This window comes from Gossypium hirsutum, chromosome A13 (assembly GCF_007990345.1).
Source record: "Gossypium hirsutum isolate 1008001.06 chromosome A13, Gossypium_hirsutum_v2.1, whole genome shotgun sequence".
In the NCBI taxonomy this organism is placed as follows: Eukaryota; Viridiplantae; Streptophyta; class Magnoliopsida; order Malvales; family Malvaceae; genus Gossypium; species Gossypium hirsutum.
Genome location: NC_053436.1, coordinates 15,588,169 through 15,660,257, shown reverse-complemented (window position 1 = coordinate 15,660,257; position 72,089 = coordinate 15,588,169). Strand labels below are relative to the sequence as shown.

Here is a 72,089-nt window from a genome sequence, read left to right as displayed (position 1 = left end):
CCGTGTGCCCTTTTTAACATGCTCGTGTTCTCTACCTGTGTAACCCTCTATCAATTTACTCATAGCTAACTAATTTCACACAGCCAAGTCACACGCCCGTGTGCTTATCCCGTGTGGCAATCTGTTTGTAGCATTTTAGGTGCAGGGGACACACGGCATAACAACATACCCGTGTGCTAGCCGTGTGTCTCACACGGTCTGATCACACGCCCGTGTGCTAGGCCGTGTGGACTCAAAATGAGCCTTTAATCACAAACCTACCAACCCTGCAAAACTCAAGTTTTAAGCTAGTAATTTTCTTAACTTTCAACAATAAATCATTCAACCAATGTACCCTCATTGGTACCACAATTTATGTCAAATACTAGATTATCACAACAATTAAACATACTTAGATTTAACTTCAAACAAACATATTCCATACCATAGTCCAATATTTTTAATACCATTTACTATCATGTATAAAACAACAACTTAATAGTCTAGGTACATGCCATTTTACCAAAAAGAAAGGTACTTCACCGCTTGAGTCCGGGATTGGCTTGGATGCTGAGTCCTTAGCTCTTTAATACCTAAACCTGTGCACGGAAACAAAACTGTACGCTGAGTATACACTCAGTAATATTTCTATAAACTAACACTTAAGCATTAATAAATTATTAATACAATTAACCTTAAACCTTTACTTTCATGATATTAATGTTTGTTTACTCATCTTTATTTCTTAACCTTTAAATATTGTTAAACAATTCTTTACATATTTCATATCATTCAATACTTTCAATAATTATATATCAGTATATCATTATATTCACTAACAGTCAACATTCAGTCATAATCAATATTCGATAACAGTCAGTCTATAGTACCTTTATATACCCCTATTAACATAATTCGGACCTGGACGAATACACAGATCCAACCCACACACCGGGATAGTTTATAGTGTTTCATCAGCAGAAGCCGGAATACACCGTAAGGGTAACAGTAACAGTCAGGTACTGGGTACCTCTTCGGAACGAATCCGGAACAGTAACAGTAAGGCGACACTTATAGTGTCTCATCGACACAAAGTCGGAATATCCCTAAACACTTCCAATCCTATGTCATGCCAACTATATTCGACTAGCCCGACTCTGGTTTTCATAATTCGATAATAAATATACTTACCTTTATTTTCATTTATTATATATTTTCGGGAGTCGCATCAATAAATATGCAATAGGTTTAGTTTATAGAAATACAAACTGTAATTCTGGAGTTTACTCGATATCCTCGTTTGTTTTCTCTTTTCCATTCTTCGATGATGTTTCCGGTGCTACGTTAGCTACATAATAATTAACATTTAAAAATTATCAATACACTATATCACATTCCACATTTCAATTTCTATACAACTTTTGCTTAAATTCCAATTTAGTCCTATCACCATAGCCATTCTTTCTCTTCAAATTAAATCCTATATTTTCATTCAATTATCACTTTAAACTATTCCAACTCTTAAATTTTACAACATAAAACATTAATTATAGAATCCTCTCAATCCAATCCCCACTATTACAAAACTTATATTCTCTTTTACAATTCAATCCTTCTCCCACTTCTAACTTAGATTCCTATCAATTAAACCCATAATTCTTCAATTTATACAACTTAATCAACATTTAAAAATTCATTAACTTTCTAAATTTCAACATAACTCAAATAGTATTTCTTCCTAGGATTCCATAAACACCAAAATTACAAGAAAAGGGATTAAATTGACTTACCCATCAAGCTTGAAACTCCAAAACCCTAAATTTTCCTTTTCTTTTTTTTTCCCCTTTTTCCTTCTTTCTTTCCCTCCTATCCATGCCTTTCTTTCTCTTTTTTCTTTATGTTTTATTTCTTTTATTTTCTTTATTGATTCTTTATTTAATTGATATATTATAATTATATAATATAATATAATTTACTTTATATTATTATTTACTTATATAATAAGTAAATACATATATATACATACATTTGTACTAATTAAAATAATATACATGTATTTATACTTACCACACACTTGTCACAAAAGGCTTATTTGCTAATTTAGTCCTTTAACTTTTCTATAGTTTATAATTAGACTTTCACAATTTATTTAATTTAATCCTTATACCTAATTAACCTTAATTAAGCTAAATTTACTTAATTAAGATCTAATTAACCTCTCAGTTAACTTCATAAATATTTCTAATAAATATTTATGAATATAATTTTCAGAATCGAAGACCCCAAAACTCACTTTTTCGATGACTTTAAAATTTAGGTTGTTACAGAGCCTTGATTTATTATTTACACACACTTTAATTTAAAAGAAAGTTGTAGAGAGAAAATTCTCTGAAGAGATTATTCCAGAAAATTTTTAAAGATATTTTTCTGATCTACAACTTAACCAAAAAGTTTAGAGAAATTGTAAAATTACCTCAGTGGTAATTTTTGTGAAATATTTTCTGATTTGAAGTGAGCCCACACTTGGCAGACGTAAGCTTGAGGATAGCGGAGAAGACTACTTGTCGAAGAGTTCATCCTAGATGAATTGAAAATGTACAATTTTGATTAAGTGTTTATTACTTTAGATATCATGACCAATGTAGCGACGTAAAAATTTTTGGTTTGGCTTGGTCGCTAATTGTGGCGATTTAGTGAAAATTTGAAAATTGAATCTCGGTTTTACAAAAAAAGGGGAGTCGCCACCGATCCTTTCTCCTAGGTGTGATCGAGCACCTAATAAATCATCTTTTTTGAAAAGACATTTATTTTTGAGAACTGAAGGCCAAATTTAGGTCTACGTGAAAATCCAGAGAAAAATTAGGGTTCGGGAGTCAGTTATGCGCGAGGAAGGTATTAGCACCCTCGCGACGCCCAAAATTGGTATCTTATAAACACGTGTTGTCTTGATTTCCAAAAATGCGAGTTCAACGTAACATTTAGTCGTAATCCAATTGAAAAGACGAGAAATTTTAGTTTTCGGTTTTTTGGGAAGGGTGTTCCGTCTTTAACACGAGCCGATAAATTCCATCCAACATAGCGATGAAATTTGATGACTTAATGTTAAATCGGTATATTGCCTTGATTATTGAAATTAATTAGAAAACACAAACAAGATTTTCGAAGGAATGTAAAATAAAATTGAGATGAAATAAATGGAAGAACTAGAAATATATTAAAGCAAAAAACGTATATGACAATAATATTAGAAAACGCTAACTATGCATGCAAGATTAAATATAATTATAGTATCAAATATGAGAACACACTGAATATACATATAAAAATTGACAGTTAAGAGTATGTACATAATATATTTTGGCGTATACATATGTATAAGTAATAATAATGTTAGAAATATACTACATATATTATTTGAGCTATACATGAAGTGATAAAATATATAATTAGTAATATTGAAGTATATACGTAATAATAAATATTGAAAAGATGTATGTACATAGCGTATATAAAAGATATATGTATACATAATAAAATATGCAAAAAGATAATAAGTTATAATAACGAAAATAATAAGTATAATAAATAATATAATGATATATGGGAATGATGATATATAAAAAGTATGTATACAAAAACAACGGCATATACGTACTAATATTAGTAATAAATATAATAGGAATAAAATAAATGTCATAATAATATATACACAATATGGTATTAAAAATATACATATACATGTAAGAGTATTTAAGAATATATACATAAGGTAATATGGAAATATGTACATGGAATGGTATATAAAAAAATATAACTAATAATATTGAAAGTATATATATATACATAATATATGACAATGAACATATACCATACATATTAGAAATGCTAATAACATAAAAATATTAATAACACTACATAAATATGTACATGGGACAATATAAAATATATACATGGAAATATATAAGTAATATATAACTAGTAATATCAAAATATATACATGATAGTATATATGAAAAATACATGTATATAATATAATATGAAAATATATATAATATAATATTAAAATATAATAATACAACATTAAAAATATATATGATACATATAAAATACAACATTAAAAGTATATATAACATATAAAAATGTATATAAAATATAATACCTAAGTATACTAAGTACATATACATATATAAAAGATACTATACTATACATGTAATAAATAAATAAAATAATTATATAGATTATAATTTATAATAATACATAATAAAAAATAATAACAAAATAGTTTGAAAATAAACAATACACTAACAAAAGGAGTAAATCGAGCACAAAAAAAAATTTTGGGCCGAAAATTGAAATAAAATAAGCCATGGGGCCGAACTGCAACGCGCATGTGACTTAGAGGGACCAAGAGCACAATATTCCCATTTATACAAAACGCAACGTAGCACGGGGAGACTAAATTGAAAAACAGGAAAAATTCTGGGGCCAAATTAAAATATAAAAACTTGATTGTAAAACGTTTAAAAAGCGGAAGGGCCGATTGCGCAAATAGCCCTTTCGTTTTAAAAAACACGCGTATCCTGTCGGAGCGGGTCGGGTCGACCTGACCCGGGACCCAAAATGACGTCGCTTTTTGGTCTGAACTTCAAAGTCAAAATGGCACCGTTTTTAACTAGTATAAATAGCCTAAAAAATCCAAAAAAAAAATCATTTGGAAACAGATTAGAAAAAAAAGGGGGAGAAGAGGAGAGGGAGCGATTTCCGGTGAGGAAAGCCGGCCACCGTTTGGTCACCGGAGGTTCACCGGCGCCGGCCACCGTGCACGGTGGCCGGATTTTCGAAAAGGTGAAATTTTTCTTTCTTTTTTTGTTATTGTTTACTTTATTATTTTATTATTTTATTTAGTATGTATACATATAAAATAGAAGGCCGAAACTGAAATGAAGAAAAAAAGAAAATCACCTCAGTGTTGATATCGATGCTTGGTTGTTTGGATATTTTGCTTGTATTTGAGTACTAATTAAAACTGCTACTTTGATTATAAACTTGAGATACTTCTCTTGTTCTTTTGTATTTTAAACTGTCTAAAAAAAAGAAAAGAAAGGGGAACCTTTTTACAGTTTTTGATTTGGGTTTTTATAACCCTTTTACACACCTATTTTTTTATTGCTTCTGTCTTGTCTGATTGCAGAGAATGGGCACAGTGGAGGTGACCGGTGGCAGACGGCATGGGGCGCAGTGGGGTTGTTGGGGGTGGTTGCGGCGCTAGGTAGGTTTAGGGTTTCAGTTTCTGAAACCCTAAGTCAGAATTTGGGTCAAAGGTTTGGGCCTCATGTGTTTGGGCTAGGATCAATTGGGTTGTTAGTTTAGTGGGTTAGGTGCTAGTGGGCCAACCGGGTTTGGGTTAGTTGTTTGTAATGGGTAGTGATTTGTTGGGTTGGGGTTTAATGGGTTTGAGGGTTTAAATTATTGTAAGTGACCCAAAAATTGGCCTGTAACAACCAAGATCTTATTTTGGGAAAAAAATTAAAACTCAGATTTTTCCTAAATTTATTTTCCGCTACGTTTTTCAAATTCGTTTTTCCAATAATTCAATAATTCAATCATACAAACATATCATATACACATTTACATTATAATACACAATTAAATTAGAGCCTTGATCGAGTTGATGAAAACTCTTTTATTGACCCGGGCATGAAATAGGATCAAATTGCAAAGTTTCAAAATTTTAGGGTCAACATCATAACGTCAGTTCCTCCACTTCATGACGTCACCAAATAGTGTCACATTAGTATAAAAGTGTTCTTTATTTTTTATGATATATATTTAATTTGATATATGAATTTATTTGTTTATTTAAATCATGATATTAGTAACTAGCATTTGGATGATTTTAGTGAAACATTATTTTCATTGCTAAAAATGAAAGTTTGTAGATGATCATATAATATAAATAATTTTGGTTGTTTGTTTTCTTAAACAATCATAAGCTAAATGAGTTTTATATATGATTGCACATTTTTTATTCTATGTTATAAAGTTTAAACTAAAAGTGGTTTTGACTAGAAATGAAATAGATTCTATGCATGCATGGTTAATTTTTCTAATCAATGTAGAATAGGGAAAAACATTGGCTTATATAATAAAATTGATATTCTAGTATGAAATCTTCTAGTGAGAATATATAATGTGATAATCATATATTTGAAATCAAGATCATACTATGCATATTTACGATAGTGCATGTGGTTTTTTATATACGACTTGGATATTATCTATAATCTTGTGGTTTTATAAAATTTTAAGATATAGTAAATTTTGAAATTTACTTTAGAGGCCATGAATCAAAGATCTTGTGAGTATAGAAATAGAATGTTATTCTACGCATTTAGGTGATGGGCATGGTTTTGATTATAGTCAGAAAATAATTGATAATGTCCATGGTGAAGGGTGAATAAATGTGTAATTTTGTAGTCACTTGATTGAATAATTGATGGTCCTCTAATATGACTATATATGTTACACCCTTGTATATATATGGTGTGTTAAGAAAAATAATGTTATTTGACTATGAATTCATGTATTGACTCTAAAAAGAAGTTATGACAAATACAAAATATGTTGTCTAGTTTCACCAAGAGATTTGAGGCCTTTTTACCACAACTTACTTGGTGAAAGAGACATGATGTATGGTTTCATATATTTGGTGATTCTGAAATTAATTTCTTGAATATACAGATATAACTAAAGTAGCCAAATATGAAATTGTCATAATAAGAAAAGATAAAGTGATCATAGTAATTTGACAATAATAAAAAAGATATCCTTGATAGCATTCTTTTGCGAAAGAATGAGTAATTGAATACAGTAAGGATGCTGGTCTTGCAAATTTTCAAGACACAAATAAATATGAAGTTTCACCATGTGGTATAGATAATTAACATAGCTATGTTGAAATTTTAAAATTTTAGGGATAAGGTACAAGCCTATAATATTTGAGTCACCCATGATGGAAACTTAACTCAACGCTTGGTATAACGTCAAGTCTTGAATTCAATAAGATAAATTACATCATCATTGTGTGATTGTTAGCACTATAAAATAATATATATAATATATCATCCCAAGGTAAAAATTGTTAGGTATACGTAGTGATAAGGGGAATGATGAGTACTATACTATTAATAGACCCATAACATAAATATGCTAAAGTGTTATAATTACGGGAACACTCTTGATGGGATTTACTTATGTGAGTGGAAGTGTGGTCGATTATAGGAGCTCAAGGGCTTGGCTCTGATAGTACTTATGTGTAGGGGTGTTCAATCGGTTTACCGACCGGTTAATCGACCCGAAATAACATTAACTGAATTAACCGACCTTTCAAAATTTTTAACCGTTAACCAAACCGAAATTTTTTCAAAAAATTAACCGAACAGAAAATTTTTCGGTTAATTCAGTCGGTTAACCGAATTAACCAAAAATTATATGTTTTTTAATTTTTGGTTAAAATAAGTATAAAATTAACCGAATTAATCGAATTACCCGAACTAACCGAATTATTTGTATAAAATTATATTTTTTATTTTTATTTTTAGTTTTAGATTTTTATTTTTATTTATTAAATTATTTGTAATTTTTATGATTGGGTTGGGTAATTGGGTTGGGTTGGGTATTTGGGTTAATATATATTAGATTGGGTATTTGGGTTTATGTTGAATTGGTTTTGAGTGAATAGTGGGCTATTTATATATTATAATTTTATTTATTAATTTTTTCGGTTAAACCGAAGAAATTCGGTTAACCAACAGGTTTCGAACCGAATTAACCGTTAACCGAAAACTCAAAAAATTATTAACCGACCCCTGACCGAATTAATTCAGTTAACCGACTGACTAACTGAATTCGGTCGGTTAATCGAATTTTTTTCGGTTTTACCCGAATTTTGCACACCCCTACTTATGTGATTGGTGTTAAGATCATTGTGTGAGATGTGTTCACTTAATCAAATGGAATAGTTAGTGAAATATTTGATAAACTTACATATTCTTACTAAGTAAATGTTCAATTGTAAGGCACCTTCATTTATGCAATTGATTTCCAAGATTATCAAAATCTAAATATTTTAAAAATAGGGGGGACTGTTGGAATAGTTTCAAAATATTTATAGTGTTCTAATAGTTGCAAATGAAAAGATATAAATAATCAAAAGTTATATCACTTGGTTAATAACTAAGAGTTATCACATTTCATAGTGATGAATTATGTCTCTTAAATTCAAAAATTATATTACTTTATTATTAATAATGAATCATGATTATTCAAACTACATCTATTGAATAATTATGTTTATGATTAAAAGATGTGACTATTCATTTAGATAGCTATGTTCTTATGAAGAGATATGAGAACTCCTATAAATAGGAGCCAAATTTCATTTACCTGACACACCAGAAAGCACATCAAAGTTTTTTTTTTCTATTCTCCCACCACCTTTTATATTTCTAGATTGTTCTGTAAAGAATTACAGGAAAAATTCTTTATAGAAATTGATATCATTGCTATGCTGTGCTCAATGCTCAGTGGACTGTTTCAATCAGTGCAAAATATAGACAAACATTAGGCTTCATAGTATCCTCGAGGTTCATTTACTAGTAACTCTTTTGCACACTAAATATAGGTGGGGGAGAATAGAATCTTAAAGAAAGTGGCATTGATACAGGTCTTAAAGCTTTTATTAATTTTTCAGAAATTTATTTTTATCCCTATGCAATAACAATTTTGTGTTATGAATGACTATAGATATAGAAAAAACATGAAACTTCAAATGAAGTTCTTAGAAACCCAAAAATTTTAATTTTGATTTTTTTTTAGATTTTAATTAAGAAAATAAAAAAAAGTGCAAATTTGAGGAAATGGAGCAAATTAGGAAGTAGTATATTAAGTGTATTTTTATCAAATATTTTAGACTAAATTTTTTTCAAACATGTATTGTAACACCGCATACTCGACTGATCTGTTATAATTCATTGTGGCAAATTAAGCTTTTTTTTACTACTTAAGGAGTTTGTATTCAAGTACTTTTATGTCATTTGCATTCACTTTAAGAAGTATTTAATTTTTAGTTGCAATTAAATAAATTGAGCTTCTTGTGATGTTTTATGACCTAGTAAATCGATTTGGGCTTAAAGTGGAACTAACAAATTAATCAAATGTGCAGATAACAATCTATCGTAGAGCAACATAGGCTGGAGATTTCAGCAGCAATTAAAGGCGTTGGGGCAGTAGGTATTTTTAACGGACAAAAATACGCATACTTTTATTTATTATTTTACCATTTTATCCTTGAAAGTTAAACTAATTTCTTTTCCAATCTTATTTGTTTTCAGATTTGGGAAGAAAACAGTCCTTTTGTTTTTCATATTTGAGAATTAAAACAGTGATAATTGCTGGTATATATCTCCCATCTTTTTTGCTTTGTTCTTGTGGCTGCTAAATTTTATCCTTTGCTTTTGTTAGAGTCTGGTTTTTGAAGGTATTTTTTATTAATTTCTTGTCATAGACTTCTGCATAGAACATGCAAACAAAGCTCTCAAGGGTGTTTGCAGGTGTATTTATAGGTGTAATTACAGGTGTTATTGCAGGCTGTTTTGTGATTGTATGGGGTGTTTGTGCAGGCTTATCAGTTTTGTGGTCTGTTTATCGGATAGGGCTTGTTGGGGTGAGCAGGGTTTTCTTACTGTGTTGTGTTTGTGTTTCATTTTATGTTTTTGCTCCTACTATTTGTTTTGTTTTTCTTTAGCCTTGCTTTGCTGATTTTGATTAAGCGAAAAAAAATTTGATAACTAGTGTTGCTAAGAAAAACCAAACTACTCAAGTTTTCTTACACTTTTTCTGGTAGAAACCTGTACGTATCATTATTTTAATCCAAATTCTAGAGAATCTGAAGTGGTTTGTCAGCATCAAGTGCAATTTTACACTGGAGCTAAGCAGCTTACTGCTTATTTATCCTAATGTTTCCCCTTTTTGATTTCGCTTCAAGCAGCATAATAATGGTTGCTCCTTGAATCTGCTAGTGATTCTTGTCTCTTCTTTATTTATCCTAATGTTTCCCCTTTTTGATTTTAATGTTTGCAACGACAAGAGCAGCTATCTAAATCCATCCAAAAGCAAGAGGTAGTTTAATGTCTCTAAAAATGCTTTTATTCATTTTGAAAAGATAGTCATAAACAATTATTCTTTCTATATCCTCATTATTGTTGTAGAACCCCAAACCCAGCCCAGAAGTTATGGCCGGATCCGGCATGCCACATCAAAAACGTTAAAAAAAATTTCCATTCTAAGTCCAGAAAATCGTACTTGATGTTCAAAAGATTAATTCATTAAGGGTTAAAGTGAATGGAAGCTGTGCATCAGGTAGGAAACCGAAAAAGAGGTGGTGAGTCCATCAGACTGCTTAAGTACCCAGCTCCCTTCGGATCCAATCCTAGACATGCATACCGCCATTGCCACACTAACGTCATGGATATTTCTAGGAAACCGATTTGATTAAGTCATTTTTAGGAAAAGTGATTAATTTTGGAAAATACTTTCATTGCGGAAGCTTTGCTTGTTGTCGTGTTATTTTGAAATCATCTGTTGTTTTTGAAAATGCGCCCTAAAGCTATCCAATTTCAACAGTTAAAATAAGTATTACCTATCTTAGTAATACATATTAAAACCATCAAAAATAATTAAGCGGCCTTATTACATTTAAAAACCCAAAACTTCAAACGTAAATAAAAGGATGTCCAGTTCACCAGAAGAAAATCAAACTTTCAGAATGGGTGGCCACTCCGAATTCCCTCACAGCTCCAAGCCCACTATGGTTGGGGATTTCCTGTGTGGATGAAAATAAAAGGGGTGAGCTTGGGGAAACTCAGTGTGTAAGGAAAACCCATTCAAAGCCCAAGTCAGCTCAAGCCTATTGGGCCTAAGCCCATTCAGGTAACAGTGGTACTGGACCAGAGCCCTTTTCAGATTACAATAAACTGGGCCTTAGCCCCTTATTCAGATAACAATATGGCCCATAGACCCATTTCAAAATACATGCAACATCAATAACATATGCAAGCCCATTTGGGGAGACTACTCAACCCTCCAACCACTACACTCCACCCGTACCAACCATACACTCCATGTGGGGAATAGCTCAACCCACCTAGCCCAACACTCCACAGTTGCAGCCTTGCTGCTCAGTTAACAGTAAATTGAGGCAAAGCCTCCAGTATGTGGACAAGCCACTTTCAGTACTTCCTCCGTCAATATCCCAATCCCATGCATCAGATAAAAACAACATGGCATGCAGTAAATAACAACAGTCAAACATGCATTTACGTCAATTTAATCCTAGGGGTATTTCAGTAATTTATCTACTAGGGGTAAAACTGTAAATTTTTCACTTTTAAAGGTATTTCAGTAATTTATCTATTTTAGGGTTTTTCATGCATATTCCTACCTTTCACGTACTACAGAATCACGTACCGAGGGTTCTTACCGAATTGGGCCCGTTGGCCCATCATTCCAATTTTGGCCCATTAAGCCCAAAAATATCGAGGGCACAGAAATCATGCACTTTGCAGTCCAAATTTTGCAGCTTACCAAAAACATTAATCGATTTACCTCACGAGCATTCGCACACTTGCAAATCTACAAAATACCGGTTTTCGGCATTTCGGCTTTTCGACTTTTGCCGATCTAGACTAAGAAAGAGGGTGTTAGTTACACACCTGTTTGCGACGATATGATGACGAGATCCACACAAGAACCGCCTACAATTGGATTACTAACACATTAATCTAACTATTCAAATACAAACTACGTATTAACCCCTTACAATATTCGGACAACCATACCTACAGATCATAGTAAGCTTATAAGAAATCAATAAGCAACTCATTAACAAATTTTTGTCAATGTTTACCACATAATCATAATTTCACTGCAAGCTGTCTTCCTGAGCAACAGTCACTAAATTATTTATAACTGAAGCTACGAAACTCCAAATCAAGTGCCGTTAATTTTCCCTAAAAATAGACTCATATATATTCTATCCATAAAATTTTCAGAATTTTTGGTATGGCCAATCAATACCATATTTTTCTTAAAGTTTCTCATGTTTCACTGTTTGACTAATCTGACCACTCTTCAGTACAAATCAAATTTCTCATTGTACAGAATTCAAAATATGTTCTCGTTTATTCCATTTGAAACTAGACTCATTAATCTTTAATTACATAATTTATGCAGCTTCTAACTCATCTCCCACAATTTATGGTGATTTTCCAAAGTCACGTTACTGCTGCTGTCCCAAGCAGATTTATTACCAAATCACTCTTTCATACCTAACTTGCATGCTTGTTATTTAAACATGTATATCACCAATCAATCATCACATATCTATGATTTTACTTAAGTATAATCTCCATTTCATCATTTTAAAGCACAACATGTTAGCTGATTTTTCCCTTTAACATCTAAGGCACATGCATGCTCATTTGTTTGGCTCAACTTCACCTATCTTCCATTTTTTTCATCAAAAGAACATGAAACAACAACCATTTCCTTCATTTTAATTCATGACCAAATGCTCACAACACAACCAAAAACCAAAATATGCTTCAAGAGTTAAGGTAGAATCAAGAAGAACTCATGAACATCAAGATAGAAGCAAACTACCATGAACTTACCTTCAATTTTCTTCCCCAAGTGACCGAACATTCAAGAGCTTTCTCCTCTCCTTTCTCTTCTCTAACTTTAGGCTATGATGAACAAAGATGGACAAAACTTTGTTCTTTTCACCCCTTTTTCTTTTAATAAAATTTCATATTTCATCTATTTAATTCTTTAATACAAAAGACATGAAATTCCAATCATGGAACATTTACCTAACCCATTATCATGGAACATTTACCTAACCCATTATCATGGAACATTTACCTAACCCATTATCAATTTGTATTAATTTGTACCATAAATTATGGATATCAAGTGCACATTTTGTCTACAACAACATGATGGCTGACCACTTCATGTAAAATGGGAGGTTTGTCATGCAAATCCTCCTATTTTGCACTCCTATTTATTTGGCCACTACAAATTAGCCTATAGCATTTTCAAACATTTTCACATAGGTCCTATTTCATAATTTCACTCCCTTTTTCTTATGGAACAAAAATTAACTAAAATTACGGGGTTCTATCTTAGGCTTGGGCCTTTTAGAGGCCCACTAACATAATTAAACCTATGCCAACATTCACAGGATTCTCGAAAATTGGGGCGTTACAATTGTTTACCATGGATCTTTGAGAATTTTTTCTTTAGTATTGATCTTATGGCTTTCATCCATTCGTGATGTATTATTCTTATTTTTTATCAAACTATATTAATATATCTAATTATATATTTATGGTTTTATGTCGGTTAACATTTAAAATCAAAATAATAATAATAGATGGTAAAGACACGAAATTTTGTGGAGGGAGATAGTACCTTAGCAACAAAAGTTGTTTGGGATGATGAGCTGACGTTGATATTTTGTGAACTTTGCGTGAATGAAGCCAATGCTCGTAATAGACTGACAACTCATCTAAACTCAAAAGGATGGGAAAATGTTATACTCTTTTTCAAGCAAAAATACAAAAAAAAATTATGGAAAACCTCAATTGAAAAATAAGTGGGATACATTAAAAAAGGAATGGAGGTTATGAAAAGAGTTGCTTAAGGAATCTACAAGTATTGGATGGTGTCCATCTAAAAAGAAGGTCGATGCTACCAAAGATTGGTGGGTTAAAAAAATACAGGTTAGTGTTAACTTTATTATTATTTTAATACATAAAATTTATTGAAATTAATAATTTAGAATTATAAAAATCTTAGTATAACATTTAACATTTAACATGTTATGTAGGAAAATCCTGATTTTAAAGGATTTAAGAAGAAAGGAATTGAACCACGATTGAATGAGTTAATGTGGCAAATGTTTGGTGACATTGTAGCCACTTGAAAGAATGCATGGGCACTTTTGTTTGGTGTTCTTCCAAGTGGGGTTCCTATGGGAGATGATACACCTAATGAGGGATTTGGTTATTCAGATGAACATAACAATGAGAATGAAGGTATTCCTCCTAATGAGGTACCATCAAACCCTTCTCATGAAACTTCTAATCGAAGAAAGCAAACACTTGGGGTTGTACTCAGTAAAGGAAAAAATCAAGTTCAAGTAGAAAATCATTAAGAAATACATTAACTACTCAGATTGAGAAATTGTGTGGAGTATGGCTAGTCCAAGGAAGTCAATGAATGAAATTATTTTTCCTCACTCTCAATATACTATTTCAAATGCAATGGATGCTTTGCGTGTTTTGGGAGATGAAATTCCAAAAAAAGATTAACTACTATTTTGCCCTCAAAATGTTCCAAATACTGGTGAAATGAGAAGTGTTTTTGAACTTAGATCTAGATGTTAGGGTTTGGTGGCTTCGACGTGAGTATACTGAACAAAATCCAATTGTATCATTTTCATCCTTGGTAGCAACATCCTCATTTCCCTTCCAACCATACCATCAACCACCTCCACCATAAGCTCATTAGAATTATTATTGTAATATAATTATACTACTTTTTTATATGTAAAACTAATGTATGATATTTTTTATGTTTGGTATTTTTATGCTATGCTTTCATTCAAGTTTCTGTGTTGTATAGAATGTCACAAAATATTAATTTCTTTTCATTTAATTACTTTTTCAGGTTATGGATGAATTTAACAATATGTATAATAGTTTTTATATGAATTATGATACCCCTGAATTAAGTGAAGAAGCTCAACGAAGAATAGCCACAATTGTTACTCAAGTTGAGCACAATAATTATCATTAAGAGGAAGAATATGTACTAAGCAGTGTATTGATACACCATGAAACTTATTTCACTATGCAACTGCGTATGGATTCAAATTATACAGGTCAAATGTGGGTGGACGAAGTATTAAATGGGCATGATGATCGTTGCATGAATAGTTTTAGGATGCCAAAAAATATATTTCATAGCTTGTTGCATGATTTGCAAACAAATTATGGCTTAAAGCATGGGGAAGTATCGGCGATGGAGAAATTAGCATTATCATTGTACATTCTTGGAAATAGAGAATCAAATTCAAATGCAACAGAGCGATTTCAACGATCAGGGAAGATTGTTAGTCGAATTTTTATTGATATGTTGTGTAGCGACGTAAAAATTTTAGCTTGGGTCGCTAATTGGGGTGTTTGATTGAAAGTTTAAAGACCGAGGTTTGATTTTTTTAAAAAAAAAGTGAGTTGCCACCGATCTTTCTTCTAGGTGTGATCGGACACCTAATAAATCATCTTTTTTAAGAAAATTTATTCTCGAACAAAAATGAAGGCCAAATTTGGGTCTACGTGAAAATCAGAGTAAAATAGGGTTCGGGAGTCGGTTACGTACGAGGAAGGTATTAGCACCCTCGCGACGCCCAAAATTGGTATCTTGTAAAACACTTGTTGTCTTAATTCTCAAAAATACAATTTCAATTTCAATTTTAATCGTGATCCGACCAAAACACGAGAGTTTTTATAATTTCGATTTCAGTTTTTTAGAAGGATGTTCCGTCTTTAACACGAGCCGACAAATTTCATCCAACATAGCAATGAAATCTATGGCTTAATGTTAAATCAGCACATTTCCTTATTTACAAAAATATGGATAAAATCTTTAAAGCGGTGAATAGTGAGATGATACAAAAATGGGAGGTAACAAAACATAACAGAGTTAGAAATACGTCGAAACAAATAATAACTTCGATAACTATATTAAAACAATAATAACGTATGCAATATTAAACATGATGACAATATTATTAAACGCGAAATAAAATCATGAATATATATAAACATATAATAATAAATGAAATGACGTAAACCTAATATCACTACAGGAAAATAGGGCTTTAGCGGCGTTTTATCAAAAAACGCCGCAAAAATTGTAAAACACATAGCAATAGCGGCGTTTTACCAAAAACGCCACTAAAACAGAGCAATAGCAGCGTTTTAGTAAAAAACGCTGCAAAAACAGAGCATTAGCGGCGCTTTTTGCAAAACGCCGCTAAAAACCAGAGCATTAGCGGCGCTTTTGGTAAAACGCCGCTAAAAGTCATATAACCCCTAAACCCAAAAAAATCATAAACACTAATCTATAACCCCTAAAACAATAATTATTAAAATTTATGGTTATACAATATATTAAATATAATCGTAAAAGAGATAGTATTGAATTTAAAATATCGAATTAATTATCATTATAGTTTATGGTTTATGGTTTAAGATATATGGTTTAGGGTTTAAGGTTTATGAGTTAACTATAGTTTAAGATATATGGTTTAGGGTTTAAGGTTTAGGAGTTAACTAGTATTTGAAAGTTTATGATGAATTATGGGTTTATGGATTATGATTTAGGGTTTATGGGGTTAGTGTTGGAGTTTAAGGTGTAAGGGTTTGGGGTTAAGGGTTAAGGGTTTAGAGTTTAGTGTTTATGGGATAGGGGTTAAGAGGTTTAGGGTTTAGATTAATTAGTATTTTTTAATTTATATATTAAATGATTTCTTATATAATTGTAAAAGAGATAATCATAATTTGAATATATTAAACTTATGATTATAGTTTAAATTATTTAAGAGATAATAGATAAACTTTCAGTGTACAAAACAATTGAGAAGTGGACAAATGTACACATTCAAGTGAACATGAAACAATAGAGGAAAACAAAATTGAAGTGCAAAAAAAAATGAATATATAGAAATACCATTGTAAGATTATTACAGTGAAACAAGGAATGAATTATGTGCAATATTTTTGTATATTTTAGTACCGTCATTATTTTTGTATAAGATATATTTTTTTATTCTAATAATATCTTAAAAACACAAATCTTGTATAATGTATAATTTATTGCACCTATCCTTTACACTTATTAAATTTTAAAATTTTATACAACAATTCTAAAATTTTAGCTTTAGCGATTTAATATTCATAATATTGTAGCTCAAATTATGTATGTGGCCGTATATCAATTGTGAATCCTTCTATACTATTGTACTAATAATATATATTAATGTATTATGTGCCTGTATATTAATGTTAATGTATTACTGTAATATGTAGCTCAAATTGTCAATCCGTCTATATTATTGTACTAATAATATATATTAATGTAATATTGAAGAGTTAATTGATTAAAAATAATAAATGCAAGTACAAAAAAGAGCAAGGTACGGAGGGGTACAAAAAAGATTCAAAATTGCTAACAACGAGATTTGAACCCAGGTACTAACGTAAAGAGCATGCAAACTTAACCAACTAAGCTATAGTGGTGTTTATACTAAAAATGCTGCAAAAAATTAAGCTATACTGGCTTTTTTTTTAAAAATGCCGCAAAAAGACATTATTTTACCCAAAAAAAAAAAGAAAATCAAAATCCCGCTCACTCTTACCCGCTCGTTACTCCCTCTTTTTCTCATCTATGTCACTTGCCCTAAATCTCCCAAATAAAATTTAGCTACTTTTCTTTTCTCGATCTGGAATAAAAGAAAAAAAGAAACTGAAAAAGGCACAAAGGGTTTTTGGAAGCAAAGTAGAGCGAAGAACTCTGTGAAGCCAGAGCTATCGAGCATGTTCGAGTCTTAGCACATGAAATCGGTGGTCGTCAAGTGAGTCAGGCTTATCTCTTTTAACTTTCTTTCCATCATGTCCTGTACTTTTTTCTTTTTTTTTTCCTTTCAATTTTACTGGATAGCTTTAAATCATTACTATTTTTAGTAGTTTATTCTCCCTGCTTAGATTGAAGGTAACCTACTGGTTTTTTTCCTACTGGTTTTCTTCTAATTCAAGGTATCAGTCGCATTCACGTTTTCCTGTTAATGGGTTTTCTTTATTTTATTTTCTATGCCATCGACTTTTTTCTTTCTTTCTTTGAGGTGCTCTTTAAAATATGCCGCAATGTGTTGTTCCAGCCGTTTCTTGGGTTTCTCTATGGATTCAATTGAGATTATAGAATTATAGGAATTTTTTTTGTGTTGGATTGCGTATGGTAAAGAATCTAAAGTTTACTCTCCTTATGTTTGATGAATTGCCTATGAGAGGACTATTCATATCGGTATAGGAAAAGAGTACATTTGTTGTTAAGCTGTTGAAATTAGCTGCTTTCATTAGTTCATGGTTTGAAATTCTTTTCCTCCACAAACAGTAGGAACTGATGATATATTTATTTAGCTTTGACATTTTAGAGGTGATTGAATAGGCTCTTTGTAAGTTTCCAGTAGTAGAACTGAATATGGGATTTCAGCAATTAACTAATATAAGTGTTTTCTCCATCATCAGGAAAAGGCTACTGAACAAGATGCTGTTGAAATCTTGATGTATGAGAGTTTACGTTTTGCATACGGCTTGCTTGAGGTGTTGATCTTTGTGACTTCTATCACCATATGGAATAAAGGCATCATTAGCCAAATAATTCTTTCATTCCCTATATCAGTTTTTACTGGGAGAAATATGTTTGCTGAAAGGAGTAAACAAGGTACTTCAAATTTCACTGTTTGAATAGCATTTGATTTATATATTCTTTTTTCATTAATTTCAAATTCATTAGAAATGTTTATTGATTGCACAAGTCAGAGAGGTGAACCAACATTTTAGTTAAAATGATTACGTTCATTGTTTAACTATTAACTTCACCTCCATAATGACATGTGGTTTATGTACGAAGTTTAGCTGAAATGAGAAGAGAATGATAAATTTGTGGATATCAATTTAGGTTTTGATAACTTCAATGAATCAATATCTCTTGGTTTGGTTAAGTTTCATTATATTCATTTAATTTTAATTATAATTATTTGTAATTTTATCTTTTTTATTAAATATTTTATAATAAAAATCTTATATAACTTTTTTTAAAATTTTTTAATAAATTGCTTACTACCCTCAATTTCTAAAGTAAAATGTTTGAAGTATATTTTATAATTTTTTAATGAAGCAATTTCAGGCTCTAATTAACCTGCTAGTGCATCACTAATGAAGTGTTTAGTTGCTGGAAATTGAGATGTTAATTGAGGTGTATAAATGTTGTTAATTGAGATGTTAATATGTGTGTGTGTGTGTGTGTGTGTGTGTGTCCCTTCTGTTAAATTCTTCGTTATGTATTTAATAAAGTCAATTTTGTGTCTGGCTGTAGGCATTAGTGATAATAAGATATATCATTATCACTTAAATCTTGGAGGAAGTGTTTCTACCAGAAGGCTGACTAGGATACCTTCAATTCCTAAGAATGATGCAAAGTTCAGGTATACGCCATAAACATTTCTCTGATCTTAAGTTATACAAAACATTATGATCTTATTTATTTATTTATTTATAAAAAAACTAATATTGCTATGCTACCACCAGTCCTCTAGTGGTTACTAATAGTAATAAAAAAAGGGGAAAAAGAACAAAGCTATTCCATTTCGCTGTACTTGAGGTGTATAAATGTTGTTAATTGAGATGTTAAAGTGTTGCAAATTGAAGTGTTTAAATGCTGTAAATTGAACTGTTAAAGTGCTGCAAATTGAAGTGTTAGAGTGCTGTAAATTGGAGTGTTTAAGTACTGCAAATTGAAGTGTTTAGTTGCTGGAAATTGAGATGTTTAAATGTTGTTAATTGAAATGTTAAAGTGCTGCAAATTGAAGTGTTTTAATGCTGTAAATTGAAGTGTTAAAGTGCTGCAAATTGAAGTGTTTAAATGTTGTTAATTGAAATGTTAAAGTGCTGCAAATTGAAGTGTTTGAATGCTGTAAATTGAAGTGCTTAAATGTTGCAAATTGAAGTGCTATAAATATTGTTAATTGAAATGTTAAAGTGCTGCAAATTGAAGTGTTTTAATGCTGTAAATTGAAGTATTAAAGTGCTGCAAATTGAAGTGTTTGAATGCTGTAAATTGAAGTTATGGATTATTACCTCTTTGAATGTTGGTGCAAATTTGTTTCTAGTGCTAATATTTAAAAGAATCCTGCAGCTGTTTTTGCTACTCTGGGTGTTCTGGTTTCAATTATTGGATGTTGATTAGTTTTTAAGCTCAGATCAATTTTGGACCCTAGTATTTATGCTTTCTGTTTCGTATGTCAGTTGAGAAGCTTTGAGTATTGACCTTGAAGGGTATCATTCCAAATTCCAATTTTGTGTTTCTTTCGATTGCTAACTGTGATATACTAAGTTTTTTACACCATGAAACTTAGATTTACTTTTAAACTCTTTAAATTTCTTGGTATGAAACTGAATAATCATTTAATAATCTAGATGTGAATCTGACTATATTGTTAGGTAGACCAAGGATGCCTGATGTAAAATTGAACTTGCTTCTGATTATTTTCATGCCATAGAATGAAATTATGGAATTGGTTTCTGTTTTTTCTTTTAACTTTAAGACCATAGAAGTAGGTACCTTTTTGTTGCTACTGTAGGCCACCAGGCTGAAGAGATTTCATTGATTGTAGTGGAAAAGTACTTCAGCTCACTTCCCGGGCTCATAATTAAACCTGAATCTTTTTTTATTACTTGAATAACATACTTGAGTTTAACTACTACATTTTTTAATTGCCTTGTTTTTTTATTTGGTGGTTCTCTACTTAGCATTCATCATTTGTGGTAGTCCTTAATTGAGTCTTCCTAGGTATAAAAGCATGGTAGAGCTATTGGTTTAGACAAATGTGTGCACGAAGACATTAACTTAGATAGCTTTCTACCATTGGAACCATGTTGCTTTAGTTTTCTTTCATTTTCATTTGCCGACCAAACTTCATATAAGGATATGAAGATTCAATTGCCAAATTCAAAATTTACCATTTGTTTCATATAAGGATCCTTTCATTTCCATGTTGATAACCATTTACAGAGAGTGCATTGAATATAAATTCATAGTATGTAATGTTCTTATTCACTGCTTCTTTACAATCATTTCTATTTCTTTTAAGTTTTTTCAGATACCATGATTCAACGCTAGTCTTTTAGGGTAAAACGTTGCTTTTTATTGCTTTTTATTGGCATGTAAAAATACAACCAGTATGAATAATTGTCAAATATATATATAATTAATTTGTATTCTCGTTCTTCTGCGTGTTAAATTTATAATAATATTATTTGTTTAAATATTTTAATAATTTTTTCGAAAAATCATTAATAAATTAATAAATTAATGTAATTATATATATATTAAAATTTTTAACTCATTTAGTATCAGTTAAATTATATTTACTATTAAAATAATAACGGTTTAGAAAACTTATTTTTTGCCCAAGCTAGTTAGAGTCTAAAGTTAATTGCAAAATTTTGATAAACTTTTTAGTGTTTTGTTTTAGTCTCTGATCTTGTATTTGATGGCATGGCAGAACACACTTATCCAGGATGGGAAGGAGATGGCATCAGTGCTTTATACTTATCGCAGCTGTGTCAAAGCACTTCCTCAGGTATTTTAGCCTTAGTTGATTTTAATTTATACATATTTTTAAGGTAAACAATGTTCTAATATAATCTGCTAGTTTTAGTGTAAAGTAATGTTCTTTTTTATGTGGTGTAGGGGTATGTTGGAATTCACAGTTCGGGATTCAGAAACTTTCTGCTGAAACCGGAGCTGCTTCGATCTATTGTGGATTCTGGTTTTGAACATCTTTCCGAAGGCAAAGTTTTAAACTCATGTCTGATGTTAACATTCGTGAATTCCATGAATTAAGTCATTTTGTTTTTCTTGCTTTTAGTGACTTATAATGGTGGGCAGTATACAAGTTTGGTGCTTTATTATTTTGATTCTATATTTATATTTAATCTAATTTTTATTATTTATTTTAGTTTTGATACTATATTTTTATTTTTATTTTAATTTGATAATGAATTTTAATAGAAAATTTTTATATTTAAATCATGGATATTTTTCTTCTCAATATTTTGATAATGAATTTTAAATTTTTTTTATATTTTTCATGATCTTTTTTATATATATATATTTTTTAAAATTTCATGATTTTTAGCGGCGTTCGTGGAAAAAGCGCCGCTAAAGGCCATGACCTTTAGCGGCGTTTGTGATAAAAGCGCCACTAAAGGCCATGCCCTTTAGCGGCGTTTTTTTCAAATAAACGCCGCAAAATTTAGCAGCGCCATCTATAGAGACGTTTTTTGCGGCGCTTGTAAAAACGCCGCTAAAGGCCTAAAAAAACGCCGCTAAAAGTCAATTTTGTTGTAGTGTATTAAAAATACTAATGGTGCTATATATATATTAAAGTATGTACGTAATATAGGAATGAAAAATGTTTACATAATAATACTAAATATAGGTACATAATATATATATACATAATATATTTAAAATGAACATATACAATATACATATATAACAGACATATACTAATAATAATAGTAATAATAGTAATAATAAAGAGATATATGTACACCAAATAACACATAATAATATTAAAATAAAATAATAAGTGACAATAGGGAAAATAACAAGTATATTAATGAGTATAATAATATATGAAAATAATACTATATATATAAAATATATATGCACGTATAATAAAATATGTGTACTAATATTAATAATAAATATAATAGGAATAAAATAAATGTAATAATAACATATACATGAAGTGGTAAAAACATATATAACTAGTAATGTTAAAGTATATACATAATAATAAATATTGAAAGATGTATGTACATAACGTATATGAAAAACATATACATAATATAATATGTAAAAATATAATACAGTATTCGATATATATGCATGATATATAAAAATAAAATATTAAAAAGTACGCACACATAATACATAAAAAATACACATATAATATAACATTAAAATATTTACATAATATATACATATTGGAAATAATGATGTTAAAGAAAACTATTACAATATTATATAAATATATACCTATACATATACATATATTAAAAATATATACATATATAATATGACATATACCAAGATTAATAATAATAATAAGGATAATATAAAAATATATGCATGAAATAGTATATAAAAAATATATATAACTAACAATATAAAAAAAATAAAAAATACATGATATATACATAAACATATATGATGTATATATATTAGAAATGATAATATATAAAAAAACTATTAATACGATACATAAATACGTACATGTATATACACATATAAATATTAAATGAAAATCAATACTAGTACTAATAATATTATTAATAAGTATAATAATAGTAATAGTATGTTAATAACAGCAAGAATGTATAAAATAATAACATGGTAAAATAATAATAATGCATAAAATATAGAAAAATGCGTACAAGATAAATTTATAATTAATCAGACTACAACCTATAAATAAACAAAATGATGTAAATAATACAATCAATATCAATAAATAAACACAAATAATAAAGAAACTGAAAAATGAATCTAAATAAAACCTAATTGAAATCGATTTAAAATAAGGAGGATAATTTACAAATAAAACAAACTGGTGGACTATAAAAAAGGACCCAGACGAATGCTTGAAAAACCAAGGAGGACCGAATGGGTAATAAACCTGTCCACTCAAAACGCACCGCTCAATCAGGGACCAAGATAAAATAGTAATGAAATTCCAGGGGAAAAATAAAAAAATGAGACCACATCGAACCGACATCAGAAGCGGAGGGACTGAGGGCGCAAATAGACCCTCAGTCCAAAAACACGCGGATCCCAAGCGGTTTTCGGGTCGGAGTTCGGGTCTAGCGATTAAACGACGCCGTTTTGGGTATTGGATGTTTGTCCCAAAACGACGCCGTACCAAGGGGTTATAAAAGTAAATTTTTTTTGAAGAAATCATCATTTTATCAGTGCAGAGAGAAAAAAAGAAAGAAGGGAGTGAGGGAGTCCGGCCTAGGCGATTTTCGGTCGTCGGATCGGTGCCCGTCGGTTACCGATATCCGCCGTGTACGGCGGTCGGAGGTGCTAAAATCTCCGAATCGACTCCTCTCGTCCCCCCGCTCCGTATTTGAGTTCCAGGCAAACCAAAGGAAGCCTAGGAGACTGGATCGAACCACGGGAACTAATCGGTTCTGATTTCTCCGATCTCCGAGACCGTAACAATATCCTTTCCTCCTTTTTTTTTTTGAATATGCATGTATTTTGTGTGTGTATATGTGTTGAATTGACTGAAAGATAAAATGCTAGACTAATCGGTATGAAGAAACAACCTTTTCTCCTTTTAAAAACCTTTAATTTATGTTTTTTTATTTCTTTCTCGTATCTATTTTTTCGTTCCCCCCCTTTACAATATTTTCCATTCGGCTTATATATCCCATTTGCTATACTGTATATTTCCTTTTTGTTGCTGTTGCGTGTCATTTTTGTTTTGCAGGTGAAGCAGGTGGTGGATGTGGCAGACGGCATGGGGTGTTGCGGCGCTGAGGTGACCTTGGCGACGGGGTAGGTGGCTAAGGTTTCAATGGGTATTGGGTTGTAATGGGTTTGGGCTTTTGTTGGGTTAGTTTAGATGGGTATTTGGGGTTTGGGCTGGTGATATTTGGGCTTAATGGGTTAATGCTTTTATAAGGGGTTTGGGCTTCTGTTGGGTTAGTTTAGATGGGTATTTGGGGTTTGGGCAAGGGTTGACTGATGGGTTGTTTACGGGCCCGGGCAATTTGGGCTTATACATGTTGCATATATTTGCTCGAATAGGAATAGACACGATTAAACCCACTGAAGGTCAATTCGAGGAAATACCGAACCATATTCGACATCATACAAGATATTGGCCTCACTTTAAGGTAAAATTTACACAATCTTTATATTTTTAAAATATAAATTATTTTTAACTTTTATCTCATTACTTGTATTTATTTTAAAGGATTGTATTGGGGCCATAGATGGAACACACATAAAAGCATGCATTTCGCCTTCTTGTCAAATACCTTATATCGGACGGAAAGGTGAACCAACTCAAAATGTTATGGCAGTTTGCGACTTCAACATGTGCTTTATTTTTGCATTTCCTGATTGGGAAGGAACAGCACATGATAGTAGAATTTTTTTGCAAGCACTTAGAAAACAAGAGTTAAATTTTCACACCCTCCATCAGGTTGAACTTTAATTTTTTAATTAATCTTTACATAAAAAAATTTAAAATTTTTAATTTATTTTTAAACTTGAAATTATGTTTTACTTTTCTGTAGGAAAATATTATCTTGTGGATTCAGGATATCCATAAATGGCAAGTTTTCTAGGTCCATATAGTGGGGAACGATATCATTTACCTGATTTTTGTCGAGGTAATCATCAAGTATCTAGAAAAAAAGAAATCTTTAATCATGCACATTCTTCGTTACGCTTTGTGATTGAAAGAACATTTGGAGTGTGAAAAAAAATGGCTAATATTAAGAGATATTCCAAGTTATTCATTCAACAAGCAAGTTTTAATAGTTATTGCAACAATGGTTTTGCATAATTACATTCGAAGACATACTTGGTCAAATGATGAGGATTTTCGACAATTTGAGAATATACCCGACATGCCAGTCTCTTCAGGCCATTTTGATAGAGGTGAATCGAGTTCTTCTTGTCGAAACCATTTTTATTTTGGAAAAAAAGGGGGTCGACTTTAAAAAAGAGGTACGAAGTCGCCACCGATCCTTTTTTGAGGTGTAATCGGATCACCTTGAGATTGATCGTTTTAATAAAGCATTTGATTTATTAAAACAATAATTTTAGGTCTGCGAAAATCGAGAAAAAGAGTTCGGGAATCGGTTACACTCGAGGAAGGATTAGCACCCTCGTAACGCCCAAAATTGGTACCAATTAATTATTTAATGTCCTATTGTTTAAAATTTGAAGGGAAAATGCTAAAAATATGATTCCTTTTAAAATGTGTGAACATCTCGAATTGGATTTTAAGATTCCCTCATTCCATAGGAACAAAATATCACATCCAGCACGTTAGGGCACGATATTTTAAGCCTCCAAAAATTGAGATCACCTCATGATTTCCAAAAGCAACGAAAAGGGTATTCACTTATTTGGTCCAACGAAAAAACGAAATCCAGCACGTTAGAGCTCGATTTCTCGAATTTCCAAACATAGAACATTGCTTTGTTTTAAAATCTAGAAAACATGAATGAAAATTTAAAGGAATATTTGACTATTTTGGGCAAGCAGAAAATCGAAACCCAGCACGTTAGGGCACGATTTCCCAAATTTCCAAATGTCAAACATTGCCTTTATTTTAGAAGTTCTTGTAAATAAACAATTGCAAAACCGGCTCAAGGTATATTCATTTGGTTCACCTTTGGGTAAAAGCTGTAATATGTCATGGATAAAGAATGAGAATATACAAAGGAACGAATTAGGATACATGCAATAGCGACATACTATATATTATAAAAATACTAATATACATTTGAAGGCTAATGAATTAAAAATAAATTTAAAGAAATTCCAAGCAAATTAACACGGACAACATATGGCAAGTTTTAAAACAAACAAAATAGATGATATAGAAGAAATGCAATTTGGAATCATCAATATGCCAACAAACAAATATATATAAAAATCTTAAGGTAACATACATGAAAGTTTGAAATAAATCAAAATAATAAAAATAAAATATGAAATAATAATATATAAACGAAATTTCAAAATACATAAAAAAAAGCAAGTAATATATAACATAGTATTTGTCAATCTAAATAAATAATATACTTGAAATGAACATTTTATATATATAAAAAACAAAGGTACTTGTATATGAAATTATTTAAAATAAATAAAATATACCATTTAAAATAGGGTCCTTAGAAGAAAATATATATACACAAAATAATATAAAATCAATAATATATATATACATAATAATAATAATAAATATTTACATAAAATAATAGGAAATCAATAATGTATACTTAGAATAAAAATAATTTAGTATAAGTTACGTATATACATGTATAATAGTATTGAGTTGAATATCTATAGATCTTTAAATATAGAAATATATAAAAGAAGATTTGAAATAAATAAATCGCAAAATACACCGAATAAAAAAATAGAGGAAATAATAACGAGAACCATGCAAAATTAATGAAATAATCCAAGATAATATGTTTAAATATAAATAACAAACAAATTTTTGAGGGGGGAATAAGGAATAAAACATAAATTGAAGTAAAAAACTCAATTGAAGTAAAAATAAAACCCAGAGGACAATTTACAAATAAAGAAAGTTACAAAACAAAATTAAGGATTAAAATGCATCGCGCGCCATTGTCTGAGGATTAAAAATGAAAATTTTCTCAATCCAAATAACAACACCCAAGGGCGGACTAAATTGGAAAGGCGCTCAAATTTCAGGGAAAAAGTGAAAGAAGCAGGATAGAATTAAATCAAAAATGGCGCACATGGGAGGGACTGGATGCGGAAATTAACCATTTAAGGTGGAAATGCGCAAATCCAGCCTATGGATCAGTCAACGCGCATTGCACTACTTTAAAATTTAATAAAACCCTTATTTTATTTCTTTTCCTTAAAACATTAAAAAACCTCTAGAGAACCCAAAGCTTTTTCCGTTAAAAAAAACCCTAAAATTTTTAAATGTTCTCTCAACCTCCAGCCGAATGGCTAATGTCCAGACCTCCAATTGCTCGCTTGTAACCGGCGAAGCAAGGCCCTCCAACGAAGCGGTAAGTCTCCCTCTCTCCCCTATACTTTAGTACACAAAATAATCTAAATGAAGAGCTGAAAGTAATAGAGGGAAATAAAATATGCAATCACCTTCAAAATAAAAACTAATATTCACTTGCTGTTTTTTGCTTGTATTCAGTATCTCGTGTGAATTTTTGTACTCGATTTCTATTCTATTTCTCTGAAGAAAAAAAACCCCATACACTTAAAAATCGAAGGCTTTTATAGCCAAAATACAGGCAGTTCCTTGCTATTCTCCATTTTGCAGGTACGTGGAGATGTGAAGAGGGCGTTCATGGGCGTGTCAACGTGAAATATGGGAGGTGGAAGCGTGGGCTGAAGCAATGGCGTGCGTAGAGGCTGGCACGAAGGCAGCAGCAACGCAAGGGGGAAAGGGAAAGGGTTCTGAAAACTCCAAAAACCTGGGCCTACTGGGCTTGGTTCATTTCATTCAGTATTAGGCCATTGTAAAACTTTTTGGGCCTGTTTAAAATGCAATAGGTTTGTATTTTGGGCCGGGTAAAATATGGGTTTTACACTTCTATCAGTTAAAGTGACATTAAAATTGCGATGTTAAGGGAAACCATTGCAACTAGTTTAATGAATTCATATTTATAAAACTATTTTGTATCATAACCTAATTTCTAGTAATAATGAAACTTGTTATGTCTTATGTTACTATTTTTTTATTAAAAATCATCTGTTTAGATACTTCAAAATTTGATCCAAGTATAATGTTACTATTTGTGAAAATAATATTTATCATTATTATAAAAGAATATTTAACTATAAAAAATTAAAAATAATTATCATTTTATCTAATAAATAATTTAAATTGATCATATAATTCATTAAAATATTTATAATAAAATATTAGAAGATGCTTTTCAATATTTTATTAAATGAATTTATAAATTCACATATTTTAATTAGTTTAAAAAAGTAAAATAATTTAAAAAACTTCTATTATATATCAATTCTAATCTGATGTCCTTAATAGTCATTTTTTATTCTCACCTCACCACTACAACGCGTTTGAATCCAAACACACACTCCACCATTGTTTCTAATCTCACCGCTACAGTAACTAATCTCACCGCCACAGCTGTTTTTAACCTCACCGAAGGTAAACACACCGCCCATCCAAACTAAGCCTTAGGAATGTAAGCTTCCAATCATACCATTTTCCAAACCCGACTATGTGAGAGCTTTCCGAATAGACATTTTAGGTGAAAACATTTCGGATATTTTAGGTGAAAATATCACATTGCTAAAACAAATGTACCTCAACGCCAAGACATAAACAGTTACTTTGTTTTAAGGGTAATCTACAAAAATAGTCACATTTGTTTGCCTCAAGTTACATTTTAGTCACTTATGTTTGAAATGTTACGTTTTAGTCAGTTATGTTGCTATTTTGTTACGAAGTGATCACTCTACCGTTAAGTTCCGTTATCTCTCTAACGGTAATCCTACGTGGCAGTCCAACTAAATTTTAGATGCCAACTTAGATTTCTAAATGGGATGAAAATAGATTTTTAATTAAAAAACTTAATTAATTAAAATTTTTAAACCTAAACCTTAACTAAAAAAAACTGTTCATATCCTCTTTTTAATTTTTCTTCACTCTCTTCTTTTTCTTCAATGGTTTTTTTTTCATTTGACTGGAAAAATTATTATTAAGATCAAAATAGTTGAAATCAAATTGACTGCTTCAAAAAGATGAATCCAATGGAGGGTTCAGGTATGTCTTCTTTGCATTCCACTATCTCTTTTATTCAATACTGAAAAACAAAAGATTAGATTTTTATTGTTTAATGAAAACCCTAAATTAAAATTATTGATATGAATATTAACAACTAAAAAAATTTCAGATAAAAAAAAGGATACCCACAAAGGGATTGTGAACAAACAAACCGATTTAGATTAAAAAAAATCGGATTGAGAAACTAATTATTCAAGAACATGAAGAATTGGAAAATACAATGATTAGGAACAAAAATGATTACCATCTTATTATTTGTCGACAACAACTTCATTTTAAGTTTTAGAACATAAATTTGTCAGTGAAGAAGACATACCTGGACCCTCCATTGAATCTTCTTTTGTTTTTGTACGTGAATAAATTTTTTTGATGATAATAGCTTTTTTAGTCAATTAAAAAAGAAAACTAAAAAAAAGGGGAGATAAACGATTTTTTAACTAAGATTTAGGGTTTAAAAATTTTAATTAATTAAATTTATTTAATAAAAAATTTATTCTCATCCCATTAGGAAATTCAAGTTGGCACTTAAAATCTAGTTAGACTGCCACGTAGGATTACCGTTAGGGAGATAACAGAACTTAACGAAAGAGTGATCATTTCGTAACAAAATAATAACATAAATGACTAAAACGTAACATTTCAAACATAAGTGACTAAAATGTAACCTAAGACAAATAAAAGTGACTATTTTTATAGTTTACCTTTATTTTAATAATGCAACTAGCAAGCTACACAATGGAAACAAATATATAGATTAAAGCATGTTTGTAAGTTATTGTATTCTTTCATACTTTTGAAATTTAATCATACTTCTATAATTTAATCATACTTTTATGTTTAAAAAAAGTAATCCCTCTCTTTTTCAGATTGAAAAATACAAGTTTAATGGTTAACATCGTTAAAACTCTTTAGTTAAATTTATATTCGTTACAACATTATTTCTTTTTACATCATTACTAGATTAGTATTTTTTTTATTTCAAAATATCACACCAATAGATTCAACAAAACAATTTTATCGGTATTAATAATTGAACCATAAATTTAAAATCCGAAAAGTATAAGTACTAAATCGGTATTAATAATTGAACCATAAATTTAAAATCTAAAAAGTAATGGTACTAAATTCATGAAAATAAATCAAAGACTAAGTTCCACATATGTGAAAACTACACAGAGTTGGGAGTATATTTTAACCATGTATATACACAAAATATGTATTTGCTGTGGTATAGTTCTAGAGAATCACATCAACTCTATAAATAATCCACCATGCAATCCTTTAACCTTATTGAGTACACAGCATTCAAGCTCAGCAACAAAAAGACACCAGAGGAGCAACAAGACTCGTTCCATTGGGGAAAGTTATGGTGAAATATACATGTATTTAGTCAAATTGTTTGAAGCCACAATATCTTTCTTTTGCCTCTAGCTATACTAACACTCAACATGTTTCATGCCAAAATTTTCTACCAATCTCTGTAGCACAAGTTCATTTCTTAGAAAACCTTGTTCATGAATCCACGGTAAACTTACAGAATCGGTTTAGGCATTTATAATTATAAAAACAAAAACTAATTTAAGGAAAGGAAAGTGCAACCAAAGCAAAATGAAAGCACTGCTACACGGTTTAGACCAAACCAAAAGCTACATTTCAGTACAACCTCAATGCATATAAATGTAGTCCACAAGTCACATTACTAAAGAGGTAAGAAGATAATCTTATTTCGACACGGTTTTGGCTTCCTTGGATTCAGCCGCACTCCTTTCTGCTACAACTTTCGACATCCCAAACATCTGAAAAGGACCCCGAATTCTTTTAAGACAACAATATCAACATAACATATATATATATAACACAAAAGCTTGCACAGTACAATGAAAAAACGATAGCGCGAAAGATCAAGGAAAGAACCTTCTGGATGGTCTTCTTAAAGCAAGTTTTGTGCTCTTCCATTGAAGCATTAATGAACTCATCGATGTGATCCTTCAAGTCTTCAAGGAAGGTGGCCTCTTCGTTCTTTTTCTTCCTACACGAAGTCGAGACTAGGGGAGCAGCAGCAGACGACGATTGTTTGTCGGGTTGACTCTTTTGCGTGTCCATTCGATGTTTATATTAGGACTTCATAACAAACATGATAATTATAAATAAGAATTCGGTAAAATATTATAAGAAACAATTACGCTACGTCACAATATATACACTTTTCATTCGAATCATATCACCTACTCAAATTTCTAAAAGGAAAATCTATTATGCAAAACAAATTATAGTAAATAATTAAAGGCTATTGAGTCCTAAATTGACACCATTGCTATTACAGTTCAAATACGCTTAAGGACATAATATCGGTTCAGGCTGATGGATAGTTTTAAGAAATGTATAAATACTTATTGCCAGAGTTTCAAATGCCGGCCTCGCTGCCGCTATTTCGTGTAGCGACACCGTCCTCCACCACCGCTAAAGATCGCGGCAGTAGTGTTATCGGAAATAACGGCAGTAAACGCTATTTCCGTAAAAAATTCTCCTTATCAACAAAGTAAACAGAAAAAAAACCATGAGATAAGACAGAGTAACAAGCATAAACATCGAAAAACCAAAAGAGAAAAAATCAAAACCAGATAACTCGATTAGAAACGTTCAAATTTAGGGTTTCAAAAATAATTACCTTATTTAATTTCCTGGTCTGTTTGGAACTTGAAGGAAAGAGAGGGATTGGCTCAGAGAATAAAGGTAGAAGATGTGAGAGAGATCCAGAGTGGGTCGGAAAATTTATACAGGTGTCTAGAAGGAAAATCAGTTGGCTTAATTATAAAATTGGCGTTTGAAGGTAAAACGTAACATGGATGATAAAATAAGTAAATTAGTAAATTGGTCCTTCTTATTAAAATTTTATGTATTTTTACTATTAAAAATTACTATAACTGACAAAATAACTAAACAATAACACATGACGTACCAGGTGTACCTCATTTTGACATACATGAATAAATTATAAACAATAAAAGTGGATGAAATTTTGAATAGAGCGACTAATTTGCTATTTAATATAGCGTATAAGGATTAATTTACTTATTTTTTAATAAAAAGGTACAAAATGTAATATGACTTCTAGCATAAAACCCTCCATGATACTTTTATTACCTTTGAAATATAACTTAATTTTTGGGAGGTTAAAACTGATATTTAAAATATCAATTTCATCTCCTTCTTTTTCAAAAAGCATATGATCTAGTGTTCTTATTGGTTGGTATTTGTGTTTTAGATAAAATAAAACAAAATTGATAGTTTAAGTATTATATTTAACTCCAAAAATTTTAAGTACCTAAATGAGAAAATTGATATAGTTTAAGTGTCAATTTTGTACCTAAGCAAAAAATATATATATAATTTTATTGGTAAAATCCCTTCTTTGGTTCCTTTCAATTTTAATATCTAACAAATTGGTTCTTCTAAAATTTTTTAAAGCAATTTAGTTTTATTAATTTTAAAATCGTTTAATAAAGCACCTCAACATTGTTTGTCAATTTATTTTACGTGGTAAAAATATATATATCAATGATAATAAAAAATATCTGATAAGTGACAAAGAAAGAATATTTTATTATTATTATTGTAATTATAAGTAAATTGGTGAAAGGTGTAGAATGTTTGAAGGTTATACCTGTTTAATGTTGTGTAATAAATAATTCGATTCATTAGTGTATTGTACATCATGAGTACGCATATCAACAAATTTGGGGAATGATTGATTGCAATTGAATAATATAAAAATATGAATTAAGGACTCGCATAAATGAAAAGTATAGAGGATGAAACTGAAATATATTTCTTTTTATAAAACCACGTGCATCTTGGGATGGAAACAATGGGCTGGACCAATTTTAAGTGGTTTTAAGCTTAGGATGGAAACAATGGGCTGGATCTAGTTTAAATGGTTTTAAACTTAAAGATAATTATTTTGAAATTAATATAATTCATTTCGATATAATTTATTTTAATAGGTTCATTTACGTAATACACTTTGATATTATTTATAAAACATTATAAACATATATAAATTTAAATATAATTTATTTAGGTACTTAATTTTTTGATTAAAAGTGATACTTAAAATATTAATTTCGATTTATTTTATCCAAAAATATAAAATATCACGTCCATATTAGTTGTTATTGTGTTATGAGTAAAATGAAATAATTGATAGTTTAAGTACTAGATTTAATCTAAATAATTCAAGTATCTTAATCAGGAAAATGATATAGTTTGAGTGTAAATTTTGCTTTTAAACAAAATATATATATTTGTATGTAATTTTATTGGTAAAGGCTCTTCATTGGTTCCTTTCAATTTCAAGATTTAATAAATTGGTTCTTTTAAAAATTTAGGTAGGTTTAGGGTAAGTTTTTGTTTTGGTCACTTAACTTAAAAAAGTTACAATTTGGTCATTGAACTATTCAAAAGTTTTAATTTAAGTTATTGGGTTTGTTAAAATCAATGTTATATAGCTTTCTTTGTTCGTACTATATGCACCAATAGAAAGTTCTCTTTCCCCTTCTCTTCTATAGTTCAATTTCTTTCATGAAAAACTTTAGACGTCGAGAATATGTGAACGAAAATCCAAACAACTTTTTTCTCCGATTCCGACATTGATTGCTAGATCGACTTGGATCTAAAGTATGTTCTTCTACTCGACGATGAGTACTGATCCATTGTATTGATAGACAAATCATCACTTGGAGCTTGCTGGCAGAATTTTTTTAAAAGAAAAAACATAACAACCTAATCACTTAAATAAAAACTTTTGAATAATTTTGTGGGTTAATGAGAACTTTTGAATAGTTCAGTGGCCAAATCGTAACTTTTTTATTTAAGTGACCAAAACAAAAACTTACCCATTATTTAGTGACTAATGATGTAATTTACCTAAAAAATTTAAAATATTGTAATCTTATTAATTTCAAAAATCAGCAACTAAAAACAATTAAGAAAGCACATCAACATTTTTCGTCCATCTAATTTACATGGCAAAATATATATAATGATGATAAAAAAAATAGGGTAAAGAACACCAACAGTCACTCAACTTTCAATTTAGTTCAACTTTCAAAAAATAACAAATCAGTCCCACTAACCAGTTTCCTTTACAGACGTAATGGAAAAGTTATCTGGCATTTAACTAATTCCTTACTGTCATTTAATTGGCCAACTGGAGGGTTTGCTGTCATTTAAATAACCTCATTTAATAACCTTAGTAGGGCAGTAGAAGAAGATAAGGAGGAGGAGGAGAATAAGATGATAATAAGAAAAAGAGAAGAAATAGAGATGTCAACCGTGATTCTAGTGTGCTATTGTGGAAACCCAGCCAATTTAAAGACTTTTTGGTTTAATGACAACCCAGGTAAGAGGTTTTTTGGGTGTAAGAAGTATTGGAGTGAATTTCAAAATTCATGTCATTTTTTCACTTGGTTTGATCCACCATTGACACCCATTCATGAATTTCATTGTTAGGTGTTTTGAAACAAGTTAAAACATTGAAGGATGCAAGGAGAAGGGAGAGAAAAACATGATGTTTGATGTTGTTATTTGTAATATTGTTGTTAAAATGAAAAACTAGCCTATGTGATAGCTGGCATAAGTTGGTATTGTTGTTGTTATTGAAATGGAAAACAATATAATGGTGTTGTTATTTAGTTTCTGTGTAACACCCTTAACCCGTCTCCATTATCAGATCAAGGTTATGGAGTATTATGACACTATTAAAACCATTAACATCATTAACCATTCATTTATTAAATTAAATAACCAATATACAAATCTAAATATCATTCATAGCATAAATACATTTTCGGAACTTAAATGGAGTTTACGGGGCCTTAAAAATAGTTTGAAAATAATCAGGGGCTAATTTGAAATAAAACAGAAAAATTTTAGAAAATTTTGAAATTTTTGAAAATAAGGGTCACACGGCCATGTGGCCAGACCGTGTGAAAGAAACCAGCCTGTGTGGCCTCAAACATGGCTGTGTGGCTACCCTACACGCCCGTGTTGCCAAGCCGTGTAACTGGCTGATGCCGTGTGAAAAATCTTGCATCTAAAATGAATAAGACACACGGCCGTGTGATAACCCATGTCCCAGGCTATGTGCACTTAAAATGAAATCTAAAACAAGCCAAAACATTACCCATTTCTTAAGTGTCAAGCCAAACCAAAACCAAACATCTATATATCTTCAAAACACATTCAAACAAGCTTAAAGCATACCAAAACATACAATTTAAGTGTTTAACCAATGTGCCTTCATTGACACCACAATTCAATTATCAAACCAAAACCATATTTCATACCAAACTTATTTGCATTCAAAATTCACAAGTCCATACATTAAACACATGCCAAACTATCATTTCATCTTGTAACGACCCAATAGTCACAAGTATCGGAAAGTGTATTTTCGGGTCTCTGTTTTCAAAAAATGAATTCGTAAATATTTATTAAAAATATTTACGGCGATTAGTAGTGTAATTAATTAGGTTTTGGTTAGGTGAATTTATTTAAATTAAAGTTAATTAGGTATAAGAATTAAATTGAATAAAGTGTGACAGCTTAATAATAGAATAGAAAAAAGTAAAGGGACTAATTAAGAAATAAACCATAAATTTTACAATTGTATGGTAATAGTAAATTACATGTGTAACAATATTACATATACTTGTAATAATTATATATACTTACTTCTTATTTAAGAAAATATTATTATATTATATTATATTATATTATATTACATTATATGTAAAATATATATCTTATATTATAATATAATAAAAATAACAAAACATAAACGAAAAAGAAAGAGAAAAAGAAAGAATAGAATTGGGGAACAAAATAGGGGAAAGAAAGAAAAAAAAGAAAGAAACAAAAAGAAAGGAGAAAATTTAGGGTATTAAGGTTCAAACTCAAAGTGGTAAGTCAATTTAGTCCAATTTTTTAAAATTTTTATATTTTTAGAATCTTAGAACAAAATACTACTTGATTTATATTGAAATTTTAGAAGTTGGTGAATTTTTAGAAGTTGATCATGATGAATAAATTGAAGTGTTAGGGGTTAAATTGATAGAATTTCAAGTTAGAAGTGAAAAAGGGATTGAATTGTAAAATAAATCATAAGTTTTGAGTAATAGGGACAAAATTGAGAGAATTTCAAAATTAGGGTTTACGGTGAATTTTGAAGGTTGAAATTATTCTAAAGTGGGAGTTGAATGAAAATATGAAATTAGTTTTAAATAAATAAAGTTAGTTTTGATTAAGGATTAAATTGAAATGTGAGCAAAAGTTGAATAAAAATTTAAATATTCAATGTGAAATTGTGTGCATTAATGATTTTAAATTGTTTTAATTTCTGTAGCTAACATTGTGCTAGAGACCTTGGCTAAGAAAGGAAAAGACAAGATTAACGAGGAGTAGCTCGAGAATTACGGTTTGTATTTCTATAATCCGAATTTAGAAATTTTTATTTGTTGTATTTTAAATTAATGTGTATGGTAAGTAATTAAGGTGAGTGTTGTTTATTAGTATCTTGATATTGAATTGAGATTATATGAATTTGTGATTGATGAAATTATTGATTGGTATTGAAATGTGAATTTTGTGACAGTGGAATACTGAATATTGGTTGTGTCTGAAAAGTGAATCGGAAACCCTATTAACTGTATCCGGTTTGTCGAAACCATTTTTAAATCGAGTTTTGGAAAATGAGAATTGACTTTAAGAAAAACGAAAACAGGAGTCGCCACCAATCTTTTAAGGTGTGATTGGATCAACTTATAAAATGTGTTGTTTTAAAACATTAATTTTGGTCTACGAAAGTCGAGAAAACGGATTCGGAAGTCGGTTACGTACGGGGAAGGGTTAGCACCCTCGTAACGCCCAAAAATTGGTATCTAATTGATTATCAAGTGTCTTTAATGTCGGAAATTTGAAAGTTTTAAGATGCAAACCTCTTTTAATTAGAATGTCTCAATTTTGAAAATTAAGGCTCGCTTATTTTAAACGAGTCAAAACATCACATCCAGTAAGTTAGGACGCAACATTTTAAAACCTTCGAAATTAAGCTCGTCTTTCGAAAATTTTTATCTCGAAACATCAAAACGCCATATCCAGTAAGTTAGGACACTATGTTTTGAAATCTCGAAATAATTGTTTAAGTTTTGAAAACTCAAAATCACTTAGAAGGGTGCTTGACTATTCGAATTCAACGAGAAAATTCGCAACCCAGTAAGTTAGGGCACTAACTTTCTCGAAGTTTCCAAACATCAAGCATTGCCTTTTATTTTTTTTAAAAAACCTTGGAATATTATTTTAAATGACGTTTTAGGATGACATATTAATGCATCATGAAGCATAGATGTACAAAATATTCTAACATTTCCATACAAACATAAATAATATCATTAAGACAAAACTAAATAACATGAACATACGTTTAATGAAAAAAATCATACTAGGGTAAATATAAGATAATAAACAAATAAAAATATGAGTAAACTAAAAGAAAAACACAATACATGCAAAAATTATACAACAATATATATCATAAAATAGCACATAAAAGAAATAATTAAACATAGCATATAAAAAAATGAAACTATGCACAAATAAGATAAATGACATACACTGAAAAAATGAATAAATAGAACATTTACAAATTATAAAAATATAATGCAATAGCTCAAAATACATGAAATGATAATATAATATATATACATGCATAGAAAATATATATTTGAAAATAAACTATATAAAAAGGTTAAATATTATAATATATAAAATACATAATCAAATGTATAAAAGATAGGAATAAATATACATATTTGAAAAATGAAGAAATTAAAATAAAAAGAAGAGGTTGAAAAACTAAGATAGACGAAGAATAAAATAAGAACAAACCACAGAGAGTAAGAACGCAAGAGGGAGAGAAATTTGAGTGAATGCTCTCAAGAATTCTTATTGCTTCCCAAAACTCAAGTGATTTACAATGAAGGGAGAGGCCTCTATTTATAGTTGAGCCTCTCCAAATCCAACGGTACAGATCAATTACATCAACGGTTAAGATTAAAGGATATCTACAAATTAAATCTCCAAGATTACAAGATCATATCTTCAAGATTGCATATCATATCTAAGATTGCATATCATATCTAAGATTGTATCATATCTAAGATTGCATATCATATCTAAGATTGCATATCCTTAAAGATTATATTTCCATATGAGTCAAGCTTATAGATGGACCTTAAATCTTTTCAAGTAATGGGCCATTCCGATTGGGCCAAATTATATGTTTGTAATTTTGTACTGGACTTGGACTTTGTTTTATTTTTATTTTTTGAGGGTTTATTATTTTAAATACTGAAGTGGGCCGGGCAAAAATGGGCTATTACAGCTGCCCCTCTTTGCTCATTTTGGTGTAACGAGAATAGAGCAAAGACTATAAAAGGACCCATTTTGCCCGGTCTCATCAGCTTCAGACTTCATGGTCCTCAATTTGCTCCTTGCAAACTCAGGATTGTCATGTTGATATCTTCGATCTGCTCTCCATCGAACACAGAGACGCCAAATCTGCTTCTTCGATTTGTTTTCTGACAATACAGAGATGCCAAATCATCTTAGATCTGCTTCAGCGTAAACACGTGAAAGCCAAATCTGCTGTGTCTTCAATTTGCTCATTGTGAACACAAGGATGCCAAATCATCTTGGATCTGCTTCAGTAAAATCATCTGAAGGTTAGATCTGCTATGTATCTGCTCTCCGTCAAAATGGAGATGCCAGATCTGTTATCTTGGATCTGCTTTGGTGTGAGAACATCCGAAAGTCAAATCTGCTATGTCTTCGATTTGTTCCTTGCAAACACAAGAATGCCAAATCATCTTGGATCTGATTCAGTATAAACATCTGAAGGTTAGATCTACTATGTGTCTGCTCTCCGTCGAATATGGAGACGCCAGATCTGTTATCTTGGATCTGCTTTGATGTGAAAACATTTGAAAGTCAGATCTGCTATGTCTTCGATTTGCTCCTTGTAAACACAAGAATGCCAAATCATCTTGGATCTGCTTCAGTAAAAACATCTGAAGGTTAGATCTGCTATGTCTTCGATCTACTCTTCGTCGAATATGGAGATGCCAAATCTGTTTCTTCAATTTGTTCTCTGACAATACAGAGACACCAAACCTACTATCTTCGATCTGCTCCCCGTCTAATACAGAGACGCCAAATCTACTATCTTTGACTTATTCCCTATCATTGCAGAGATACCAAATCATCTTAAACCCTACTGCTTAGGGGGTTAAGGTGCATCGTCTTCGATCTGCTCCGCTATTGCTTAAGGATAAGATCTTCAAATTTAACCTGTTACCCTAGTGCTTAGGGGATTAAGGCGGGTCTTCAATCTGCTCCACTACTGCTTAGGGAGATAAGATCTGCAAATTTAACCTGTTACCCTACTGCTTAGGGGATTAAGGCGAGTTGTCGACGATCTGCTCCGCTACTGCTTAGGGAGATAAAATCTGCGAACCTGTTACCCTACTGCTTAGGGGATTAAGGCGAGTCTTCGATCTGCTCCACTACTGCTTAGGGAGATAAGATCTGCAAATTTAACCTGTTACCCTACCGCTTAGGAGATTAAGGCGAGTCTTCGATCTTCTCTACTACTGCTTAGGGAGATAAGATCTGCAAATTTAACCTATTACCCCACTGCTTAGGGGATTAAGGCGGGTCTTCAATCTGCTCCACTACTGCTTAGGGAGATAAGATCTGCAAATTTAACCTGTTACCCTACTGCTTAGGGGATTAAGGCAAGTCATCATCGATCTGCTCCGCTACTGCTTAGAGAGATAAGATCTGCAAACCTGTTACCCTACTGCTTAGGGGATTAAGGCGAGTCTTCGATCTGCTCCACTACTGCTTAGGGAGATAAGATCTGCAAATTTAACTTGTTACCCTACTGCTTAGGGGATTAAGGCGAGTCTTCGATCTGCTCTACTACTGTTTAGGGAGATAAGATCTGCAAATTTAACCTGTTACCCTACTGCTTAGGGGATTAAGGCGAGTCTTCGATCTGCTCCACTACTGCTTAGGGAGATAAGATCTGCAAATTTAACCTGTTACCCTACTGCTTAGGGGATTAAGGCGGGTCTTCAATCTGCTCCACTACTGCTTAGGGAGATAAGATCTACAAATTTAACTTGTTACCCTACTGCTTAGGGGATTAAGGCGAGTTGTCGTCGATCTGCTCCGCTGCTGCTTAGGGAGATAAGATCTGGGAACCTATTACCCTTCTGCTTAGGGAATTAAGACGAGTCTTCGATCTGCTCTACTACTGCTTAGGGAGATAAGATCTGCAAATTTAACCTGTTACCTTACTGCTTAGGGGATTAAGGCGAGTCGTCGTCAATCTGCTCCGCTACTGCTTAGGGAGATAAGATCTACGAACCTGTTACCCTACTGCTTAGGGGATTAAGGCGAGTCTTCGATCTGCTCCACTACTGTTTAGGGAGATAAGATCTGCAAATTTAACCTGTTACCCTACCGCTTAGGAGATTAATGCGAGTCTTCGATCTTCTCTACTACTGCTTAGGGAGATAAGATCTGCAAATTTAACCTATTACCCCACTGCTTAGGGGATTAAGGCGGGTCTTCAATCTGCTCCACTATTGCTTAGGGAGATAAGATCTGCAAATTTAACCTGTTACCCTACTGCTTAGGGGATTAAGGCAAGTCATCATCGATTTGCTCCGCTACTGCTTAGAGAGATAAGATCTGCAAACCTGTTACCCTACTGCTTAGGGGATTAAGGCGAGTCTTCGATCTGCTCCACTACTGCTTAGGGAGATAAGATCTGCAAATTTAACTTGTTACCCTACTGCTTAGGGGATTAAGGCGAGTCTTCGATCTGCTCTACTACTGTTTAGGGAGATAAGATCTGCAAATTTAACCTGTTACCCTACTGCTTAGGGGATTAAGGCGAGTCTTCGATCTGCTCCACTACTGCTTAGGGAGATAAGATCTGCAAATTTAACCTGTTACCCTACTGCTTAGGGGATTAAGGCGGGTCTTCAATCTGCTCCACTACTGCTTAGGGAGATAAGATCTACAAATTTAACTTGTTACCCTACTGCTTAGGGGATTAAGGCGAGTTGTCGTCGATCTGCTCCGCTACTGCTTAGGGAGATAAGATCTGGGAACCTATTACCCTTCTGCTTAGGGAATTAAGACGAGTCTTCGATCTGCTCTACTACTGCTTAGGGAGATAAGATCTGCAAATTTAACCTGTTACCTTACTGCTTAGGGGATTAAGGCGAGTCGTCGTCAATCTGCTCCGCTACTGCTTAGGGAGATAAGATCTACGAACCTGTTACCCTACTGCTTAGGGGATTAAGGTGAGTTTTCGATCTGCTCCACTACTGCTTAGGGAGATAAGATCTGCAAATTTAACCTGTTACCCTACTGTTTAGGGGATTAAGGCGAGCCTTTGATCTGCTCTACTACTGCTTAGAGAGATAAGATCTGCAAATTTAACCTGCTACCCTACTGCTTAGGGGATTAAGGAGAGTCTTCGATCTGCTCCACTACTGCTTTGGGAGATAAGATCTGCAAATTTAACCTGTTACCCTACTGCTTAGGGGATTAAGACGAGTCTTCGATCTGCTCTACTACTGCTTAGGGAGATAAGATTTGCAAATTTAACCTGCTACCCTACTGCTAGGGGATTAAGGCGAGTCTTCGATCTGCTCCACTACTGCTTAGGGAGATAAGATCTGCAAATTTAACCCGTTACCCTACTGCTTAGGGGATTAATGCGAGTCTTCGATCTGCTCTACTCTTGCTTAGGGAGATAAGATCTGCAAATTTAACCTTAAAATGATAATAAAATAATTATTTCTATCTCAGATCTGTGGTCCCGAAATCACTATTCCGATTAGGCCCTAATTTGGGATATTACAATCACTATCAAACACATCACCATTAGACACATCAAAATCAAACAGTTCTTCTTCACTCTCATTAAATTCATCATTAAATAAACCTAGCAAACAAATTTAATATCAATAAAGGCAGTGGAAGACAATAACCAAATACTTTAATACAACCTAGGCAGTGACAAACAATGACCAATAAAAAAATAATTTAATACAAACAAATTCATTTTTGTCATGCACATGCCATACACTTTAATACAAAGAAATCCATTTCTGCCATGTATAATAACCAAACAAATTCGTTTATGTCATGCACATGCCATACACTTTAATACAAAGAAATCCATTTATGTCATGTACAATAACCAAATAATTTAATACAAACAAATTCATTTTTGTCATGCACATAGTAGACAATAATCAAAGAAATCTAAACCTATCATACACTTTGATACAAACACTAATCATATTTGAATCAACATTTAAAAAATGTTCTTGATACTAGGAACTGATTTTTCATATTTGATTCATATTTAAATCATATTTGAATCCAAAGAAGTTTGATACTGTTAGTCATAAAAATAGGAACTGATTTGTCTCTTTCCTAAGGCTATTTGTATGCGCATGGTAGACAATAACTTTAGAAAAATCCAAATCAGCCATTCACTTTGATTCAAATAATAATCATATTTGAATCAATATTTAAACAGTGTTCTTGATAACTAGGAATTGATTTGTCATATTTGAATAAAATGTAACATAAATAAAAACTTTCGAATAATTCAATGACATACACAATTTTGAATCATATTTGAATCATATGTAACCTAAACTTTTGAACTGATTTGTCTCTTTCCTAAGGCTATCTGTATGCATATGGCAGACCATAACTTTAGAAAAATCCAAAACATGTTATACATTTTAATAACCAAATAAATCAAAATTTGGCATACACTTTAATACGAACAATAAACATACACAGTGCATAAACCCTATTCGAATGCAACATTTTTCAACCAAAAAATCCAAAAAACCCTAAACCCAAATCCCCCTCAATCTAACAAATCATAAACCAAATATAGATACTTACCCATTACAGTGGATGCAACAACATCGACTACTTCTCTTCTATTAACCATTGTGGTCCTAAACCTTAACCACTAATATCTTTTGTTGTCTTCTTTTCTCCCTAAACCCAAAACCCAAAATATCAATCCTTTAGCCTTTAATCGTTCAATCTTACCCTTACCTTAAAAGTTTTAATCCTTTAATCGTCCAACACTAAACCCTAAAATGTTAGTTACAATCGGTTTTATTTTATTCTCCTTAATCCCAATTGATCCTTTCTTTCTTTTTCCTTAATCCAAATCCATCTTTTCTTTTCTTTTCCCAAAACCCGTCCAAACCTTAGACCCTTTAACTCCTCGTCCAACATAGCAAGTTAATTGGCCACGTCAGCTAGTTAACTGGCCACATCACCTATCCCATTAGGCCTGTAATGGAAAATGTTAATGGGCGACTCATTTGTCACTTTTTGATAATGTTAGTGATTGATTTGTTGTTTTTTGAAAGTTGAGTAACTTAATTGAAAGCTAAGTGACTGTTTTGTCATTGAAATCAAAGTTGAATGACTGTTGGTGTACTTTACCCTAAAAATTATCTATGTTGAATTCTAACTAGTCCATGTAATTTGAGATTCAGGCTTAAGGCTAGTTTAGTCTTGTTTTTGAGAAGTGCTTTAAAAAAGTGTTGTGGAAAAGCGATTTTGAGAAATACTTTTTAAATGTTTGGTTTAAGATTTAAATGTTTAGTATAATTGTCAAAAAGTGCTTATAAAAAATTAAAATATCCATTTTAAACATGGTGTTACAAAAAAACAAATATACATTTAAATAATTTTCAAATTAGTTAGTATTAAGATATTTTAGTAAGAATATAAAAAAACAATTTATTATAATTTGTTATTAATATTTTAATATACGAAATATAAATTTTAAATATTTTTAAGCAATTAGTATTAATTATTTATAAAATTTAATTCAAATATATAAACTCTATTTTAAATATTAAACTAATATTATATATTTAAAATATATTTCAATAGGAATGTAATTATATATCCAATATAAATATTATATAAAATACTTTATAATGGTTAAAATTATCCTTTGTTATTAAAAAAGCTTTTGCCAAACGCAGAAACAACAAAAAACTGCTTTCGCTTTTAGGTTTAAAAGCGCTTTTCAAAAGTACTTCTGACTGACAACCATATTTAGTATTTTTTGTTTTAACTTGTTTTAACATAACCCATGATTAAAAAACAAACATGTTAAATTGATAATTTTGATGAAAAATAATATAAATTAATATTTAATTTATGGTTCAAAATAATAAAAGAATTATATTAAAAAACAATAAAAATATTTTTTAACATACTTAAAAAAAATTAGATTTCAATTTTTACAAAAGCACATGGCTAATGGGAAGATAATTATATAATACTTAACTTTTAATATTTATATATAATATTAATTTAGTATTGATTCTAAAATATTAACCCTCAATAAGATTTCAAAAGATTTGCCTTTGAATAAATCAACGACCCAAAATTTGGAAAATAACAATTTCAATTTCTTGAAAATAAAAAAGTACCCATTTCATTAATTCAACCCAAATTCAATTCCAACAACTTCAAAAATAATAAATTAAAATTTGATTTGCTTCATCAATGATAGCCAACTCAAGCTAACAAAAAACGAGTTAATTGTTATTAAAAGATTTCAAGTTTTTAACCATTTGAAGTCTAATGAAAGAAATATATTCGGCGATTATCTAGTTTAAATATAAACATATATATTTTTTTAAAAATATTTTTATTTATAATTTATACATTATGTGTTGAATTATATTTTCATGTAAAAAATAAGATAAAATCAGATAATTATAACATTGATGACTAATTTTTTTAAAAAATAAAATAAAATAAATATAATATATAAACGTTAAAACCTAAATTTGATATTATACTAATTTTAAAACTTGCTAGGTTATCTTCTCATTAGCTTGATGATAAAAAATGAAAATTGAATGGTATTGATAATTGGGTCACTACAAGGTAATTTATTTATTTATTTATTTTATTATTGCTCATCACTTGATGTACAGAACAAAGCCAAACCCTAGCCCATTATCTTAATTTCTCCCTTTAGAAAAAGAAAAAATCTCTCCACCCTTCCATTGCTCTTCTTCTCCACCGCCATGTCTCACTTCGGAAGTTCAGGGCCGCCCGACATTAGCGATACTTACTCTCTTCTCATCCTCAACATCACCTTTCGTAAGCTTTTTTCCCCTCTTTGGCATCCGCTCTTAACTTCTCTTTGGCTACGATATATATGTGTATATTATATTACTGTAACTAAAACATTTGATTTGTTTTTATTTTGTTTAGGCACCACTGCTGATGATTTGTTTCCGCTTTTCGACAAGTACGGCAAGGTGGTCGACATCTTCATTCCCAAAGATCGAAGGTTCTTTTTCTCCCTATTTTATTTTGTTATGTTTTTTCAAAAAAAGTTCTTCCAGTCCCTGTGCTTTGGTAAAATTTGAGATCTAGTCATTGGATTTAAAAAAAAAATTTCCAGTTTTTATTTAAAAATCCCAGTTGACACTGTTAGGATTTTTCCTTAAAATTTGCCAATCAATACACCGCGAATCACTATAAACTCAGTAATCATATCTTATAGTAAGTTAATGTCGACAGAAAATACTAATTGTAGTGATTGGACTAGAATTTTTAAATTAATAACTTTTAAAATTAAAAAAAAATCAGAATTGTCCGAAGTACACGCTGACTGTATATATATATATTACAAAATTTATGAGATTATGATTTTAATTTATGATTTCAGGACCGGTGATTCTCGAGGTTTTGCATTTGTTCGCTACAAGTATGCGGATGAGGCACAAAAAGCTGTGGATAGGCTCGATGGTATCAATCCTTAATCTCATTTACTCTTTTATCCTTTTTACTTTGCCCATTATGTGAGCACTTTTGTATGTATGATTTCAATGCTGTATTAAATTTGTAGAGAACTGATTAAGTTATGCAATGACATTTTCCTTTTTCTTGCAGGGAGAGTCGTTGATGGTCGGGAAATAACAGTTCAGTTTGCAAAATACGGGCCTAATGCAGAGAGGATGTAAGTTGTGTGTGCTATTTATCATTTGATTATTATTCGATTACTTTTCCACTTGAACAGGTTCTGAGCCCTATGGAGATGTATTGCTTGTAATAAATTACTTTTTGACAATGTGAACTCAGTTCTTGTTTAACCAAATATTACAAAGGAAAATACCTTCTTGTTTGAGTCTCTATAAAATTTCCACTTGCTAAGTAATAACTAGCAATGATTAACTAGTTGGCGTTTCCTGTATAAGTCTTTTTGGCTTGTTTTGCTTGCTCACCAAAAACTGGAAGTGCCATCCAGTTTTTCTATCATGTGTATATCTCCTTGTTTCATATTTCTAGTGCATATATATTCTTTAATCTGTTACTGAGTTTCCTGTACTTTGTTAACGTCTGTTACAGTCACAAAGGAAGGATAGTTGAATCAGCACCAAGATCAGGGCACAGGTCAAGAAGCCGCAGTCCTCGCAGAAGGTAAGTTATTATACCGTCCTCTTTTCTTTTTGGGCAACTTTTGTTTTATTTCGCTCTTGCACTATATGTTGCAGTTTCTTTCTTTCTCTTCTGCCCACTTTTTCTTGATGAATTTTGAGGGATATTGATGAAGGGATAACCTTGGGATTTTTCATATTTATTATGCTTGTTCCTAACCAACTGAAGCACTCTAGATTCATGATAGTATGAACATGATAGTGTAATGTGTTGTTATTATTAAGCCAATTGACTCAATGTTTATCTGCTCGTTCCTGCATTGAATGCGTGCATGCATTGGTTGTGTTTTGTTACCAGTTTATATCTTGACAATTCCAAATTAGGTTTCTTTTATCTGATTTTATTTCCAGAGGAAATCAAATACTTCCATGTTTGGACATACAATGCTTCTTAAGCTTGGTTGAATACTCAAAACTTATATGGATTAGTTGTGTTTATTTATGCTCTTATTTGTGGATATCTGATGTGTATTGTGTTTAATATCTTCAGGCACCGTGATGACCATTACAGAGATAGGGATTATAGAAGAAGTCGTAGTAGAAGTCACGACAGGTATGAACGTGATCGCTATCGTGGGAAAGACAAAGATTCTCGGCGCCGTAGCAGGAGTCGCAGTGCTAGTCCTGACTATTCTAAAGGCCGAGGAAGAGGCCGCTATGATGATGATAGGCGGAGTGTTAGTCGATCGATAAGGTTTGTACTTCGGGATTTGTGTTGTCCAGGTTTTTTTTTTCCTCATTTTCTTAAGTTAATTGTGATACATTATTTATCTTTCAGTGCTTCTCCTGCTCGCCGCAGCCCTAGTCCTCGGAAGAGTACTTCCCCTCGTAAGTCTCCCCCTAGGGGTGAAAGTCCTGATAGACGTAGCCGTGATGGACGATCTCCAAGTCGTCGAAGTGTTTCACCACGAGGCCGTCTAGCTGATTCTCGGAGTCCATCTCCTCAAAACTCCGATGTTGATGTGAGTTTTCTTTGACATCTTGTTTACTTTCCTCCCCTTGTTAGACTTTGTTTTTTGTGTAAGTTTACCCTTACAAGCATTGTTTTCAAAATTTGACCGTTTACATTTTTATTTGTATTTTGTAGGAATGATCTTGCTCATGGCATCGGAATTATGGAGACTTTGAGTAGCATGTTTCTCATTGATATGTTGCTAGTGTTGAGGACATCCAAGTATCATGCATTTTCTAGTATTGGTAGGACTGGGGTTTTGGTGTTTTAATTGACTTCAGCTTTGTTATGGCATCTGAACTTATGTAGTTTTTAGCTTGATGTTTCATTACTCATCAAAGGTTTTGTGATGTAAGTTTGTTATTGTAGTTTGTCGCCATCCTCTCTTCAGATCTCATATTTGGCTCTGATTTTGCTTTATATTTGTCTTTCTAATTATGCAAGGGGCAGTGTGCATGCGTGTGTGTGTGTGTGTTTTATGGTTTATTTTCTAAGAAGGCTGATTCATCTTAAACCATCTCTTGGGTTTTATAGCAATGTTCGGGAAAGAATGACTTGGGCAAATGGACATGGTGTTGATGTTGATGTTGATGTTGTTGCTGTCGGTGCTGTTTGTATCTTTAGATGATTGTTCGTGATTATGATGCTGGTTATAGCAGTATGCTGATTGTGCAGGACTGTCTGTTTACTATTTTTAACTGAAAGATACGGTGATGGGTAAGATCTGTTGTTGCGTCTTAGTTTCCAGAAAGCCTTGTACCATTTTGGTTTCTGATGTTTCAATCTTATTATCCTCCGGTCTTCTGATTTCTAAATATTGACACTGAGGATGAGTTGCTGTGATGGTAAGAAAGGACCTGAGATGATTTTTTGACCTGGGGAATGCTGTCTTTGATGGATCTGTGATGCGTTATATCTTACGAGGTTACTAAAATTAAAAAAAGTAATGTATGGTCTGAACCTTGCGATTGCATTACAGAATTAACTTGTTCCTTTTTAATTGCTTGTTTGGTGCATTCCGCTAATCTCGTTTAACCATGATCTTGTTGCTTTAATGTTTTGAGTTGTAGCAAATTTGACCGTGACCGTGTAGCTGTGAAGCGGTTGTAAGATATACACGGCTCGTGGGAAACCATTTGAGTAGCCGACAAATAAGATGTAGCAAGCTGTTGCTGCCTTGTTGTATCACATTGAAAATGGTTTTAGCATAGTTGCTTAGCTCTGTTGCTAGTCTGCTTGTAGCGGCCTGTTGCTGCCCTTCCTGTGGGGGATGTGCCGGTTATGGCACTAGCAGCATGTGATATCCCACATACGGTCACATGGCAGGGTTTAGCCTTCAATGTCGCTCCTTTAATTGATATGTTCTACGATATTGCGTGACTATATGATCTAATAGTATATTACAATCCGGAGACCCCTATTCTATATTGCTTTAGAGATGGTAATTAAGGAATGCAGTGAGTGGTCTTCTGTGCTGAATCCTCAAGAAGCTGTGTGTTAACTTAAAATGGTGGGGGCATTCATTGATCTCTGTTGCATTTTTTAACCTAATAATGGTAATAGTGATGGTAATAATTTGGGTTTTTCCTTTCATGTTATATGAAACGAAAAAGCTTGGGAAAAGAATTCACCTTGTTTTCTTCTTATTTAGACATGTCATCAATATCAATAACTTTCAAACTTAGGTAATTCAAGTCAATGCTTTTAAAATTGGACAGAAGGTTGAATTGATTAAATTACCGACTGGTTTTGGTTCAAGAAAAAAGAAGAGGAAAATATAGGACAAAATAGGGGAGATTATAGAAATTTTGGAAAATTTGAGGAAAATGGAAAAGAGAAAATAAAAATTTCTTTTGTTTATTGATAAAATTGCATTGGAATAGATGGAAATAGCTGTTATAAATAAAGTAGCTGAACTTCAGCTATTAATGAAGGTGAAAGAAATTTAATATTTTTTCTTTCCTTATCTGCTTCCAAAAAGAGTCGAAGCTTTTATATTCTTCTCTCCAAAATCATCTTAAAAGGCTTAGAGATAAATCATTTTAGTGAGCGGCTGCCTTTTTCTTATGTCCTTTTGTTTTATTTTTATTTCTTTTATTATTTTTGGAAGAGAAAACTAATTTTGGCCATTTTAAAATGGAGTCGGGCTGTAAATATATATTTTTTCAATTTCGGCTACAAAATATGTTTAATTAGAGAATAATTGGTTGAATCGATTTTTTATTGGTTCATCTAGTTGGTGGTCGCGGTTGATCCGATTTTTAGGTCAATCCCTTTTTTCATATTATTTCGGATTGGTGTATCGATCAGTTCTCGGTTCAATTGGTTCGATTTTAATAATATTAGTTTAAATAAATCAATTAAACAATCAAAATCCCAAGAAATCTAGTCCAAGTATGAGCTGCATTGAACTAATGGAGATAACTTTGTTAATTCTATGTCCTATGGGAATGTTTAACTTTATCTCTTTCTAATACTTATCAATCTATTTTGTGTTCATTTATTTTTAAATCATTTGATATAATTTTCTTTTTTGTATTTTTTATTTTATTTGTTTTGGGTTTTTCTATGCTTTTTAGATTTTTTTAAAATCATTTTTATCCAAATTTGGACTTTTTAAAAATATTTTTCCTTTTCTTTAAACTTTTAGAATTAGAAATAAATTGATAAATTTTGTAAATGTTAAGGGTTAAATTTATTGAATTTTTTAGAATTAAAACTAAAAGACAAATATTGTAAACATTGAGGGCTAGATTTGTTGAATTTTTAGATTTGGGATCAAATTGATAAAATGTGTAAATATTAGAAAGCTAAATTTATTATTATGCAAATAAAAAAAGGTTATGTCAATTTTCTGTTAAGTATTCAATGGTCTTAGTAAAAAAAAATTGTATTTAACGGTGGGTGATTAAAATTTTAAATTTTTGAAGAATTGATGATGAAATTGAAAGTTTTTGAAGTTGGGTAGATTACCTTTATTTTATCTAGTAAAAAATGAGTAAATTAGCCATTGTATGTTATATCAAATAGCAAATTAATTTTTTATTAAAAATTTCATTAATTTCTAATGTTGAGGGTTTATGTAACTAGTGAAGCAACTAAATAGTGATATATACATGGGGTGATTAATTCACGCAAAATGGATGAATTTTTTAATAAAAGAAAAAGATAAACATTTTTACAGGTAAATAAATGAATGAAATTTTTTATATGGATGTAATTCAACCAATCAGATAACGACACATCCCCACTTAACAATAAAAATAGATGAATAGAATGACCAGTTTACTATTTGGCCTAATATACATAGATAAACTAATTTATCTGAACCTCCAAACTACTTTTTTCCATACTTTTTGAAGTATATTAGGAAACAGACTATCTCATAATTAAATATGTATCTAGTTCAAATTTAAATTTTATCAAGGATAACATAACTATTGAATACTAAGATTAACTTTATTTATTATTTGACCTTTAAATTATATTTACCTTTTATTTTAATATTTAATATTTTGTTCTATTTTAGTACTTGAAATATTATTTTTATCTTGATTAATCCTCATAATTACTAGCATCTAGAACGAGTATGCCACATGTTTCATTATTGTTTGTAATAATTATTTGGTAAACTGGGAAGAAAGTGATTGTTAGGTATCATAGATAAACTACCAAACTAGAAAAATTCTTATTATAATGGTGAAATAATATAAAAAGAAAAAAATTATTATTTATATTTAAATAAATTTATATATTTAAATAAATTAGATTATATTTACTAAAAAACTATGACTTTTTCCCTTTGCATTTGTTATATTGTTTTTTTCTTTCTTTCTTCCGTTCATTTTTCTTTTCATTCCTTCTCCATTTTCTTCCTAGTTGTTCCAACCGCCATTGATTCTCACTGGCAGGCATATCATTGGAGCATCTCCAACTTGATTTTACCGAACTGAACCTCTCCCCTTGTTTTCATTTTTTGATTTTCTTGGGTCGCTATTGATGTTTGTTCTGCTTCTTTCTCTGTGATAAGTAGATTTGTCCGATAATTTGATTATTCGTTCAGCTCAACTCAAATTAGGTTAGATTTAGATAATACCAACTTTTGTTTAATTTAATTATGAAAATATATAAATATTAATATAAATATCTAATTTTATTAACTTTTTACATCCATAGACATCTCTGGTGCCGAGTAACCACAATGTGAGTTATAGACAACGTTACTGACCAAATAGTAATTCTTTAAAGTTAGATGACCAAAACTTAAACTTATATAAACATAAATGACCAATTTTGAAATTTACCCAAAACATCAGTTGAGTCGAGTTCCCGATAATTCATGTGGGCTCAGCTACATTGACAAGCTAGGTGAGTCGGCAAATGCTTATTGTCCCTTCCACCATTTTATTTTATTTTGCTCTCAAAGTCTCTGTATCATTTGAAATTTTGGAGCTCAGCTGAGAAATATTTGCAGTCATGGAAGAAAACCCACAACAGCGTTCTCATCTCAAGCGCCAATTCTTCGAAGACCAACACTCCAACAAGCCTCCAGCGTAATTATTTCCTTTGAATCCTCTTATTTATTTATTTAATTTTTTAATTTCATATCTCAGTATATCGTTGCAATTGTTTTTAGCTCGTAGTTCGTTTTCGCCGGTCTATATGTTTTAGGCCGTGCTTATTTAGTTTATTGATTTTTTAGGGTTTAAATGATTTTTTCTAAGTCTTTGATAGTCAATTCCTTTAGGCTTTGCTTGGTTTGAAGAATATAAAGAAATGATGATTGAAAATTTGTTAATCTTAATGGTCAAGCTAGAAGGTAGCGAAGTGGTTATGGCTCGGTGTAATCGGTACTGAGAAACGAAAATTAGAACCCGAATCGCTACTTATTTGAAACCTAATTAGATAGGGGCAATCTTCTCTCGTTTGTTTAGTAGGAACAAAGTACGATTTATTGGAATGTTAAAGAGATGTTTTGGAACTTGTATATATATAGTTTCTGTGTTTGTATAAATAAAATTTGAGGTTTGTGAAATCATTTATTTTACTCTCTAATTTTATAATAAACTATAGGTTAATGCGATCGCTAGTCTTACTGAATTAGGTTGCTACTGTTCTCTTATTGGGATTGCGCAAACCAATTCAAGATCGCTAGGGAAATAACGATTTCTGGTGACAGAGATCTTAACCATTTGATAAACTAATTTTCCATTCTCACTCCTTTTTATTTTTTAAGAATCATTTGTATTGTTTGAATTTTAGAATTGATATCAATATGTTGATTTACAGGCAAAAGAGGGTTAGGTTTCCCAAGGGAAAGAAGGTAAAGCCTGGAGAAGAAGCACCGAACAGAGTTGATATTGAAGACGGTTCAGGTGACTTGAAGGATCCTCGTCTCGCTGCTAAGGAGCGGGCCAAACGCCGCAGTCAAATTACTACGGAGCTATTTGCTGAAGATGGGAGAGGAATGCTTAATGATGTATCAGCTGCTGAAATTTCATATGAGGTAAGTTTATTGCACTCTTAGTCTATCTGATGTTAGATTCTATGCGTGACTTGATAGAATGAAGAGGCAATAAGATGTTAATATGCAGTCCATGTTTTTTGAATAAATGCCAATTTATCCTAACTGTTTTAAAAGTAGAAGATTATGCACAATCTTTGTACTCTCATCTAGTTTGTGGTGGTCCTGCCAGTTATGTACTGTAGCTTTCTCCAAGTTAAGTCTTTTGAATCTAATAAATGGTAAAGGGCCTTCTTTTTTCTCCATTTTATTCCTAAAAAGAAAGTATCTTTATCATTGATATGCCAGTTTAGGTTTTGGCTCTTACAATGTTTAGTGCTGCTGTGAGCTATCAAACACTTGGCAAGTAATTCTGTTATCGAGTTAATTTATAACTTAAGGATGCTTCTTTGCTGAATTGGCTGGATTTCTTGCAGTCAAGATGATTGCCAGAGTCCTCATATATTGGTTAAGGGGACAGGATTAGCCAATGATGAAGAATTTCTTTTTGCAGGATAATGAGAACTTCGTTGATGATGGAGTTCAAATAGAACCTTTCAATCTTAGCAAAGAAAGAGAAGAAGGATACTTTGATGCAGATGGAAACTTTGTTGAATATGTCGCTGACAAGGAAATCAAGGTAAAGCATTGTATTGACCACATGGAAACTTTGATGCAGAAGCTGCTAAATATAATTATCAGAATTTCTATTGACTCCACATGGAATTATTGTAGGATGCCTGGCTTGATAGTGTTGAAGTTGATATAAAATATACAGGAAAAACATCTGTAACCACAAAAGCTGAATATAATGAAGTTGCAGCACAGGATCTTTCCACCCAAGACGTTGGGATAATAAAGAGACGGATTGCCAATGTGCTTGAACCTGGAGAAACGGTAATTACATCATGATAAATATTTTGCCTGAAAAAGTAAATTGAAATGGTAGTCTTCAATTGTTACATGTTTGTTCTAAAATTTGCATTTTGCTTTATTATTAATTTTCTTTTTGTACATAGGAGGTTGTAACCTAGGATAGGAAATGAATTGCAGATGCTGAGATTCGAATCTCTGATCTGCTAGATGTCACCTTTCAAGAATTGGATGTACCAAGTGGACTAAACCCCAGAGTTCCATTTTTCTTTCATTTTCATGAAGTCAATACACTATATATAAAGTGAATACTGGATACTGTACCCGGTATTTTTATTTGATTATGATTTTATGCTGGGACATGGACCTTACTGCATTTAGTGTTATGCTTATTTTAGTTGTTAGTTTTCATCCCATTGAGGGAGTTGTCTATTTTGAGGCTAATCTGGGTTCATAACAATGCTCACATGTGGCATAAGTTTGATTAAGGTTGTTAGATAGTTCCTTCTAGATTTATATTTTTTGGTTAAAGTCACGTATGCTTTTCAATGGCAGATACAGAGTATTTATTTTCCCCTATTAACACTTTTCTTTTTAGGTTCGAAGCTCTGTCCCCTATGTACCAGATATTAAACATGTTTTATCCATCGGGTAATTAAATAGACTACAAGGGACGGTATAAAGCTAATTTTAATTTATATGGACAGGTTTTGCAAGCTCTGAGAAGGTTGAAAGGAGCTTCAAATAAGAGAAAGGAGAAAATGTCAGCTGAGACTCAGCTTGTATTTGATCAGCTAACGGAAGATGCCATTAAGTTAATGGAGAATGGCGACTACAGTTAAGTCTGTTACTTTCTTGTGCTTCTAGGTATCTAGAATTTAGAAGTTAACCTTAAATATTATTAAGCTTTAATGCCACTACCTTCAGGAAAAAAGGGTGTGATTAATGTTTTCAATGGTGCTTGAATCTTTTGAGACAAAGTTGGATTGAACTCAGGTCCATAAATGTTACCTTCACCATTTTAAACACCGGTGCTTGTTAATGGATATGGCAACTTATCTTGGAAAAGAATTAGTAAGCGGATTTCTACTTGTTTAAGATTGAATCATAGATTGAGACTTAATGTTTTTATTGACCACCAATAGCCCTGCCCTTTATGTCCATCTAAGCAAATCTCCTTTTTTTTAACTTTCCATATTCATGTGATAACTTCAAAAGCAGGTGTAGGCATAGCTCTGGGTACATGTATCTTTGGCCACAGTTTATGTTTATGGGCTTAAATTTTGTTCTGCAGATGTGTACCATGAGAAGCAAGAGGTTTTCCAGCGCGAGGCAGGTTGGTGCAATGTTTCTGTAGTTATTTTAACATGTTCTTTTTTATATTAATTGTTTCTAAAATTTTCGTTGGATAATAATTCTGTGTAATTTTGTGAAGGCAAATGTATATTCTAATAGCTTTTATTAACCATGCTCTTGATTTATATTTTCTCAGAGGGATATGAGAAGTTAGCTCTGGCCAGGGATAAAAGCTTATCTGCTAATGCTGGGCTGGACAATTCTTATCCCAACTTGGGAAATGACATACTCACAGATGCAAATAATCATGGAGCAACGTCCTCTGTACTTACTGACTTGGCTGTGGGTACTTCAAATTCAGATCTAACTGCTGCAGAAGCTTCAAACAATGCTGCCGAAAGTTATGATATGTTTGCAGATGATGAAGATGATGAAAAACCATCATCTGAGCCTAATTCTACTGCAGCCGTTCAATCATCATCAGAAGCTGTAAACACTTCCTCAGAGAGTATGTATTGTCAATGATAATTTAATCACGAATATGATAGAGCATTTTGGATTAAATTAAGAGTAAACGTTGCTTGACCTTTGGTCTAACTTTTGCACTTGCTTCATTTGCAGTTGAAGATGTCCAAAATGATTACGTCTATGACGAGTCTTCAGGGTAACTCCTTTTTAATCTTTGCTGCCCCCCCCAAATACTATATTTGAACACAGAATCGCTTATGAATAAATATGTCAGCATTAGGTAATATCTGATCTTGGTAATTTTTTGTTCAGGTACTACTACAGTAGCACTTTGGGATATTATTATGACCCATCTACTGGATTATTTTGCTCAGCAGCAACAGGCCAATGGTAATGTTTAGATTTTGCACAGTATCCTTATTTAGTGATTCAGACTATAGATGCTTTTCGTTATGGTTTTTCTTTTCTCTTTTTCCTCTTGTTTGGAAAAACTAAAGAAAATGTGAAAGTCTTGGGAATTGCATATTTATTAATTCAATTCAATGATGCATAAGCATCCTATGCTGGTTTTATAGTGGTTCAATTTCACATATGCTGTTTAGAATCTAATCTGCCTTTATCTCTTCTGCGGATGTAGGTATTCTTTTAATGAGTCAACTGGAACATATGATGAAGTTAAGGAAGTTGCATCTTAGTATAAATTTGATCCTGAGTTGCTCTTGCGGTGGAAGATGTTGTACAGGCAATCGAGTAAGTCCACTGTGTGAAACTCTCATCTTTTAAGTATGTTTCATACAATAGGCTCCTTACCTTTTATTGCCTTTTGATGTCTCTTAACGTTAATAGTTACAATGCTGTTATAGTTATTATGAGTTCGAACTTGAGGCCTAGTCTAGCTAGTTTTCGAGGTCATTCTTAGAGGTTGCAGCTTGTCGTGTACCCGAAAACAATCATATTTTATCATTTAGGAACTCCTAAGAATTAGTTTTTGAGTTCTTAGACTTGTGGGAAATTTATCTCTGTGTTTTGACAATTTTCCTTTTTTCTCTTGTAGTCTTCTACGAGTTTGTAAGTTGTATTCTCTAATGTTCAGCCATTCAGAAAGAAGCTTTTGCAATTGCAGATGCTTATGTGGTTACACTGCAATTCTAGACGTAATTATGCTTCTAGTCCCTGTACTTTTTGCACACTTAGAAATTTAGTCTCTATATTCAACTTTTTTCTTTTTTAATAACATCCTCAAAAACTTCCATTGAATTTGATTATGTGCTATTTCTAAACTAATAATAATAAAAAAGAAATTTACTCATGTGGCTAATGTTAGATGGCGGAGAGGCCAAATAAGCAAACAAAAATATTGAATTTGGAGTTGTAAAGTTCACGATTTTTAATCTAAGTTATAAAGTTTTTTTGAAGGAAATATATTTTCTTTTTGGTACAAAAGTAGTAATAAGACAGATAAATCAGGCAAGGCGAATCTCCTCCAACTTAATCATCGTGCAATTACTGAAGCACGTTTTCCGGTGGCTGCATGTAGATATGATTTCTCAAAGGTCACTACGGGGTAGAATGAAGGATTAGGCGCTTGCCAAAGAAAAAACTCCAGATTTTGAAGGTCCCCAGCAGATAAAGTCCATGCTCGAGACGTGAGACAAAACAGGAGTACTTAAAAAGGGCATTAATTACATCTTGGGGAAGTTGGATAGATAGAAGCTGAGATCACCTATTTGTCCAACAATTACAAATTTGAGCAATGGACCAAGATTCCTTAAGAGATGATAGGGGGCCATGACTTAAATGTCGAATGGGACCTCTCCCCATCCAATTATCACTCCAAAAGTTAATAGAATTACCATCTCCAACAACCATCTAATTCTGGACTTGATAAACTGGCTAATCTTTATTAGAGAGGACCATACTGGGGACACATGCGGCAGAAGGTGAAGGTTACGAGGGTCAATAAGATACTTTTGAAGAAAGGATTCTTGCCCATAATGCGTCTTTCTCTTGGATTAGACACCCACCAAGTTTAACCAATAAGGCTTGCTTTTTAACCTTAGCTCACAGAATACTCGGCCCACTAGAGGCTTTAGGTTGCGACGCCAACTTCCATTTAACAAGATGACCATGGTTAGAAAACTCATCACCCCCAAAGGAAATTCCGATCTAGTTGAGAGTGGATTCTAGAAGAGAGCATACAACACTGCATGTAGTAATTAGGAACGGAAGCCATCGTCGAGTGAATGAGTATCAGCCACTAACTTTTATATCATTAACATTTTAACAATTCAATTGTGACTTTTTTGTTTTATTTCTCTTTAAATGTTGAATAAAACTAAAATATCGCACTACTTGTTTTATGTAAAAACTTTCAACTTTTAAATATATTTATATAGTATATAAAGCTCTTGATTGAATTTGTATCATGAGTTAACCGAACACCAATTTAATTAAGAAAAATATAAAATACCATTTTTAATAAACAACAAATATTACTATAAAAGTTTTTTTTGTCTTTTAATAGTTTGTATAAAATCTTTTAACATAATTTACTTAAAAATACAATACTGAAGTTTGAACTTAGATCTTAAGGTAGAAAATCCTCAACCATTACTCAAAGAATTTTTTTCTTTTTTAAGTTTAAAGAATAAAATTATAAATATATATATTGTTAAAAAAATTCTTTCACCTACATAATAGGTATCGTATAATTTAGTATTAACAAAATTAATATTCTAGATCTATTTTATAGATATATTTGACTATTTAAAATAATATATACTTGACAAATACAGTTGTATAAAAAATTTTAACATTTGAATTGTTAAAATATTAATTATACAAGAAATTATAGAAACATGGTAAAAATTAAATATTTGGACAACACTAGTACAATCCTTTCCTTATATTAATATATTTTTATATTATAATTATATCTAAAATGTTATATAATTATATGATTTTCAATATGATTTAATAAATTGTATAAAAATAAATTTTATATTTATTCATAAAAAAATATTTATTTATATTTGCATAATTGGAGAAGGTTTTTTTTTTTTGGGTTACAAATTTATAGATATAGGATGCCTCCATTTTAAAACTTGAAAGCTTTGGTTAAGAAGCTTAAGGATCAATTTGATAGAATTTTTAAATGTAAAGGGTTATATTTATTGAATTATTTAAATTTAGAATCAAATTGATAGAATATGTAAGTATTAATGACTAAATGTATTATTATACTGGTTAAAAAAAGACCACGTCATTATTTTCGTTAACAATTTAACGATGGGTGATCAAAACATGAACAAATACAAAGTTTAGTTGCTAAATTAATTATTTTTTAAAATTAAGTGACTAAAATAAGAACATAAGAATAATTGAATGACTTTTTATACAAATTTACCCTAATAATAATAATACAAACTCCCTATACATTTTATTTATTTTTCTTAATCTTCTTGAAATACCATAATTGCCCTCTTAAAATCTTTATCCACATTGCTAATTTTGCTAAAATTTAGCCTCTCTCGTTGACGAATTGCTTGGGATAACTTTTATGTATGGTTATAAATATTAGTTTTTTTCTTCTGTTGGATGCACGGGTTTATCGTGTGTGATGTAGGAGTTTATTGTGTGTATAAAATTACTTAAAATATAATATATTTATAATATTTTAAATATATTACACGCATAAAAATTATGAAAGATAAATATTAATATTAGATAGAAATTATAAACTTAAAATTGAATTATAAACATGTGTAAACCTTGTTTTAGTGTACAAATGTGATATAAGTTAGTATACGTATGCATTTGTATACCAGTTATATTTAATAAGAAAAATAGATTAAATCCTTTTGTATTAGTATTTATTTATTTTTATAGATTATATATAGAATCCAAAGAAAATATAATTTAAAAACAATAAACTTTAAATACAATTTAAATTGTGGGTTAGTGACTATTATTTGCAATTAGAAGGAAAATAAAAAAGCTTTATTATATTTAAATTTATTTTATACAAATTAAGAGCATAATTGTAATCTCCCTAATCCAGTCTAGACGTTAGGCCCGAATTCGAAAGATTACATTAGCCACCAAAGCAACCTAGTAAGCTATCGGAGTTTTGAAAGCAATTATTTTAAAATATTTATTAATTTTGATAGAGAATTTAGTTAAATACCAATTTGTTATCCCTTAAAATTTAGTTATAATTCAACAGCAGAAAAGATGGTAATTACTTATATTTTTAATAAAAATTGGGGTTCAATTATAAATAGTTAATAATATTGACTTGATATCCTAAGTAAAAATTAAAATAAAGTGTCATGCAAAAATAGGCAAGCCTAAGTCCTAAGTCCCATGCCATAGTTCAATATAAAACATTACGGTCCTTGAAAAATAATATAAATCATAGGACTAAGCCTTAATAAATTAGAAATAAAATAGATTGTGCCGAAGCCTTCTGGATGTCATGCCCGTATCCTAACTTGGTGGGTTATCTGTAAGGATGAAAATTCAAGGGGGAGTGAGCTATGCAAAATAAGTGCAAATAGTTGGTAAGAAATATTAAATAATTTTGCGTAAAATAATCATAATCAAATAACAGTTCAAAATATTGGTTTTTCAGTTGAACCAACATTCATATCACAGAACTCGTAATATAGGTTTCAGAATAACTGATTCTCAGATTTGCCCACAATATTCACATATATTTACATATTTTCACCTATGCATATATCATAACATGATTTCTAGATTTGTATGCACATGGTTTAAAAGATGCCATACAGTTTCGGGTTTTTAATAGAAAAGATCCTACCCCACTGCTACACACCATAATAGGAGTTCTTTAAAACTCCAACCACCACCATACCAGATTGTGGATTAATCAATAATAGTTTGCAGATTTACTACCAATGGCTGTGGACACACAACAAAACGCTATAGATGGAATTTGCATATGGCTATGGGTACACAAAAAAATACTGCAGATGAAATCTGCAAGTGGCCATGGAAGCACAACATGCTTGCAAATGATAACTTTCAAAGGATTGTGAATGCACACAAAATGTCACCAGTGGAATCTGCTATGGTTATGGTTACACATCAAGACCATCGCAGATGAAATCTACCTATGGTTGTGGTACACAACAAAAATAAATGTAGATATACTACCAGTGCTTCCTCCAGTCATATCGTCCCAACCCATGCAATGCAATGTAGAAAATTTTATACAAATCACATATGGTAGCATTTAATGTACTAACACATGATAAATCAATAGCAAAACATACTTTTCGTGTATTGAGATTAATAGTAATATAAGGCATGCCATTCATACGATTGCAAATATACAGATGCAATAGTAATATATACTATTCATAACTTACGCAAATATATATATACATAAGCAAATTATTACCACATTAATTCGATCAATCATGGAATCTAACTTCTTTCATTTTATCAATGATCTAATTGCATAATTTAATTTACTAAAACTAGTTCGGAACTTATTCAGGGACTAATTTGATCAAAACATTAAATTTTGGGTCCAAACTATAAATTCTTGGTTCTAGGGGACATACAGCCGTGTGACCGGACCTTGTGGGAAGCCCTGGGCTGTGTGGAGGGGGTACATGACCGTGTGAGAGGCTGTGGTCGTTTGACCTTTAAAATTTCAACCTATAGGGGAAACATGACCATGTGGAGGATCCTAGGCTGTGTGAGAAGTGAAAAACCTAGGGTTTCAAGGGGACATGGCCATGTGAAGGGGCTGTGTGGTCTATATGGGTGGCCTATATGCTCGTGTGGTCTAACCTAAGCTTGGTTTTGCATCAATTTTCTCATAAAAGAACACATACCTAACTTTTAGGGTCTTGAACGACGATCCTCACGTCCAAATCTGATCTGGGATACCTACAACGAGTCTTTCAACTGAAAAATACGCAAGAATTAATATCGATTTTCAAGATTTTTAAATATTTTGAAAGCAATCAACAATATTTGTAGAAGATCGTTTAATTGATCTTGAAATTAACAAGAGCAGAATGCTACAGGTATTTTTGAGATCTAAATGTCAAAATTGAAATATTCTTATTGATTCTCAGCAATGTTTAAGACGAGATTTGACGACGTTATGCTAAATCGATTAAATGAATAGTTGAATGGTGCTCGGTTTCAAATTCGAGATCAAAATAAAATTTTAGCAATGAGATAAAAATGTTTGCAAAGGAAAAATGAAAAAGAAAAAGGGGAAGAAATAGGAAAAAGAAAGTAAAATTGTGGTTCAATTAGAAAAGGGATTAGAGTTCTATTTTGATTTGGAGAAGAAATTAAATACTTAGGATTTCAAAATTTGAGGGGCTGATTGGGAAATAGCCCTTTTTGGGGAGGGAGAGTGGCATAACTTGAACCTAAGAATCAATGGAAGGAATGCTAAAGCCTTGTTATTTGAGCTGTTACCCACAATTTTCACCATAACTAATATATATCTTAGTTCAATTTAATTTTTTAGTTGGCTTCAACCTAAAATTTTTTAAGAATTATTCTAATTACATAATCATTAAGATTAAATTATTTGTTGTCGAATAAATAATTTTAAACTTATATATTTTGGGGTGTTACAATAATTTTTTATATTATATTTATATAAATTTATTTTTATCCAAGAAAAGAACTTTATTTATTGAGCAAAAATTTTGAGATTATATTTAAAAAAAAATATTATATCTTGTTATAATTTTTTTGGAAAGATAATTTATTGTTATCATTGATTCATATTGATATAAATTATTTTGAAAAAAAAATATAGACATACTTGATATGGTGGCATATTAAAGATGAACTTTAATAAAAATTTTTTGGTTTTAGCATAATGATAGGCAAACTTAGTACAAAATAACAGGAACAATGCTTGGGCTGAAACTATAGAAGAGTCTAGCAAAATGAAACAAGCATTTATAGTGACATTTCCAATTATCCACTAAATAACACACTCCAAAACGCTCCATTTCATAAGTTTGTACAAATATGTTATGATTAAAATGAAAAGTTTGTTCTAACATCAAATATGTATATATTTAATTTGTTTTTTAATCAAAGTATAAAAAAAAAATTCAAAATATACTATATATTTGTTAAAAATCCAATCCGATGAGTTTAAATTAAAAATATAAAATTTATAATTTATATATCACAACTAAAAATCAAAATAGTAAAACTCATGCAAAATAGTAAACATATAAAAATCGTGGGGTAAGATCTTTACAAAATTAATACTAATTATTTTGGATTTTAATTAAGCTATGGTCACTTTTGTTTATCTCAAATTACATTTTAGTCATTCATATTATCGTGTTATAATATTTTAGTCACTGAGCCATTAATTACCGTTAACAATGTAATGGTAAGCTGAAGTGGCACATTAAATTATCATTTTAGGTTAAATTATACAATTGGTCCCCATATTTTTTTCGTTTTGAGCACTTTTTTTTGTTTTATGTTCTTTAAACTTTCTTTTTTTTTTCTTTATTTTCCATTCTCTTATGCTTTTTATGTTTTTCTACTTTTCCATTTCTTTTAACATATCAGGAAGTTGAATTGACAATGAAGAAAAAAGAAGGAAGCTGAAAGCCATCAAAACCCATAAACCCATGCCATCTATTAACTATCAAAACCCTCCACCACCACCCATCATCTTCATTTCATCCACTAACTCCTTCACTACTACCATGGCCTCATTCATAACAAAACCAACAATATCATCCCCTCACAAAATAAACCTACATTCAAATCAATCAAGAATCTAAGTAAACAACAATTAATAAGCCGCAAAAAATCACAAAGAGCCAAAGATTAGACAATGACTAGTGATAGAGGAGCACATATAAAAAAAAATTGAGCCGATTTAATGGTCTATGACGGAGATTCAATCTTAGGTAGTCCAAAAGTTGGGGATTTTTTAGATGCTTTCGAAAGGAAGTTATGGTAGTGATGAAGGTGTTAGTGGATGAAATGAAGATGATGGGTGCTGGTGGAGAGTTTTGATGGTTAGCAGATTATATGAGTTTATTGGTTTTGGTTATAGGCAATGATGGCTTTCAACTTCTTGCTTCTTTTTTCACTGTCAATTCGACTTCCTAATATGTTAAAAGAAATGGAGAAGTATGAAAATAGAGGGAGAAACAAAAGAGAATGGAAAAAAAAGAGAGAAAAATTTGAAGAACATAAAAGAAAAAATAAATTGATCAAAACGAAAAAATATGAGGACCAATTGTAGAATTTAACCTAAATTTTTTGTTTGAAATGGTGATTTAACGTGTCACATCAATTTACCGTTACACTATTAATGACAATTAACAACTCAGTGACTAAAATGATACAACATGATAACATAAATGATTAAAATATAACATTCAAATATAAATAACTAAAATATAACCTAAAATAAACAAAAATAACTATAAATTTAGTTTACCCTTTAATTAAAGGACCTAGTAAAAATTGCTTCCATAACTTTGCTTCTTGTTATAAGTGATATGCATGTTTATTTTGTTTTATTTTTTTATATGATACAAGTGATAATATTAAGGAGTGATTTATGGGTCAAAATATTGGTCTTTTGGGGTTTAACTTTCAAAATTTTAAGATATATTTAATAATATAAAAGATAATACTTGTAATTTTTTCCATTAACATAATGAATTCTGAATAATTTAGTAAAATCTTGTAAATTACTCCATCGATTACAAATTTTTGGGTTATAAAGTGAATTTAATTACCTTAAAATTTGAATATACTTTTTAAATTAAATATAACATTATTATAACCTATTCAATTAGTTTCCGATTGTGAATTTAAATGTAATTATGTGGCTTTTTCACATTTATGTGGAAGATTTAGTTGAATTGTAAAGATATAATTTTGCTAACAAAATTTATACAATAATTTTGATAAATTTTAGTTTGTTATATATTAAACGTTAATGTATCGTAATACTATCGTATTTGACATATTAAGGGTTTATTCGAAAAGTAAAGGATAATTGAACGAAAGTGTAATTATTAGGATGGTAATTACACTTTTTTGTAATTATAAAGAATTATAATTCTCTAAACATATTTGGCTCGTAGAGTGTAATCACAATTATAATTCTTTATATCACAAAGTGTAATTATACAATACAGTTGCATAATTTATATTTTTAAAATAATAGTAATTACTATAAAGAATTATTAACATAGTAAAAAATTTACTAAGCAAGTAATAAAAATTAAAATCAAATCATTATATTTATTATATAAGTCCAAAAAAAGAGTTGATAATTTGATTGATTACTAGTAAAAATAATAAGAAAAATAAATATCATATGCAATTTATCTAATTGTTCTAGTGTTTCATATTTGTTGGGTTATTTCCTCTTTAATATTTAACATGAGCTCTTTTATCGAATGTTGGTCATTGACTAAGTCATCATTATCTGATTTTGAATCTGTATCATTAAGATTATCAAGACCTATTTCTTCCATATACTTTTCAAAATATGAATCATCCCAAATCCACATATGAATGAAGCTATGAAGTATGCGACATGCTAGTATGCTCCAACTGTTTTCTTTTTATGCTATACTAAGGTGATGTTGCTAGTATAAGAAATATTTTTTAGGACAAAAAATATCCTCTCAACCACATTTCGAAGCTTTGAATGTTTCAAATTAAAGAGTTCATTAACCATCTCTAATCCCTTGTGTCTAGCTCCATTCTCTCAAATGTTATCATATCTAACGATATGGTGCAATGAAACTTTTTGTATTTACATAATTAACATTTGTCATATAATATTTGGGCTTAGAGTGCAAATAATCTATAACTTTATATAAACTTAAATTGATGAAAAAATTATGCTAAGTTATAACATTTTTTTTATAATATGTAAGGTAAGTAAATTAAAATTTTTTTGCCGTACCTTAAAAAGAATTAAGATTTAAATAATATATTTTTATTATAACTTTATAAAAAACACATAAATTATATTACAAATATAAATTTTTTAATATTTATAATATAATAAATCTTTAGTTATAACCCTTTAAAATACTCACACGCATTAATGTTTAATAAATTTATAATTAATGAAAATAAGAGTAAATAATACTTTTAAAAAGATAAAAGCACATCTGATTGTGATGAATGGCTATATGTGCTAACATTCTTTCATTTTAACATTTAAATAAGCTTAAATTTTCTTAAATAGAGAGCAGTCCTGCAACGTTATCTTTCCGAATTTTCAACTCTGCATATATCTTGACTGTTCAATTTTGCAATCTTCAGCTTCCTACTTTTCAATTCAATAGTCAATTTTTTCTTAATTGCCTCTTGTTCCATATTATCTGCGTCTGTTTATGGGTAGGATTCATATAAAATTTAAGTCTGCTTTGTAATTTCGGGTAAAATTTTACCCAAGTTTAATTTAGATTTTTTTTGAAACGTAAATTCATTAATTCATTCAATGAATGGAACGGATGAAAAAAACAAAAACAAAAATACTCGTTGTAAATGGTGAAGAACAAACTCTATCAACACAACAAAGGCTTTAGCCTCGACATCAATAGAACATCATGACACATTGATAATTGACTTTCCCACAACTCAAGTACGACATATCTATAGTGATTGCAAGCACTTAATACAATAAGGAAATCAGCCTCGGATGGTTCAAACCGGTGAGCAAAAATCGACAAAAGAATCGAGTATTCACTAAACTAGAGAAGACAACAACAAAACTATCCCTAAAATCATTTGTAAAACTAAGATTACATGCATAAGTAAGACCAAAAAACGTGTTACAAGAGTAGAAAAAACTTCTAAAACTAAAAATTTATTAAACAATAGAAAAAAAATATAAAGCTTAGACAACATGAGTCCAAATAGACACGTGAAATCATTTATTATTCTAAAATACTCTTAAAACAAAAACAGATTAAGAAGTAGACGAAGAGCCACCAACTTTTTAAGAAAAACTACTTGTGGCTGGTGGAGTTTTAGCCAATGACAGGCACCGTCATCTGTCCATTAAAACTTGTGAAAACAACAAAGATACCCACAAAATAGATCTGCAAACTGGAAAGAGTGAAAATATGTGTAGTGAATGAGAAGAAGAAAGAAAAAATGAAAGAAATGGTTGACGGGAGAGAAAAAAGGCAAGTGATAACTAATCTAGACGCTGGCACTGCCGCTGAGCAAAACAAAAAATAAGTTCAATCTATATTAAAAATGTTAAACTTGAACCCAACTTGGTTAGACTGTAAATTTTTTTTTATATTATATTTTGTATAAAAATATTTTAAGAAATATAGTACATCATCACTAAAAATATTAAAATATATGTTTCCCAACAAATTGAAAAAAAATAGGTATGTGATTTGGGCCGGGTCCGGACAAAAAAATCTACCCCATTTAAAAACGAGATTTATTTTTTATTTAAACTCATTTTTCAAATCTATACTTTACTTAAATCCTCCTAATTTTCAAACCAACCTTCTGCCCCGACCGGGTCTAATTTCATCCATTCAACCATCTTCACATCATTGTCTTCGGTAATTACTGCATTTTTGTCAAATCGTTCACTGTTAGCATGACAGAAATTAATTGTTAAACGTATATTAGCTTGGAGATTAGTAGATGTTTCACCCAAGATTTTTAGAATAAGATTGATGATTAGATTAGTTAAACCACTAATTTTCGATTTGATTAATTTGTCTAATTCAATTAAATAAATTATTTAAATAATATATATATTAAAATAAAGAAAAAATTATAAATTTAACTTGTCTGATTAATCAATTCAAACTATATACGAGTTAATCGAATTAGCATTTTTTTTAGACTGATATCTTAATTAATTCTTGATCCAATTGATCTTATGACCAATCCAATTCGATTCCAAAAACTATAATTATAATAAGTGCACAAAATATAGGTTTAAGGAGTTTAATTTCATAATAATCACGTTTCGAGATTGCAATCCTCGCATGTGAAGTTCAAATACTTCTGCAATCAAACAATCCATCTGTATGCATATCCAAATGTGCCTTAGTTGCATAAAACTAAAAATATCATCTAGTTTTGATAATTTATTTTGCTTTAGTGTGGGTTTGGGTTTGGATGGGCGTTTATTTTCAGTATAATGCATTTAGTTTATATTTTGTCTTACGTTGTAGTATATAATTTCACCGTCACTGATATTTTTACACTAATCACAGGTAAACGCACCATCCATCCAAAGCTATCCTTAGGTATTCTATTTTTTTTTACATATTTTGAAATTTGGCTGTTATTTTTTTATTTGGTTTTTTAATTTGGATTTCATTAAGGTATAATAATGACACCAAAAGATTTTGTCATGTCATCACTTGATTTTTTTTAAAAATAATTTTTAATATTTTGGATTTTCTTTTAATTTTTAAGTGATGACATGGCACAATCTCAAAATATATGCAATTACACATTAATGAAATTCAAGTCTTGCGGTGTTTCCAAGCTCTTTTATGATCCCTAGAGCATGCAATTCGGCCGCTTTTTAAGATGAGTTTGAATAGACGATGCGTTTACATGCGGTTAGTATAAAAATAACAGTAATGGTGAGATTAGATACTGTAGCGATATCATAGCGTGAGACAAAAAATAAGTTAAATATATTGCACTGAAAGTAAGTACCCATCCAAACCAACGCCTAGGCAGCCTCCACCAGTCGTTCCTCCAAATGGGTATGCTTAGTTGCTGAGACCGTAACATGAATCAACTTAAATATTATTTATTTGAATTCGAATTTATTAATTCCACACTAGTAACTATAAAACTTTTGTAAATTGTTTTGTTTTTTGGATATAATAAATTCGAACTCAAATATTATTTATTTAAAAGTCAATGATGTATATCTATCCAACTTGAATCTCAAAAAACAACTTAACCCTAACTAATTTAAATTCAAAATAATTTTTAATTCAAAATAACATTAACATAAAAGTAACCAAAATTCGAGATAATTAAAATTTATATTTGATGCTATTGAGAAAATATAAATTTAAAATCCAAATGACCCAAAATCGAATCTATAGTGATCTAAACTAAAATGACCTCATTCAAAACTTGACTGAAATGACCTTAAAAAGTATAAACAGATCCAAACCTAAACCTAAACCTAAACCAATTTTAAAATAGGAACGGAAGTCACCTTATCCAAAATCAACTTAAATCTTTACAATTGAATCCCCAGTTACTCCAAAGATATTGTTAAATTGTTACCAAAATATCTGATTTTAGGTCAAATCAACCAAAACCCAGGAATTGAATAATAAAGAACAACAACAAAAAGAAACCTTGGGTTTGATTTTCTTATTCTTTTTATTTACTTATTTATTTTCATGCGTTCTATTTAGAGATGTTTAAGTTTAGAAATTCAAACTTTCCTTATTAACTTTTTTTTTTCAAAAAAAATTCCTTATTTACATATAACTGCCACCAATTTTTCATCTTTGTAACACCGAACCCGTAACCGCCGCCGGAAGGGTTACAAGGTATTACCGAACAGTTCACAACTTAAAAGCCACCATAAGAACTCATTTTGTAACACCCCAAACCCGGCCCAGACGTTATGACCGGATCCGACATGCCACATCGAAACGTTCAAAACATTTTAAATTGTTGATCCAGAAAAAACTTACTTAGTGTTTTAAAAGATAATTTCATTATAGGTTAAAGTGAATGGAAGCTGTGCACCGGGTAGGAAACCGGAAAAGAGGTGGTGAGTCCATCGGACTGCTTAAGTACCAAGCTCCCTTCGGATCCAATCCTAGACATGCATACCGCCATTGCCACACCTTAACGTCATGGATATTTCTAGGAAACCAATTTTGATTAAGTCATTTTTAGGAAAAGTGATTAATTTTGGAAAATACTTTCATTGCGGAAGCTTTGCTTGTTGTCGTATTATTTTGAAATCAATTGTTGTTTTTGAAAACGCGCCCTAAAGCTTTCCAACTTCAACAGTTAAAATAAGTAATATGTAACGCCCCAATTTTCGGGAATCCTGTGAATGTTGGCATAGGTTTAATTATGTTAGTGGGCCTCTAGAAAGCCCAAACTTAAGATAGAACCCGACAATTTTAGTTAATTTTTGTTCCATAAGAAAAATGGGGTGAAATTATGAAATAGGACCTATGTGAAAATGTTTGAAAATGCTATAGATTAAATTGAAGTGGCCAAATAAATAGGAGTGCAAAATAGGAGGATTTGCATGACAAACCTCCCATTTTACATGAAGTGGCCAGCCATCATGTTGTTGTAGACAAAATGTACACTTGATATCCATAATTTATGGTACAAATTGATACAAATTGATAAAATGTTAGGTAAATGTTCCATGATAATAGGTTAGGTAAATGTTCCATGATAATGGGTTAGGTAAATGTTTCATGATAATGGGTTAGGTAAATGTTTCATGATAAGAATTTCATGTCTTTTGTATTACAGAATTAAATGGATGAAATATGAAGTTTTATTAAAAGAAAAAGGGGTGAAAAGAACAAAGTTTTGTCCATCTTTGTTCATCATAGCTGAAAGTTAGAGAAGAGAAAGGAGAGGAGAAAGCTCTTGAGTATTCGGTCATTAGGAGGAGGAAAATTGAAGGTAAGTTCTTGGTACCTTACTTCTATTTTGAGGTTCATGAGTTCTTCTTGATTCTACCTTAACTCTTGAAGTATATTTTGATTTTTGGTTGTGTTGTGAGCATTTGGTCATGAATTAAAATGAAGGAAATGGTTGTTGTTTCATGTTCTTTTGATGAAAAATGGAAGATATGTGAAGTTGAGCCAAACAAATGAGCATGCATGTGCCTTAGATGCTAAAGGGAAAAATCGGCTAACATGTTGTGCTTTAAAATGATGAAATGGAGATTATACTTAAATAAAATCATAGATATGTGATGATTGATTGGTGATATACATGTTTAAATAACAAGCATGCAAGTTAGGTGTGAAAGAGTGATTTGGTAATAAATCTGCTTGGGACAGCAGCAGTAATGTGACTTTGGAAAATCACCATAAATTGTGGGAGATGAGTTAGAAGCTGAATAAATTATGTAATTAAAGCTTAATGAGTCTAGTTTCAAATGGAATAAATGAGAACATATTTTGAATTCTGTACAATGAGAAATTTGATTCGTAATGAAGAGTGGTCAGATTAGTCAAACAGTGAAACATGGGAAACTTTAAGAAAAATATGGTATTGATTGGCCATACCAAAAATTCTGAAAATTTTATGTATAGAAGATATATGAGTCTATTTTCAGGAAAAATTAACGGTACTTGATTTGGAGTTTCGTAGCTCCAGTTATAAATGATTTAGTGACTATTGCTTAGGAAGACAGCTTGCAGTGAAATTATGATTATGTGGTAAACATTGACAAAAATTTCTTAATGAGCTGCTTATTGATTTCTTATAAGCTTACTATGATCTGTAGGTGTGGTTGGCCGAATATTGTAAGGGGTTAATACGTAGTTCGTATTTGAATAGTTAGATTAATGTGTTAGTAATCAATTGTAGGCAGTTCGTGTGTGGATCTCATCAGCATATCGTCGCAAACAGGTGTGTAACTAACACCCTCTTTCGTAGTCTGGATCGGCAAAAGTCGAAAAGTCGAAATGCTGAAAATCGGTATTTTGTAGATTTGCGAGTGTGCGAATGCTCGTGAGGTAAATCGATTAATGTTTTTGGTAAGCTGCAAAATTTGGACTGCAAAGTGCATGATTTCTG

At 30.9% G+C, this 72,089-nt stretch overlaps 3 protein-coding genes and 2 long non-coding RNA genes across 9 annotated transcripts; 4 read left to right on the top strand and 1 right to left on the bottom strand.

Annotated features, from left to right (window-relative positions):
- Positions 1 to 17,499: 17,499 nt before the first annotated feature.
- On the top strand, positions 17,500 to 21,904 carry LOC121212400 (uncharacterized). Its single transcript, XM_041084984.1, has 5 exons — positions 17,500 to 17,740; positions 18,411 to 18,606; positions 19,261 to 19,369; positions 21,449 to 21,526; positions 21,637 to 21,904. The coding sequence occupies exons 2-5, from the start codon at positions 18,447 to 18,449 to the stop codon at positions 21,680 to 21,682; spliced, it is 393 nt and encodes a 130-aa protein (XP_040940918.1). The 5' UTR covers positions 17,500 to 17,740; positions 18,411 to 18,446; the 3' UTR covers positions 21,683 to 21,904.
- A 5,669-nt stretch (positions 21,905 to 27,573) lies between these two features.
- LOC107893981 (uncharacterized) lies at positions 27,574 to 28,432 on the top strand. The gene is made up of 2 exons (XR_001683090.2): positions 27,574 to 27,758; positions 28,028 to 28,432. It is a non-coding gene; the product is annotated as an uncharacterized lncRNA (long non-coding RNA).
- A 2,556-nt stretch (positions 28,433 to 30,988) lies between these two features.
- Positions 30,989 to 32,380, bottom strand: LOC107893982 (uncharacterized). The gene is made up of 3 exons (XR_001683091.2): positions 32,193 to 32,380; positions 31,439 to 31,645; positions 30,989 to 31,320 (listed from the first exon to the last, which is right to left on the bottom strand). It is a non-coding gene; the product is annotated as an uncharacterized lncRNA (long non-coding RNA).
- Positions 32,381 to 45,524: 13,144 nt separating this feature from the next.
- Positions 45,525 to 49,609, top strand: LOC107893983 (serine/arginine-rich splicing factor SC35). 3 transcript variants are annotated; one of them, XR_001683093.2, is made up of 10 exons: positions 45,574 to 45,835; positions 45,950 to 46,028; positions 46,410 to 46,489; positions 46,634 to 46,700; positions 47,090 to 47,161; positions 47,669 to 47,872; positions 47,957 to 48,140; positions 48,266 to 48,375; positions 48,665 to 49,073; positions 49,201 to 49,609. XR_001683093.2 is itself a non-coding variant. In XM_016819142.2 (8 exons), the coding sequence occupies exons 1-8, from the start codon at positions 45,760 to 45,762 to the stop codon at positions 48,269 to 48,271; spliced, it is 768 nt and encodes a 255-aa protein (XP_016674631.1). In that variant the 5' UTR covers positions 45,525 to 45,759; the 3' UTR covers positions 48,272 to 49,609. The 3 variants fall into 3 exon arrangements, 1 of the variants encoding a protein (XP_016674631.1); XR_001683092.2 differs by having other exon boundaries at positions 48,665 to 49,609; XM_016819142.2 differs by having other exon boundaries at positions 45,525 to 45,835; positions 48,266 to 49,609.
- Positions 49,610 to 52,477: 2,868 nt separating this feature from the next.
- On the top strand, positions 52,478 to 58,614 carry LOC107893985 (SUPPRESSOR OF ABI3-5). Of its 3 annotated transcripts, none has more exons than XR_005907512.1 (11): positions 52,478 to 52,683; positions 53,420 to 53,636; positions 54,148 to 54,273; positions 54,369 to 54,530; positions 55,214 to 55,343; positions 55,801 to 55,842; positions 55,999 to 56,310; positions 56,424 to 56,466; positions 56,583 to 56,660; positions 56,908 to 57,020; positions 57,808 to 58,614. XR_005907512.1 is itself a non-coding variant. In XM_041084983.1 (10 exons), exons 1-10 carry the CDS (start codon positions 52,607 to 52,609, stop codon positions 56,963 to 56,965), a joined length of 1,245 nt encoding a protein of 414 aa, XP_040940917.1. In that variant the 5' UTR covers positions 52,478 to 52,606; the 3' UTR covers positions 56,966 to 57,408. The 3 variants fall into 3 exon arrangements, 1 of the variants encoding a protein (XP_040940917.1); XR_005907511.1 differs by lacking the exon at positions 57,808 to 58,614 and adding an exon at positions 57,325 to 57,408; XM_041084983.1 differs by lacking the exon at positions 57,808 to 58,614 and having other exon boundaries at positions 56,908 to 57,408.
- Positions 58,615 to 72,089: the final 13,475 nt, after the last annotated feature.

Bases quoted from the DNA above. Each gene is read 5' to 3' on its own strand.
- LOC121212400 (XM_041084984.1), top strand. From the start codon at position 18,447: ATGTATGAGAGTTTACGTTTTGCATACGGCTTGCTTGAGGTGTTGATC. The intron at 18,607-19,260 runs GTACTTCAAATT...GTCTGGCTGTAG, and splicing joins TGCTGAAAGGAGTAAACAAG to GCATTAGTGATAATAAGATA. The intron at 21,527-21,636 runs GTATTTTAGCCT...TATGTGGTGTAG, and splicing joins GTGTCAAAGCACTTCCTCAG to GGGTATGTTGGAATTCACAG.
- LOC107893983 (XM_016819142.2), top strand. From the start codon at position 45,760: ATGTCTCACTTCGGAAGTTCAGGGCCGCCCGACATTAGCGATACTTAC. The intron at 46,701-47,089 runs GTAAGTTGTGTG...CGTCTGTTACAG, and splicing joins GGGCCTAATGCAGAGAGGAT to TCACAAAGGAAGGATAGTTG. The intron at 47,873-47,956 runs GTTTGTACTTCG...TTTATCTTTCAG, and splicing joins AGTGTTAGTCGATCGATAAG to TGCTTCTCCTGCTCGCCGCA.
- LOC107893985 (XM_041084983.1), top strand. From the start codon at position 52,607: ATGGAAGAAAACCCACAACAGCGTTCTCATCTCAAGCGCCAATTCTTC. The intron at 54,274-54,368 runs GTAAAGCATTGT...GAATTATTGTAG, and splicing joins TCGCTGACAAGGAAATCAAG to GATGCCTGGCTTGATAGTGT. The intron at 54,531-55,213 runs GTAATTACATCA...TTATATGGACAG, and splicing joins TGCTTGAACCTGGAGAAACG to GTTTTGCAAGCTCTGAGAAG.